The 72089-nt window shown below is 36.9% G+C and overlaps 3 protein-coding genes and 2 long non-coding RNA genes across 5 annotated transcripts; 1 reads left to right on the top strand and 4 right to left on the bottom strand.

Annotated features, from left to right (window-relative positions):
• Positions 1-25597: 25597 nt before the first annotated feature.
• Positions 25598-32973, bottom strand: LOC147549221 (phospholipase A2-alpha-like). Its single transcript, XM_086671586.1, has 4 exons — positions 32742-32973; positions 32603-32645; positions 32124-32249; positions 25598-25911 (listed from the first exon to the last, which is right to left on the bottom strand). The coding sequence occupies exons 1-4, from the start codon at positions 32859-32861 to the stop codon at positions 25736-25738; spliced, it is 465 nt and encodes a 154-aa protein (XP_086527712.1). The 5' UTR covers positions 32862-32973; the 3' UTR covers positions 25598-25735.
• Positions 32974-52751: 19778 nt separating this feature from the next.
• Positions 52752-56992, bottom strand: LOC147549220 (uncharacterized). Its single transcript, XM_086668263.1, has 3 exons — positions 56952-56992; positions 52954-53563; positions 52752-52849 (listed from the first exon to the last, which is right to left on the bottom strand). The coding sequence occupies exons 1-3, from the start codon at positions 56990-56992 to the stop codon at positions 52799-52801; spliced, it is 702 nt and encodes a 233-aa protein (XP_086524389.1). The 3' UTR covers positions 52752-52798.
• On the bottom strand, positions 56669-60585 carry LOC147549218 (Protein kinase superfamily protein). The gene is made up of 6 exons (XM_086669005.1): positions 60048-60585; positions 59725-59969; positions 59491-59626; positions 58279-58537; positions 58034-58166; positions 56669-57298 (listed from the first exon to the last, which is right to left on the bottom strand). Exons 1-6 carry the CDS (start codon positions 60199-60201, stop codon positions 57005-57007), a joined length of 1221 nt encoding a protein of 406 aa, XP_086525131.1. The 5' UTR covers positions 60202-60585; the 3' UTR covers positions 56669-57004.
• Positions 57457-57867, bottom strand: LOC147549219 (uncharacterized). The gene is made up of 2 exons (XR_015237563.1): positions 57836-57867; positions 57457-57573 (listed from the first exon to the last, which is right to left on the bottom strand). It is a non-coding gene; the product is annotated as an uncharacterized LOC147549219 (long non-coding RNA).
• A 273-nt stretch (positions 60586-60858) lies between the features above and the next one.
• On the top strand, positions 60859-62033 carry LOC147549217 (uncharacterized). Its single transcript, XR_015238210.1, has 2 exons — positions 60859-61068; positions 61599-62033. It is a non-coding gene; the product is annotated as an uncharacterized LOC147549217 (long non-coding RNA).
• The last annotated feature ends 10056 nt before the right edge of the window (positions 62034-72089 follow it).

Raw genomic sequence — 72089 nt, 5'->3', positions numbered from 1 at the left:
AGGAGTACACAATGTGGTCCAAGTAGTATAAAAGGTGGAACCTAACTTGGCAGACTAAGTCTGCCTAAAGCCAAGGATCATAGCCTCGCAGCATGTGGTAAAGTAAAAGCCAAGGATCATATCCTCCCAGTATATGGTAAAGTAATAGAATGTCGGGTTCTTGACCCTGAGTAAGTTTGTTCCATCGGGAGATGGTAACCTGTTGTTTAGAGTGGTCTCTTTGGTATCATATCCTTTGTGTGTGTCCTTCCATATCCCCCAAATAATGGCGTGTTGTAAGATATTGCACACCTTTCCGGTTGGACTTTCAGACCTCTCCACTGATTGATGCCTTTGTCTAAATCCGCCAGCATTACCCGGCAAGGAATTCCCAAACTTCTTTAGCTGCTCTGTAATGCACGAAGAGGTATGGATCAGTACATCCCCGTTGCTTGCACCTGACACACCAGTGGGGCGCTACTGTTCTTTTCTTCATCAAGATGTCTGCCTTTGGTCGTCCAGAGTCCAGACCATACCACAACTGAGATAATGAAGGAGATTCTGGTGCGGATAAGCTTATTCCAGACATCGCTTGTTCTATTGTTTCAGTTTACCTGAGATCCATACGCTTGTAGCATTTTTCACGTTCACAAAAACCTGGACATTTTCCGACCAAACTGGGACTGTGGTAGTAATTGCTTTTAGCATATTCACAAGGTTCTAAGATTCTTTGACTTCCTAATCGGTCGAGCCTCTTCTCAGTTGTAGGTTCCTCAGTTTAAGTTACTAGTATCATTAAGGCATGAGCTACTGAAACATCTTCAGGGAAGGCCTATGAATTTTATGAATTTTCACAGGCGGATATTTTTCACTCTTGTCAAATTTTCATATTCTAAGTTTCAAGTAAGACAAGAGGTATTCACACGAATTATGTCAAGTTTAGCTGGCATGAATTATGTCAAGTTTAGCTGGTTTACGTGTGTGTGCGTGTGCGTGTGCGTGTGCGTGTGCGTGTGCGTGTGCGTGTGCGTGTGCGTGTGCGTGTGCGTGTGCGTGTGCGTGTGCGTGTGCGTGTGCGTGTGCGTGTGCGTGTGCGTGTGCGTGTGCGTGTGCGTGTGCGTGTGCGTGTGCGTGTGCGTGTGTGTGTGTGTGTGTGTGAACTTGAAAGTGAAACGTTAGAAACCTAATTTAGACTAACAAATACTCTGTTTCAACAAAAAATAAAAACACTAACAAATACTCTCAAAAGTTCATGGAACACCTAGTAGGTTTATTATATGTAGCAGTCAAAAGAAAAAAAAAAAAAAAGTACCACTTGGAGATGCTAACACGGAATATTTCTATTTGTATGGGAGTTGTATAGAAAAAGAAGAGACAAGAGACCGGAATGACAAGACGATCTTTCTGCTTTTACTAGTCGGCTATCGAAATTGTAGATTTATATACATGATTGTCTAGGAGCAACAACTCAGCCTCTAAAGTTCGTCATGTGGATGAGAGAAAAATTGGGACCAACCTCTTTTAAATTGGAACATTTTGAATAAATTATTCTTCACCACCTTTTCCGATGACAAGGCGTCACTATCTTCTTTATCATCATCTCACCTCTTCGTTCTCGTTGCCACCAATATATCAACTGCTTTCTGGTGAATCTGCTGAGGGTGCTTCCCCTTAGTTACACATGAAGAATTTGATGGTTTGAGGCCCCTCGTGGTGAAGGGTTTGAGGTCCCTCTTCAGAGAAGAAAGCGAAGAAACATTTCTATCGGTGCGGCCAGTTGATAGAGGGGAGCGTATTGCACTCCGAACAAATAGAGGACTGTATTGTTACCGGGCACCGACAAATGTCGTTCGACATAAAGAACGTTGGAGTAACTTACCAACATCTGCTCAATAAAATCTTCAAAGAAAAGATAGGGTTGTTGGTCGAGTGTTATGTGAACGACATGATAGTCAAAAGCAGAGGCGGGGATGAGCACTCATCCCTAACCTCAAGCTAGCTTTTCATAGGCTAAGTCTACAACATGAAGCTTAACCCAAAAATGTGCCCCTTCGGGGTCACATCAGGGAAATTCCTAAGGTTCATGGTTTGTCATAGAGGCATAAAGCCAACCGAGCCAAGGTGACGACCTTAATTGACGTGCGCAGTCTGAGAAAACCAAAGGAGGTACAACGGTTGACAGGAAGATTGGCTTCCTTGTCATGATTTTTAAGCAAAATCGGAGACGAGACTTTACGTTCTTCAAAACTTTGAGAAAAGAAGTTCAAATGGATAGAAGAGGCGGAACAGACTTTCTAAGACTTAAAAAAACACCTGAAGACTTTACCCCCTTATTGATGAGTCTGAGCACTGGAGATGAGCTGATAGTGTACATATTTACTTCAAAAGAAGTGTCTTCAATCATGATAAAAATAACGGAAGGAGTAATGCACCCCGTGTATTTTGTGAGCGGAGTCATCTCAGGTTCTCAGGTGCAGGGCTCAACTGCTCGATAATGGAGAAACTGACCTATGCACTGAGGAAATTACAACTATATTGCCTAGCACATCTATTAAGGTAAACTTGACCAACCTCTTAATAATGTATTGCATAAAATCGATATTACAGTGAGATTGTTGAGATGGGCAATTAAGTTGAATGAATTTGGTATCGAACTATATCAAAGGACAAACTCTGGCAGACCTTGTTGCTGAATGTTTGGTCAAAGTGGAAGACCACGAGCTTGAGGTGATCCAGAAATTATACACAGACAAAGCTTTTAGTGAAGCCCAAAAGGAGGTATGCTGTGTTGATTTCCTAAAAGGAGAACAGAGTTATCAAGCTCTGAATAACAAACAACGAGGTTGAATATGAAGCTCGGGTAGCCAGGCCAAAATTATCTCTCAAAGTAAAGGCCACAAGGGTGCAAGTCTTTAATGGCTCTAAGGTCGTTGTGAACCAGATTTTGGGGAAGTACGATGGAAGAGGAATAGACCTTACAAAATATCTATAAAAAGTGTTCCAAAAGAAGTCGAGAATGGAGAGGTATGAGACCTCAAGGGCAATACTAGATTGTCGCCTTGAAAAAAGAAAGCCTGTAGGGTCACATGTTTTCGGAATGATTAGTCGCCTTGAAAAAAGAAAGCCTGTAGGGCCACATGTTTTAAAAATGAATAGTCTTTTTGAGAAACTAGCATAACTTGGAGTTGTTCTTGGCCAAGATCTTGCCACTGACATTATCTTGCATTCACTTCACAATGGGTTCAATCAGTTTAGATTGCACTATAACATGAATGGATGGGATAAATCCTTAGAAGAACTAACCGCGATGCTCTAGACAGCTGAACAAAATATCGCAATAGTTGAACCAAAGAAGGAGGTTTTCATGGTTGAAACAAAACAAGGGATTCAAAAGGGTCGGTAAACAGAAGAACAAAAAGAAGAAGTCATTGGAGGAGAAACTGCCCAAAAATTCTAGAAGACAAGAAGAACGGAACTGCGAGGTTCCAGTTTACGTATAAATGTTAAAAGTTAATTCAATTAAATACATTTCCTTTAGGGTATATGATACCTTTTGCTCATATCATTTTGAACGACAGGAGCAAATGGGAGCTGAATATTTAACTAATGAAGAGATGAACCTGTCAAAAGCAAACGAAACAAGTGTTGCTGAGATGGCTCGAGAAGGATAATGGTCTTCAAATGGCGCCACTTTAATTTTAATTTTAGTTTTAATTTAGATTTTCGTGTCTGTAATTCTTAGATTATGGAGAAAATAAAATATTTCAGTTCAATATTTTATTGCGTTCTTAAAAGTGCCTAATTAACTTGCAACATTAATACCAAACAATTCGATTTGGTTATTCTGATCTAGTCAGAATGAACATGAAATTCGAAAGGATAATACAAAAGTTGTCTGATTACGAATCACTCAACGTTGTAAATCATGTTTTAGATAACAATTTGACAAGGTCATCTTGTAACAAAGAGAGGTCAATTAATCATCAAATCTTATGTTTTGACATAAGAAAATGGTTAATCTGACTACAATAAACTAAAAGATACTCAATAAAAGACAATGTTTTAGAAACAAAACCTATTCAGTATAGACTCTACTGAGTAGGATTATTAGATACGTGATCTAATAAATGAAACCCTACTGAGTGAACGTGGAACGATTTCATTATCCCATCCCTATTCCAGGTCATTAGAATAGACAATAATGACTCATAAAGACTAGCATGAGATATTGACTGATAGCGTTGTTTCTTGGGCTATAGGAATATTGAGTATTCAAGTCAACTGCATGATATATAGTACACTGGAAGCCCACAAATGAGAGTTCTTCAAAAGTTATACATCAGAACTCTCGTTAGAAAATTGAAGAGATTCCTCAAAACATGAGTGCTCCACTCATCTTATATAAGGAAAGTCGAACTCTGGTCCCGTTAAACGCCGCACAATAAAAGGAGGTTATGAAAACGGAAGCTAGGTGAGGCATGATAGACATAAAGCTAAGTGGGAGTACAAGAATTGAATATGTCCTCTTAAGTAAAATTAGGATTAGTATCTCAAGGCCACTTGAAGAGTGATAACTGAAAATGCATGGTCGTGCTCAAATGGATAAAGAGTTTATCATTTGTTTTGATAGTTATGCTCTAGATCAAGAAAGTCTAAGAGGTATGACGTATCAGATGAAATACGAGGTCACATGGGAATCGAGCATTGCACTTGTTTTAAGTACAAGTGGGAGACTGAAGGATATATCCTTACGGTCTGAAGGAGATTTCCTTTCGAAGGAGTGTCCTTCGACCAACATGACAATGCGCTCAGTTTTTCGAATAGGATTACGATGACTTTATACGGAAGATCATCTAGTCCAGTTGAATTAGGGATTGTAATGCTTAGCTAGAAGCCAACTACGATGGTCGCATCACTTCCGTGATTCGCAGCTAAAAATCGACTGTATCCTACAACGGGTTACACCAAAAGTTGTGACTTGAACGGAGAGAATGGACTAGAGGGATCTAGGGAAATAGATAGATTGGATCCAGTTTGATAGGCCCAAAAGGTTCGGAAAGAGTCTGGACAAAGATAGACAGAACCAGGCTCGAAAGAAGGCCTGTACCAAAAAAGGAATAGGTCGGCCATATGGAGTGGGCGGTCAAGCCTAGCCCACTAAAGTGGTTTCCCTAGACGACCACATAAAGAGTCCCAGATGGGATTTTCCCATCTGGGAACCTTAATCAGAAAGTGTTTCTGACTTTATCTTTTCCGTGGTCCTTGTTGAATCTTAGTTGGAATATGATTCTGACTCTAGGGTTTTCTACAAAAGGACTAGTTATGGAACAGAAAAGGTGTGGAATTTTCTCAAGATAAAATCAATCTCTACAAACATTAAGTGGAGAGAGGGATTTTAGAGAAAAATGTCTCAATTATCTATCTAGTCAAAGGAAAAAGGAGTTCAATGCAACCTACTCGGTGTCTCAAGTAGAGGAGCTACTATTTGGAGCTCTTTATCTTCCGAAAAGGCATTGGAATCTAGTTCGAGGGAAAGCGATTAAGGTAATCTTCTTTCTGTTTCTAGTTCATTGTTAGTTCTTGCATGTGATCCTGGAAACTAGTGTTAGACATATTAGATGTATGAGATTCCGCTTAGAACACTAGGTGATACCATAACCCAACACATGTCCAATGAGATAGTATTGAGTTGAGTCGTTCTGGTGGGAGATGAGATGTGGGTACAAAGCGTTGACAACAGTCACACTTCTTTACGAAGTCAATGCAATCTGACGTCCTAATTGGCCGATAGTAACCGGCAGTGAGCACTCTAGTGGTTAGACTGCGCCCTTCGGAATGATTCCTACATTCACCTTTATGTAATTCAGTGAGGACGTACCTGGCTTCTTGTGGAGTGCTGCACTACTTGAGATAAGGTCCTGAATATGATCTCTTGAGTAGTTGTCCGTCTGTGATAGTGTATCTGGTAGCTTTAGCACAAATTTTTCTTGCTTCTACTTTCCCTTTAGGTAGCTCATCATTATTCAAGTAACGAATCAAGGGAGTCATCCAACTATCAGTTTGGTCTGAAGCGACTACCTCTGAGATAAGATTTTCCATACTACTGGCCACTCGAGCAAGACTAGAGGAATGTTTTGAGTTACCTTTGTTTGAATTAAAGAGTTGTGGTTATCTAGAGCATTAATATGTCCATTCTCTAGTCGACGTATATGTGTTATGTTCTTTTCCTTGAAGGATGGTTGTAACTCTTTTACGTGAGCAAGGTAAGCAGTCATCCTGGCGTCACGTGCTAGGTAGGTTCCCTGTAACTGGTTCACAATAAGTTGAGAGTTTGATTTAACGTCTAACCTTTGAACTCCCATTTCTTTTGCAAGTGTTAGTCCAGCTACAACTACTTCGTATTCAGCTTCATTGTTCGTTGCTTTGAACGCTCACCGTATAGGTCGTTGTATTAGGTCTTCTTTGGGAGAGGTCAGAGCTATTCCTAATCCCACGCCGTTCATGTTACTTGAGCCGTCTATGGACATGTTCCATTTTTATTGACTCTTATCGGTTAAGCATAACAATTCATTTTCTGCCTGCACCAATATGTCAGGTAAAAAATAACAAGAAAAACGGCCAATACTTGTGACTTGATGGCGTTCCTTGGTTGGTATGAGATGTCATACTCGCTTATTTGCACTGCCCATTTGGTAAGGCATCCATAAACTTCAAGTTTATGGAGAATGTTCTTCAACAGGAACTCTGTAACATGTACTATTGAGTGACATTGTAAATAAGGCCTCAACTTACGAGTAGTGGTAACCAATGAAAGGGCAAGCTTCTCTAATTGGATATAATGCGTCTTTGCGTCTAGATGTGACTTGCTTACATAGTATACTGGAAGTTGTTTTTATCTTCTACTCGTACTAGCACGGCCAGGGGCGGCCCAAGCAGTTGGGAGGCCTAAAGCGAAGAAAACTTTGGGGCCCTTAATACACTAGCTATAAAAAAAACTTGCTATAACAAATAAGTTAGTACCAAAACATAACTAAAAAGCATAAATTTGAACTATATATTGTATAAGAAGATCCAAATTACATATATACAGATGAGCTAACTATGTTTAGAAAACATTCTTCTTGCCTTTTTAGATGCAAAAATTACTAATTATTTGTTCATAATCCAATTCTCCCGTCATATCTTGTTCAATTGATAACATAGCTAACCCATTCAATCTCTCTTGTGACATGGTGGAGCGGAGGTAAGACTTGATTAACTTTAACTTAGAAAAACTCCTTTCAGCAGATGCTACTGTAACTGGTGTCGTTAATAAAATCTTGTAAGAAATCCAAGCATTTGAAAAATTTAGTTCTCTAGAATTAGAACTAATAAAATCAAACAACTATAATCTAATTGGATAGTACAATTCTATGAATTACCAATGTAATAAGAAATTGTGTATTGTTAACAATCGAATATAACAATTACCAACAAACTATTAAAACTATGAATACTTATTTATTGTATTGAAGACAATAAGATTTACATAAATAAATTTAAAAACATACCTTATAAGGGGTAGAGGAGATCCCAAGAATCCAAGATGAGATGATCAAAGAATGTGACTGTTGTTTCTTGAGACCTAATTGTAAAACTCAAAAAAACTATTCTTCAACAATGTGATAGACTTAATAGCATTGAATATAATAAATAAATAAAAGTAGAAAAGAAAAGAACAATTATACAAGATAAAACTGTTACCTACTTGTAGAATGTAGAGGATATGTGCACAACACGAATAAGAAATAGAAAAGAGATAAAAAATTATAGATGAAAAGAAAAGATATTTAGAAACTAAGTATTTAGAAAGAAGACATCCAAAAGGTAATTAGGGTTTATTAACTCTTAGCCTGGTTTGTAGAATTAGAAAAGTACAAAGTAGGGTAGGTGAATAGGTGTCTAAGTTTGACTAGGGTTTTTTAATATTTTGTGGCCTTGGGGGACCCGCGCTTTCATTGCACTTTCTAAACAAGTACGGGATTTGCAACAAAGTGCATGGGTTGGCCTTGGTTTTGTTGGGCTTTCCTTTTTTTTTTCCTAGAGGTGGGTCGCCCCTGAGCACGTCGCTTACGACCGTTTCTGCTACTGCCAAGTAAACATAAAATTTCCCACCTTCTATGGGCTTTGAGAGTAATGGCGGTGAAGTGTAGGGTTTAGCCATAGAATATCTGTACTTTATGATTTGATAATTCTGGGTGAATCTGAACTTCATCCAACTCCTCTATAGTTGGTTTGTCTAGGTCACCATGGAGTAGATGTTCTGTCTGTAATTGTTATAAGGGAGCTTTAGGTGTCTTCAAGGTGTTCCCGTAGCAGTTTCGAGATGTGTTTTGTTCACCTTTGACTTCACGTATTCCCCATAGAGTAGGGAACCTTATGACTTGGTGAAAGGTTGATGGGACTACTCTCATGTTGTGGATCCAAGGTTGCCCAAGAATCATGTTGTAGGCAGAAGGACTATCTAGTACGACGAAGGTTGTACTCAGGTTGATTCCACCTACAAAAATAGGTAAAGAGAGTTCTCCAAGCGTGTACTTTTGCTCACCACTAAAGCCAATAAGAATGGTGGGTTGGCGACATATACTCGTCTCTTCTAGTCTCATTCCTCGCAATGCATGTACAAACAACACGTTAGTAGATGAACCGTTATCAACAAGAATTCTTCTAACAAAGACGTTAGAAATAGTAAGTGAGATAACGAGAGCGCCATGATGAGGGTTGACGAACCCTGATGCTTCATTTTCGGGGAAGCTAAGAACTTGATCAGTGAAGGCGCATGAAGATGCTTTGGATGAGTGAGCATTATGGTTGGCAGCTTCATGTGCACTTCTTTTGGCAGCTGAATGACTGACTCCGCTTACTTCTGATCCTCCTGTGATAATTAAACATGTCTTCGTCGGAATCGGTTCATTAGGTTCCTTTTGAAGAATGTCTAGTTTGGCTATAATATTTTTTTCCCTTACTCGTCAGTAGGTCAGTGAGGTGACCTCTCTTTAAAAGTTCGATTGTGTGTCAATAATCAACATGGAATTCACACCACTTGGTACCGTCTCTCTTGTCACTAAGAGTTTTTGTCTTTCCGGGTCATCACACTGTATTACCCATTCCTTTCATAACAACAACTACTTCAACTGGTTCAATGTTGAGATTGTATTCTAGAATTTTGGAGCGAACAGGTGCTTGAATTTATCACTTTAGTGGTTTCATGTTTTCTCGAGAAAGAGGTCCTCTAGATGTTTGATATGGTTCTGCATGTCGACGATTAATTCTCCTATCAGAGTGTCTAGACTGTCTATCTTTGTTTCTTTCTTCATATGAGTATGACCTGTCCGATGAGCTTCATCTTCTTTCCAACGAATTTCCACCCATGCTCCTGCTAACACGTCCTTCATTGTAGTGTAATTGAACTTTGTAAGTTCTTTGTAAAGCTCTCCATCTGGTAGGAAACCTTTTTTGAAAGCGTTTACAACAGTTTCCTAGTTACAATAAGTATATACCTTCTCCTCGTTAAATCTGGCCACGTAGTCTCGTAGTGGTTCTCCTCTTTCGTTGGTGGAGTCGGTACAAGTCACCAGAAAGTTTTTCTAACTTTTTGCTACTTGCGAATTGGTCGACAAAGGTGTCTATCAATTGGGAAAATTATTCAATCGAGTTATTTGGGAGGTTTTCCTACCACTATAAGGCAAGACCTATCAAACTGGACCCAAACCTTTTGCACATGCATGTTTCACGCATCTGTGAACATCCTCTGCTTGTAGGAGGCAATGTGATTATCTGGGTCAGAAGTACCATCATATTCTTTCATGTTCGGGAAAAAAAACTTCTTTGGCATCTCCACAAGTGCGATAGCTTTGACAAAAGGGGAGTTAGCGTAGTTGTAAGGGATACTTTTCTTGAAAGAAGTGGACATTCTTAGAATGCGTGTAATCAACGCTTCCATCTCTGCCAACTTCTTTGCGATTGCATGTTCTAGAGGAGTACATGTAAACGCAAATCGAAGTGAATCAGAAGATTAATTAACTGAGTTGATCCATTTCTTATGGGATACATAACAGGTAAAGTAAATGGAGAAGAAGTGAAAAGGGGTTGGGAGGGCTTGACGCATGTGCTGGAAGACATGTAGTGGCGTGACAGGAGGTGTTATATGTGGGATTGTAGCATTGGGAAGTGAATTTGGTCCTCCAACTGCTACCGGAATTTGTTGACTAGAAGGGTATACTCCTTCTGTGGTGGCAGGAGTTGGTCTCTCATCTGTCGAGGTGCAAACTCTGGAACCTCTTGGAGTCATCACGGAAAATTCTGTAATCTTTTCCTAGAAGTAATTGGTTTCCTGCTCTGACTAATTAGTTCTGTTCCTCTAACGCTTTAAAACGTTCAGCGTTTTCTCGTATTTGGGCGTTAAGTACAACAAGTTGAGAAGAAATGTCGAGAGGAGCACATGACATGTTCTTTTCCATTTGATTAATTATCTCTGTTAATAGTTGATGAGGCCCCACGGTGGGAGCCAAATTGTAGACAGTCGAAAGTCAGAAGGTCCAAAGTCAAAAGGTTGGAAGCGTGAACGTCTTCTGGAGTTCCAAATGTCGAGATCTTGATTGATGAGGAACCAAAAACGTCTAGAAGAAATCTACAAAAGAAGATGAACATACACAAAACAAACCTGTGAAGGCTTGGGGGATACCGGGATGGTGCCTTTCAAGGGGCCACGGACGGTCAAGTCAGCAAAGTATAATAATAAATAATAAATAATAAATGAAACGCCGAGCGTGTCACTGTTGACGTGTAATCGGAGAATGGCAAAGATCGTAAAATGGTCAGAGCTCAAGTCTACTAGAATGATAATGATTAGAAGCGTGGGATTTAGATGTCACCAGAAGTGTCGAGAAAGATATGGCATCCCTGAAGATCTCTAGAAGCGTCGAGCAAGTAAGAACTTTAATACTCTTAAGGACGTCTAGTCGATCTGAATAGTGAAAACGATTAGAACCAGATGAGTATATCAAGTAAAGAGGATAACACGTCTAATGATCAAGTAACACGTATGCAAATTGATGAGACATGAAAATGCCTCATCTGATTATTTTAACTCTGACATGTTAGTTTATTTCGAGACGTTATTTCTACGATTTGTTTGTTTCTCTTACTCAGGTCAGGTGTCTTTGGAGGAGTTGAGCGCGCAGAATAGATTAAAACGGGAGAAGGATGCATGAGGGGCAATTCACTCATTTTCGTCATGTGGAGATAAGGGTATTCTGGTAATATAGTCCAATCTTGATACTCGGATGAAAAGTAGAATCCAAGACGAACCCAACCACGAAGACAGAAGTCAAATTGGAGTCGGATGCGAAAGATAGCCCAAGTGAAAGTTTGGGTAAAGTACTGTTGACCAATGGGATAATCTCGGGATATCTTCAGGTATGCGGGACAGAGAAGGACTACGTGGCGCTTTCTTATCCGAGAGCCATACCATACTCGCGTGACCGCATTACACTGGATCTCATGTTTAAAAGCACTGATGTCGTGTGATGTGCCGCAACTTACTAACGTACATCCGAGGCGTGAAATCTGAACAACTCCATCCAACAGTCGTTTTCACGGTGAAGTACACTAGCACAGTGCTCCATGTTACACCTTACTTTCTATTCATGACATCTCCAAGTAAAGTGATTGATCCCAGAATTTCGAGATTTCTTCCTTGTCTTCAGAGAAAGAGGAAGTAATATTTTGAAAAAGAGAAAGAGGTGTTAATGAGAGATTGAGCGAGATTTGTAGAGATAGAAAGAGAGGGATTCATTACAGGATTTCTTTAGGGATTAATGGCGCGTGAGATTCCAGTTGATCGAGAGATTTTCAGTTCAGTGAGTTGTTCAACTCGATTTTTGGTTTGGAAATGTTATAGAATACAGTAGAGAGAGAAAGTGATGAAGGAAGAAAGATTTCATTGACATCAGAGAAGAAGGGATTCGGTTGATTCAGTTGGAAATAAACTCTAGAGAGGGAAGTTTCTTGATCTCTTTCTAATATTCTCTCTTGGAAAATTTCAGAGATAAGATTTTATGAGTTTGATTGATGGAGAAGGAAAGAAAGGGTGGAATTTTGAGACAAAGATTCGACTAATTGGAGAGGGATTTGATTGGTTAGCTGGAAAACCTGATCTCTTTCCAATTCTCTCATCTTTATCTTTGTTTATTTCTTTTTACAAAACAGAGAAAGATAGAAATCTATAGAGATTGAAGGAGAGTATTTTGATGATATTCACAGGTAAGATTCTAGAGAGAGTCCGTTTTTTTTCTTCTATTTAAAGAACAGAGAACAGGGGAGCAGATTATCTTCTGTTGAGGCTAAACAAGGAGATCGGCTAAGAACTAGTTACTGCTCTGTTCATCCTCTTCTTCTCAGGTAATAAATGATAGATTTTTAGAGAGAGAATGAGAAGAACAGTAAGTAGAGTTAGACAAATTTGTTGGTTCTCTTTGTTAGAAGGAATAAGAGAGATAAACCTTTTGCATTTGTTATCAATGCTTCTTAACCTTACAAAGAAAGAGCTACAAAGAGTTTAGAGAAAGAGAAAGAGGTTATTGTAGAGAGATGAGGAGAATTGTAGATAGAGAATAGATAAGGAATTATTAATCCAGCTTCTTCATCTTCAACATCAATGACATTATCATTTGGTTATCTCTTTCTCTATTTTTCTTTTACTCTTAAGTACTGTAATGAAACTTTTCTTTAAGACGGATTTGATAACCATAAGTGGCTAACTCTCAATCTAGGGTTTTGATGAAGTTTTAACATAAGGTATTGATATTCTTTTCATTTCTATTATCTTAATGTGCTTTAATCGTAGTAATACTAAATTCTAGGTTTTGATATACGACGATTTCTTCATTAGCTATGCTTTTGATTTGATGGTTCATATTTGGATAAAATTCTTTAATGAGTCATGCTTATAGATTGATAGTTTATAGTTGTGACTTCAATATTTCGATACTTTGAATTTAGACTTTAGGGTTATTCAGTTTCAATTCGATTATTTTTCGAGGTTTGGTATGATCAGTTACCAAAACTTGAGTGATAAGACAAGATAAGCATGTTAGTTCATCACTAATATTTGTTAAAATGGATTCTAAAGTCCTAGGCTTCTCCCACACAGATTCCCTTTTATCGTTACTTGTTTCCGTTATTTAAGTAAGTATTTTACTATTTCATCACAAAAACCAAATCATTTGAAAAATCGCATTAAATCTAGGTTAAGAACGAATTTGACTAGTTTCTGCGGATCGACCCCGGTTTTACCGAGTTTTACTACTTGACGCCCGTATACTTGCGGATGAAGACCTTTTAGGGTAACCTTTTAGGCCCATTACAAATGTCTCAACAACAATCGAAGAAGAGAGAGCGAGTAGAGAAGAAGAAGTAGTATTGCTTTGTTCTGCTTTCGATCCCACGAAAAATGGAGTTGCTTCTATTTCTATAGGCATAGGGAGTTATCCGTTGGGAGGAGTAATGACTGACTCTTACAAACTGAATGCATGGCGTGATACCAGGGATAGGCTGATGTGTACACTGGTTGTACATGCACAACGACTATGCGTGTTATCATGTAACTGCTCTGAGCGTGCGTGTACACGATCTCACCAACGGGTGAGATGTTACCACGCTACGTGTGTCATCAATTAGGGTAATATTTGTCTTTGGAGGTGTGTTCACCAAGTCTGAGATCTATGTCCTTTTGGGTTCATTTGACACGTAAAGGATCTCTTCATTAAATGATTTGTTCCACGTGGTGCGTGGACATTTAAACATGTCGAGCTATGGACGGGTAGAGATTCAAACACGTGGAGTTTTGTGCACGTGGAAACTCTTTGCATGCGTTTGGGCTTTGACACGAGTCTTAGGGGTTTAGGCGAAAATAGTCCATTGAGAGACTTTTGGGTTGAGTCCGAACATGAACAAGTGTGTCAAGTTGGGTTTGATGACTTAATGGACATTTTGCCGCTAAGGGACCTGATGTAGTTTTTGGTCAACACATACGCCCAAAGCGAGTCTATAAAGAAATAAACAGTATATTCAATCGATTTTTGTGGAAAGGGCTGGAAGAAGGGAGTAATAGACCGGTTGAGAAGTGGATCGATGTGTGTTTACCGAAGACTGAAAGAATATTAGGCTTACGTGACATCGAAACAATGAACGTAGCAATGAAGCTCAGACATGTATGGGATATCATCAGTAAGAATAATACGTTATGGGTTTGATGGGTAAAGAGGAATCTGATAAGAGGTAAAAATTTCTGGACTGTGACTATTCCGATGAGCTACTTTTGGTGTTGAAGAAGGGTTCCTTGTTGTAGGGAACTCATTAGAGGTATGGTAGAATATTTACTACAAGATGGTTAGAATACCTTCTTTTGGCGCGATCTATGGCATCATATGGAGTCATTGACTGAATACTTCAATTTAAATCAAAGTCTCGATTTTAGCATGAGGGACGACGTTGGGTTGATGAATTTTTACCGAGGTTCACTGACTCGGACCAGAATAGGCATGCTTTTAGTGATGTTTTCGATACCTTGGATGAGATAGAGGTGGGTAGACTAGAGAGAGACACTGTGGTTTGACAAATTGCACCGTCGGAAGAATATAAGGTAAGGGATTCGTACAACTTTTTTCGGCTAAAAGGTAATCTGACACCAGGGTACACTCTAGTTTGGTGTTGGAGGTGATCCCTAAGAACACATTTATTTCTTAGATTGCCCTTAAAAGAGGTTTAAAAACCAACCCAAGCTTTGAACTTGGGGTATTGAGGTAGATGATGTCTTCCTTCTCTGCCAACGTGAAATACAAACGAACGAGCATATAGTTTTTTCAATGCTCTTACTCGACTGAGTGTGGACAGATTTACTGGACTTACTCGGTGTTAGAAGGAACAACACAGGTAATTGGTCGGGAGAGATCGAATCGGGTGTCTTGTTTTTTGCGGGTTCATTTATCATATTTGGAAGGAATGCAATAATCGAATTTTTAGAAGGGAGGCTAAACCAGCACAACTACTATTAAAGGGTGTGGTTAGTGACATTAGAACCAAGGTTTTAAGCTGGAAATGAAGACCTAATGGGTCTGCAGAGGCCCAGCTGATCCTTGAAAGGTGTAACTTAGCCATCCCGTTGTGGCTAGGGGTGGGAATCGGTCGGGCTCGGACGTCCGCGGGCTTTTTTATTTCGGTCCCGGGCAGATCGAGCACGGGACTTCGAAGCCCACTATAGCCTGTCAGGCGGATCAGGCATAGAGAGTGATCCGTTGGGAGGAGTAATGACTGACTCTTACAAAGTGAATGCATGGCGTGATACCTGGGATAGGCTGATGTGTACACTGGCTGTACATGCACAACGACTATGCATGTTATCATGTAACTGCTCTGAGCGTGCGTGTACTTGATCTCACCAACGGGTGAGATGTTGCCACGCTACGTGTGTCATCAATGAGGGTAATATTTGTTTTTGGAGGAGTTTTCACCAAGTCTGAGATCTATGTCCTTTTGGGTTGGGCCCGAACATGAACAAGTATGTCAAGTTAGGTTTGATGACTTAATGGACATTTTGCCTCTAAGGGCCCTGGTGTAGTTTTTGGTCAACACATACGCCCAAAGCGAGTCTATAAAGAAATAAACAGTATATTCAATCGGTTTTTGTGGAAAGGGCTGGAAGAAGGGAATAATAGACCGGTTGTGAAGTGGATCGATGTGTGTTTACCGAAGACTGAAGCAATATTAGGCTTATGTCACATCGAAACAATGAACGTAGCAATGAAGCTCAGACATGTATGGGATATCATCAGTAAGAATAATACTTTATGGGTTTGATGGGTAAAGAGGAATCTGATAAGAGGTAAAATTTCTGGACTATGAATATTCTGATGAGCTACTTTTGGTGTTGAAGAAGGGTTCCTTGTTGTAGGGAACTCTTTAGAGGTATGGTAGAATATCCACTACAAGATGGTCGGGATACCTTCTTTTGGCGCGATCTATGGCATCATATGGAGTCATTGACTGAATACTTGGAAGGAACGCAATAATCGAATTGGGTGTCCTAGGCAGAATTGGGTGGCTTGTGTTTTGTGGGTTCATTTATCATATTTAGAAGGAACGCAATAATCGAATTTTTAGAGGGGAGGCTAAACCAGCACAACTACTATTAAAGGGTGTGGTTAGTGACATTAGAATTAAGGTTCTAAGCTGGAAATGAAGACCCAATGGGTCATCAAAGGCCCAGCTGATCCTTGGGAGGTGGAACTTAGCCATCCCGTTGTGGCTAGGGGTTTGAATCGGTCGGGCTCGGGCGTCCGCGAGCTTTTATATTTCGGTCCCGGGCAGATCGGGCACTGGACTTCGAAGCCCACGACTGTCAGGCGGATCAGGCTGGTCACTTTGGCCCTTCATGGTGCCCATTGCCCGCCCGTGCCTGCCAGTCTGATCGGGCTTCGGCGGTCAAGGCCCGAACGGGCTCGGGTTTTAAAAAAAAATCTAAAATAACGGTCATAAATAAACTTAATTTCAATTATAATTATATTCTTAACAAAATTAAGAACTTTTAACAAAAAAAAAATTAAAAAAAAAAAACTAAAAAGATTTACACCCTCAAAATTACTACAACTGTTTACATGATAATTACAATGAATTCACAACGTCAAAACAGATCTACAGCCTCAAAACAGATCTACAATGAGAAATCCTAATAATATTTGAACATCAAGATGGAGAAATCCTAAAAAAATCTAACAACTTCTCTCCTACAATTTCAAATCTCATTCACAAATTTGAACATCAATAAGCACGAAATCTTATGGTTTTACAAGGTAGAAAAATAGCAAACAAAAAAGTCATCATACATGTTGATTCCGGGTCTATATATAATATAAGTTCGAAGAAGATTGAGATGCAGACTTACCTATTTGTAGTTAAACAAATGAATCATTTCAAAATACAAAACAAAGAAAAAGCCAAGGCGAGATACACTCTTAACTTAAGACGAATTACGCCATGTGTGTACCCACAGATCTATGGCGTCTCGCCTCCAGAATACAATGGCTTCGTTCTCCTTCTCTGCAGGTACGTTGAAGAAGAACACTGCGAACGTTGACTAATATTAAGAACTTCGGAGTTTCCAAATGACCAAAAAACGAATGGAATTTATGAGTAAATTCTTTTAGATTTGGAAATACTAATGCTCTAAATGATAGCCTATTTTCTACACTAAACACTGGAAAAAACGGATTCAATTTTGGAGTTTATTTTCTTATAAATAGGTTTCGAATAGACACAATCATTAGGGACATGTCTGTAAGGTTAGGGACAAATCTGTTGAGTAGGAAAAGTGATGGATCACTCATTTAGCAACAGAACATTGTTGGTTGCGGTTTATGCCTATTGGATTGCGCTCAAAAGCTTGGGAGAAACGCCCTCCTTTGGATCAATATGATCATGCCCGAAAGTAGCCTAACAAATGAAGCTCGTGGTCGTTAGATGGAGTTTCGGGAGATGTCCCACCGCAAGCCCGACACGGGCTCTGCGGAGTCGTTGGACGAGCGCGGAATCAACAAACGCCGTTAGATCTGAATGTGCGCTCGTTGTGCTAATGGCCCTCAAGCCAACTTTTCCTTATTGCGATTTAGTCCCTTAATTAACCAAACTTCGTCCAAACTTCAGACTTGAATATCTCATTCATCCAGAATCGGACTCCAGTGATTCTTGGCTCTAAACGTAAGAGCTCGACAAGACAAACGCAATGGCTTACTTCGTTTTTGAGTTTGATGATTTGAACCAATCTAAAATTGGCTCTAATTCCAACAATACCATCTAAATGAAACCCTAGGTTACAAATTGATTTCTATTAGAACAGATTAAAAAAAAAATACAACAAGATATTATATCAAAGAAATTACTGTTTTTACATCTCAGATCTATGAAACCCTAGATTACCAAAAGATCTTACTGTTTTACATCTCAGATTTATAAAAATACATCAAAAAACTAAAATACTAAACAACAAACTAATGATCGAAGTTGGAGTTCAAAAGGATTCAAAGCTCTTCATCTGATCCGTAGATCTTCATCGTATCAGCCGAACCTTCAACTCTTTTTTCTAACAAGTTCAACAAATCACAGCAAAAAGCCCAGAAAAATGGAGAATATAGGCCTTGTTTAGATCCGCTTAAAACAAGCTAAAAGCTAGTTTCTAGCTTATTTAAAGTGCTTTTGGAAAAAAGGTTGAGTTTGGATTAAAAAAGCCGCAACTTTTTTTAAGCCAAAAAAGCCCGTTTTCCCTAAAAAGCAGAAGTTGGAATTTCCTGGCTTCTCTTAATGCTTTTTCGGAAAGCCATATACGGACATGGTGAGTATCTTGAAAAAATATTTCTTTCTCCCATCTTTTCTTCTTCTTCTTCTTCAGCAAGTTAGGGTTATGATAAAACATTGTTCTAAATCAAAATTAACATGAAGAATTGATGATTGATCTCCGATTATTTGAAGAGCATCAATTAGGTTAGTAATCAAAATCTGTTTTGCAAGAGATTATTGTTTCCTTCTAATTTTCTGTGTGGCTTTAAAATACTTAACCGAATGAATGGATTTTGATCATCTTATGCATTCAAGTCTCATTTGATTTTACAAATTTCTACTTGCTTTTACAATTTTGAAGTTTGGTTTATTATATCCTCTCGTTCATCATTCTAGAGAGAGAAACTTTATTATCTCAGTTTGCTTTGGAGTTTTGTATTTGAGTCTGGTCCATTTGATCATGAAATCTCCTCTTCTTTGGAGGATTATGCTTACAGTTACCGAGTTGGTCGAACATGGCGGGATGGTGCAGTTGGGATCAATTTTGAAGAACTTTGAAGAACTAGGGGAGGGAGCAAAATAGTTTTTGTTAGATATAACAAAGTTTAAGTTTTTGGATGGCACTTGTGAAGTTTGTGTGGCATTTAGACTCCCACCAAAAATTGCAGTAGTAAAAAAGACACCATTAGGTCTCCTAGGTGGAAAAAATCCATTGTTAGTTTGTCACCATTTCCGTTGTCACATATTAAGATCGGATATCTTCGAAGTCGAATATTATTTAATGCGAGTATATATAAACTATAAAACCAGAAATTAAACCGGTTAATCAAAGAAGAAACATATGCAAGCGCTTTTTAATAAATTTTGGCGTTTGGGTAAAAAAGCCACAGCTTATATTAAGCTATAAAAGCCCGTTTTGTTCAAAAAGCAGAAGCCATAAATTTATGGCTTCTGTTAATGGCTTATTCGGGAAGCCAGTCGGAACTACGGACGCAAGAGTTTGCGAAAAATAGAATTTTTTTTTTTGTCAAAAAAGGACAGAAACCGAGCTCTCTTTCATCTTCTTCTCTGCTTGTTGTTAGGGTTTTGAAGTAAAACTTTTCAAAATCAAAAGGTGAAGGAGAAATTAATCTTCACCCCTTGAAAGACACTGATTACACAAGTAATTTGTGTCACTTTTATTTTCTTAGAGAGAGGAACTCTTGTTGTAGAAACCTAATAGATCGATTTGATAAACCTAATAATGGAGTTCCTCATCTCTGTAATGGAGTTCATCACATCATCTTGATAAACCTAATAGATCGATTGCTTTAATTATATGAATGTTAGAAACCTAATAGATTGTTTTAGTTCTGTATATAATTGTTTAGATATAATAGATGGATGTGTTTTTTCTTTGGGCAAATCATCTCTATAATGGAGTTCCTCATCTCTGTAATGGAGTTCATCACATCATCTTGACAAAGTAAAAACCAACTATACCTCCTAGGTTGGTAACAGACTGTGTCCTAGAGGAAAAAAAGGGAAGAGAAGTCAGGTCCTATTGATGCTCCAACGACCAAATCTCAATTTCAAGTCAAGGTCACATAATCCAACTCAACAATTCTCTAAGCCTCTTTAAACTCTAAAGGCATCACAGATGCACTAGCCACAAACATCTTCCTATCCAAATTACCCAAATAATATTAGTCAATCCAGGTACAACTCAAATGGAACACAAACTATATCCGACGGATATACGACGGTGGGTTTGTCCAAGCAGATTGTTTAAAATCCCATCTATAAAGATTAGAAGAGATCAATTATGCTTCATTATAGATGAATTTATAGATATGTTTTATGAACATAAAATTCAATGTGTTAATTGATAAAATCACATTTAGCTTTTTTTTTTTGCCAAACGTTACGTAACAGCTTTTACGAATTAACAAGTACTTTTATTTTGCCATACAAACAACTGTGATAGTTTATTGTAAAGCACTTTTGTTTGAGCTCACAAAAAAAGCTATTGAAATAAGCTATATGTGTTCCCAAATGAGGCCGAAATCATCTAATAACACGAAACTATAAGAAACTCTATAACAACATTTGATTTTCATTCTTTAAAAGTGTTGATAAATTCCTTCTGATCTTGGAGAGAGAAAAATCCACGGTTAAATTTCCTCCATATTACATGAGGTTTATGTTTTAAAATTACATTATAGCTTTTTCCAACCAAATGCCACACTATAGCTTTTCTTTCTTTAAAAGTGCTTTTCTTTTGTCACGCCAAACAACCCTTGTAGCTTATTCTTCAGCACTTTTGTTTAAGCACTACAAAAAAAGCTATAGGAATAAGCTATACGTGTCCCCAAAGGAGGCCAAGAGATCTACAGAAGTATAAGGCCAGGGCTTAGGGTTATGGTGTTTCAGAGAAGAGTCTAGTAGAAGATGAAGAGAAAAGAAGATAAGGAGGGAGATGGAGGAGGCGTAAAGGTTCAAGGCTTCAACCAAAGGAGGTTATGGTGTTTAGTAGAATTGTAGAGTAGAATATAAAGAGAAGGGAAGATGAGGAGGGAGAGGAAGGAGGCGTTGAAGTCTGAGATGAAACTATTAGAGGATATTTTTAGGGGTGAAGGTGTAGGATTTAATAACAAGCGGATCGGGCACAGGTTGTAGTGGGAATAGACGGGGGGGGGGGGGGGGGGGGGGTAGCTTGTATTTCAGACGGATGGGTCTCGGTTGTCTAACGGGCGGGCGGAATGGGTCGGGACTCGGGTAGGAGGCCTTACCTGAGTACCGCCTACGTATGCCTAAACCGGGAGCTTTTCGGTCTCCGGGTCGCCTCGGATCGGGTGGTTAGGATCGAGTTTCGGACTTCCAGACCGTTTTCCCGACCCTAGTTGTGGCAGGTCTTTGAAGCTGATTAAGGAGGATACAGTGCAATTATCAGAGATCGCGAAGGCAATATTGTCGTGGCAGCCGAGGCAAAAACAGGAAGGATATCAGTAATGATTCATGAAATGAAAGGTATTAGATTGAGGTTGCAATTGGCTATTAAATCTGAAACAAGGAAAGTGAACGCCACCGATTATTCTCTAGAAAAATCAATTATGAAGTCTAAAGTAAAGAAGCCATCGTGGCAAATACTCAGATTAGTTCGAGAGGTTCTCGAGCTTTGGGCACGATTGGAAGATTGTTCAATCATTCATGTGTTCCGTGAAATAAACTAAGCGGCTTACGATCTATCAAAGATGAAACCTAATACGAGGTACAAGGAATTGACGGAGAATACGTCGCCGGGCGAGCTAGAGAAAATTTTCCAGGACGACCAAATTAAGGGGTGATATTAGAATTAGGTGGCCAATACGTGGACAACCGTTTTTCTTATATGGACAACTATCTTATGTGGACAACCAAAATAATTAATTTTTTTATATGGACACCAGAATCTAAGGGGACAACTCTCTATTAGTTTCACTCAAGTCCTCTTAGAATTAGATGTGTTATTTTAACACCTCCCTCTTTTCTCATAAACCCTAAGTAAGTTTCGTCTTCTTCCACTACTTCATCTTCATCATCAACCCAAAATTCTAGAGAGAAAATTTTTTTGGAAAAAATCATGACATCAAACAAAGGGAAGGGAATTGTTGAAGGATATTCCTAACCAGAAAGATCAGATCTAAAAACCCGTTAAACTTTTAAAACTTAGAAATCAAAAATCTCAAAACCCTAGATTTTTTTTACAAACAAGTAGAGTTGCTCGTGCTTCGTGAAAAATCGACAAAACACGAGAGATCTTAATTTCTGAGTTTTTGTTAAAAAAAAAAAAATCTGACTTGCCAATTTCGTAGATTTCCTACGAAAATTTGGCAAGACAGAAGGAAACTTGCCACGAAAATCTAGCATATTTTCGTAGATTTCCCACGAAATTCTGGGAATTTCTTCTTCACTTCGATTTTTTGCCTTGAAATCGTTTTGTATTCTTTCAAACTACCAAAACGAAAGTACAAAATAAAATTAAAAAAGTTAGAGTTTTACCTCATCAATGTAGGGTTTGATTAAAACCCATCTAGAGTTTGATAAAAAACAAGGTTGCCAATAGGTGGACAACCACATTCGTTACGTGGACAAAAGAAATTTTGGGTGTAAATATAATATATTAATTCAAGGGAACAAACGCCTCTTTCTCTCTCTCTATACTTCCTTCTGTTTACCGCCATCATCATCACGAGAGTGGGGAGTGTAAACCCTCACCAGAACCACCCATCCATGAACATCATTCATGTCTACTGTTTATGTGAAACAGTATAATTTGGTTTATGGGGTCTTAGGGTTTTGATATTTTGGTGTGATTTTGTTCTATTTACTTTGTTATCTAGGGTTTGAAAATAAAAGCAAATATATTTATTTACTTATGCTAGAATGACCGGTTAGTTTATCTATGTCTGGGGAGTTTCTCTACCTAGATGATATCATAACTTCCCTCAACTAGTTTATTAAGCAGAAGACCACACAAGTAGCAAAGAATCAAATGAACTCATGGTGATGAATAATAAGCTATTGTTTTTATTAGGGTTTTAATATTTTCGATTCATCATATTATAGCATTAAATAATTAAGATAATTAAAGTTTGTTATTATACACTCTTGACTCATGAAGAGAAATATCATCAAGGTCGTGGTGGTTGTTCGGACTCGCAGAAGCTGGCAGTGAATTATGTTAAAAATTTTGCAAGAAACAAAATGTCCCCTTCAATATTAATTGGTTATATTTACACCCAATATATTTGTCCGCATAAGAAATCTATTTGTCCATATATTGTCAACCAAAAACAAAGGGAAGTAGTAGAAACTATAGTTCACTAAAAAACAAAGAGAAGTGGTAGAAACTATAGCTTACTAAAAAATAAGGGAAGTGGAGATTGATGAGTTTTATCTTCTTCATTCATCTAGGGTTTGATAAAAAAACAAAAGGAAGTGGTAGAAACTATAGTTCACTTTTAGTAGCAGTACAAGAATAAGAATAAGACTAAGAAGAAGAAGACGATGAAGAAGAAGACAACTTAGGTTTTCAATTTTGAACTATTATTTTGTGAATGGTCCACAAGTTAGTAACTGTTAGTATTTAAGACTTTATGGAGTTGTCCCCTTATTAAATCAAAGTCAACTAAGTCAAGAATAATTGACTTGCATCGGGCCCGAAAATAGTTGTCCATATAAAAAAAAAGGGTTAATTCCACTTTGGCCCCCTAAAGATGACCAACTCACCAAAATGGCCCCCTAAAGATGACCAGCTTCCATTATGACCCCCTTTTGAGTTTTCCGTTAGTTAATTTCAGTCAACTTTAACAGTTGATTGAATCTTTCCCTATTTACCCTTCCTTCTAAAACTTTTATCATATTAATATTTTCTGTAACCGGAGAAGTGTCGCCAGCGACCCATCTCCAGAAATTAACAAACATATTTTTCCTTCTTCCCACTTCTTATTTCTTCATCCTTCTTTGTTTTCTACTCTCTCCTCCCTACCTTTTCTCCATTCTTCCTTCACCCTCACTTTATTTTCACTCTCTCTCTATTTTGTAGTTCGGGCGAAGGGTTTACCCTTCGCCGGAATTTCCCAAATCCCAGATCTTGGATTCATTTGGGATGAAATTCCAGTACCTACAATAAGTTGATTAGCCCCTAAATTGACAAATACCCATTAATAGATTTCAGAGATTTATGAATGAACTGAAAAAAAATCATACTTTTGTTCCATTACAAATCCAGTGATAATCAATAAACCGATCCAAAATATAGAAGGGACATTTGATTCCCAAAACTACTCTCTATGTATATGTCCTGCTTTTTTTCATCATCATAGCAATCACAAAATATGGTGAAATAGAGAGAGAGAGAGTAGTTCTAGAGAGTGAAGTGGGTATAACTCAAATCAGAGTAGGTAGTAGCCTACTAATTTCTTAAGATTAGTCTCATACAAGGGGTGTAATAATGCACAAATTAGTCTCATACAGTGTACAAGAAATCACCACTGTAATGAAAATACCTAAACATCTAAACTACTTTAACCTTTAGATTAATCATCTGTGCAAAATATGTCAAGAACTCAAAACCCCCACAAAGAAAAAGATCATTAAAAAAATTAGCTCTAGAGTAAGTACTTAGAGAGAGAAAAACAGTTAAAATGATCCCATGTGATCAATAAGGTAGATTGGATCATCAGCCATCTCTCTATGGTTGTGATTTGAATCAATTCTTATGAGGAAATCAAATCATGTGAGGAAATTAATCTTGTGAAGAAATCAAATCTGGAGCCACGGTGCCATAACGGCATCACCAGGAAATTGAATCTGATTGAGAAATACTCACGCTGAGGTTAGATTAGAAGATCAAACAAATCATTATCGTCGTCTTTCCTCGCAAATTTGAGATTCAAAGCCACGAAATCTGGAATGTGATCTAATAAACCGAAATGATAACGATCATATCTAACCCTAACGTTTCTCTGTCAAACCCTTTTTGTTTCTTCTTTTATCTTTGGTACTTTGACCTAATAATGGCTTTTAGCAAAAATTGAGATTAGAGAGAGAGATAATGGGTGTGTTAAATCTAGGATTTTCTTGAGCAGACGCTATTTGGTGTTGGCTTGTTTTTTTTTTAAGTCTTCGTTTTTCTCTCGGTAAAATTTGAGAAAAAGTGAGTGAAGAAGTAAGAGATAGTGAAGGAAGAAGAGAGAAAGAGGAGAGACAGAGAGAAGAAATGAGGAAGATGAAGAAATAAAGAAGAGGGAAGAAAAAGATGAATAAGAAAAAAATTGCTTTTTATTTATTTATCTAATTCTGATGACGGGTCGACGATATGTTCTCCGGCCGTCGCCGACGAACCTTATCCGGCGAGAGAAAATATTAATATGGTAAAATGTTAAGGAGGAAGGGTAAATATGGAAAGATTCAGTCAACTGTTAAAGTTGATTGAAATTAACTGACGGAAAACTCAAAAGGGGGTCATATTGGAAGCTGGTCATCTTTAAGGGGCCATTTTGGTGAGTTGGTCATCCTTAGGGGGCCAAAATGGAATTAACCCTAAAAAAACAGTTGTCCACGTATTGGCCACCTAGAATTAGAACTATGAAATAGGGGGACAGTTAGTGTTAGCCTCCTAGTTGTTAGTCTTTATTTATTTATAATGTTTTCAGTTGTAAAGGGTCGGGCCCTACAACCTTGACAAATTCAAATAAAAAACGTATGAGAATTTCACAATGACATAGTAGAGAAGTCTTAACGTCATAACCAAACAAATAATATTTGAGGGACCAAACGTATTAACATAAAATTCATTCACATTCGATAAACAATTTAATTAGAAAAAACAAAAGCAGTTATTGTCTAGAAATGAATGATGGAGCTAAGGCTTGTGAAGAAGCCTTCCAGCTAACAAAGCAGCTTCGATTACAACTGAGATTTCTTCAATTACTTTTTCCACTTTGCATTTGTTACCTCTAAAAGTATGTGCTCCTAAACTCTTGAAATAATTCATACAGTTTAGAAGTTCTTGGTTGCATTGTTGGCTAAGATAATCATCTGCACCACCATCACCAAATAATCACATATTTGTGAAAAATAAGACACTTTTAAAATCAGTTATTAGATACCAAACTTCTTACTCGTCCAAAACATTTTTTTCTTATATATATATATATATATATATATATATATATATATATATATATATATATATATAAATTATGTGTCTCGAACCAAATACTTAGAGGGTGAAAACTAATCTGATAACCACTTCAGCCAAAGATCGTTGACATTACATGCCTTAAAGGTCATTCCCAACGGTCCTAGGATTTAGTAAATAGCCTGATCCAGTCTTGTCGACGCAGTTCTGGTACTTAGCCAATGATAAGAACTAATTTAAAAGAAGATATTGCAATGTAAGATTCGACCCTGGAATCATTTTGAGAGCAATGACGAGGCTGAAATCTTTGTTCATAGCATTTTAATTTAATTTGTATCTATTTCCCCACTTAATGACATTCCATTTTATGAATTCAATTTGTTGCAGCTTAACATCATTATCAATGTTATTACTCTCGACAAATGAGAATAAGTTGTGATTCATATTTATATATCTACTAGGGTATAACCCGTGTACAGGGTCGTGCCTGAGAATTCCGGGGCCCTGTGCGAAATGGGATTGTGGGCCTTTTATATAATATAAAATTACAAATAAAAATTGATAAAAATACAAGATAATTGACCAATAGATAGATGAAAACTGTAGATGAATCCAAATAAAATTTATTTTGCAATATCATTTTTATAAGAGATCTAGTCTAAAAATCTACTCACTTGAATGTTAAGTTATATTTATAACTACATTTAACATAATGAAATTCTAAATATATATATATACCTATTTTTGTTGGAATTTTATAAAAAACTATAAGATTTATTTTATTAAAATCACTTCAGAAGATAAAGAAATACACCTAAAATGATAAAATAGTTTAGAAAAAGTGTAATAGAGCAAAAACAAAAGTTGATTTAACAATATTAGTCCTAACCTCACATACAAAAATCACTTTAGATGCCCATGTGACTCGAACCTCTGTCACTTCCGTGAAATTTGCTAAGCTTCCCAGCAAAGCTAGCACGCGTTGAATGGCTGGTGGGCAATCTTTTGTTATATATCAAGTGTAACTCTAGTGGGCCCTTTGGTGGTAGGGGGCTCAATGCGGACGCCCTGCCCGAACCCCCCACCACACGGCTCTGTCCGTGTACAACGGACATGAACAGTTCTATAATCTCAATTCTTGAAACTTAATTAAGAAAGTGTAATCTTATCCATGGAAGATAAGTTTGGGAACTATAATCTTAACACTTTGAAATTAATTTTAGGACATATGATCTCAATACTAAGGGATAAGTTTGGGAGGTGGTATTTTAGTCATTGAAGAGAAATATATATTCTAAAAAAATATACACTGTCCTCTTATTAGATAGATTATTCTATCTTGTCCTCATTCCATGAAAATAGCGATAAATTCACAAACTTCATGGCTCATTGTTTTTTCAGTTTACTCTTCGTTTGCTTTTAGTTTACCCCCTAGATTATTCGTAATTGAGACCACCAACTTCTCAAACTCCTAACATATTTCGTAGCAGGGGTAAGCTAAATTTCTCCTCTTATTATTTGAAAATAAAAAGGATTTTCTTGTATGTCTAACTTTTCACTTGTCCACCATATCTTGGTGTAGTGGCAGGACACCCACTCTGCAACAAGGAGGTCTCAGATTCGATCACATTGAAGCCCAGATCCAGGATTTATTGAACTTGGGTATAAATAAAGTAGAGGTAGATTAGTTGGACTTTAGGCCCCTTAAGTTGGTCTTTTAGGACATATGTATATGGCTTTAGGGTTCAAATCCGACAGTAGTTACAAGCTTAGTTATTCATGAATCTTGATGTATCTTTGTATTACCTCTTCATGATGTAATGATAGACTCGTGTATCCATTTCCCAAAAAAAACTTTTCTCTTAAACAAAATATGAAAACGTTTTCAATCTTTGAATTTCAATTCTATTTTAAAAATATTTCTCCTTTTATCATCAAAATTTCAAAAAATCGATTTCATAAATTGAAAAAACTCAAAATCTACACGCTTTAATAACTATAACTCGAACTTTATTATTCTACAAACCATAAGCTAATAGAGATTTAACAACTAGAGTAGATCTGGCTCAAAGATGACAGAGTTCGAGATTTAGGTATCGTTTGGCAACCAAAAGTATTAGTACTTTTGTTTGTATTAGAAGTTTTTTTTTATTTAAAAAAGTACAAATTATCAAAAGTATATTTGGCAAAAATGTTGCCTATAAGTAAAAAAAAAAAAGTGAAGTAAACTTAGTTCGGTAATGTAATTTACATTTCTAATTCCTTTTTGTCCTTTTGTGATACTTGATTTTGATTAAATATAATTGTCATTATTACTCTTTTAGAAGAGGTGGTAGTTTATTGGTGGCAATGGTGGTGTATTGGTAGTAGTGGTGGTGGTGGTGGAGCCTTGGAGGTATGTGATGGAAGCGTGGTGGTGGCTGTGATGTAGGTGTGGTGGAGTACGGTGGTGGATGTATAATGTTGGTGGTAGTGTAGGTACGGTGGTGGTGGTGGATGTATGGTGCATGGTGGTGATGGTATGGTCGTGGTGGTGGTGGTTGAGCTACAGTGCTGGTGGAGGTACGGTGATGCTAGAGGTACAGTGGTGGTGGTTGAGATGGGGTGTGGAGGTGGTTAATGTGGTGGTGGTTAATGTTGTGGAGGTGGTGGTTAATGTTGTGGTGGTGGAGGTGTATGGTGATGGTACAACCGTCTGGCGAAAGTTGTGGCGGTGGAGCAGAGATAAACAAAGAAAGAGTTTGATAAAGTAAAGTTCATGCATATGTTGAACAAAAATTACTTAATTAAGTCAAAAACTAAAAATCTGAACTCCAAAGGAAAGTGAATTTTTAACTTAAGTGAAGTCAGAAATTTTCACGTTACCAAACTAACTTTTTTACTTTTCTACTTAAATGAGTAAAAGATAATTTATTATAGTGTTGCCAAACGACACTTTAAGATCTTGATTAGAATTTAACCCTAAAATTTTGTTCCAAATATTATCAAACTAGGTGAGATTTCTTTTTATGATATCATCATATCATTTTTTTTATCTTTTCTTTCGATGCAAATAAAGGACAAAATAAAAAAGTAAATATTGTTTGTCTACATTATATACAATCTATTCAAAGTAATTAGATATTATATTAAACATTATTGAATTTCTTGTAGATATTTTGTATAATACTTTTTCCTATGTTAAATTTCAGCCCATTTTCTACTTCCATTTTGGCTTTACCTGTGGCGTTGCATGGAGAAAAATGTTGCCATGCCTATTCCACTATTCAAAGTAATTAGATATTATGTTAAACATTATTGAGATTTCTTGTATACTTTTTGTATAATATTTTTTCTATGTTAAATTTCAGCCCATCTCTACTTCGATTTTAGGTTCCCCTGTGGTGTTGCATGGAGAAAAATGTTGGCATGCCTATTCCACCATGGCCTTCCACGAAATTGGTCTGTGGGCAGATTTCCTATTTTCTTAAATGAGTGGGATATTATGTGGATATATAGTGTGGACTTTAAATCCTGTCCATGTGATTAGTAGGATTTTGAAGGATGTTGTTACATTGTTTAATAAAAGTTGCTTGGCACCGACTAAATACCGGTTCACGTGTTGCCTCAAACACAGATAAAGGCTTTTGTTTTATATGAACCATTACTTCTTGGTTTGATCTTAGTGAAGTCAACTCATCCGTGGCCTCTAGTTAGCATCATTCAAACGTAATTCTATTATTATTTGAAGTTTGAAACCTAATTCTAATTGGTTTGTTTTTTCTTTTTATAGATTTGAAGAGTCATCATATTCATTATAGGATAGATATATGATGAATCAAGGTTATCTGGTACGCGGATCGCTCTGGTACGTGGTACGGGTATCGGTACCGGTACGCGGAACGCTACCATGTGAGTATCGGGTACGCTAGGGGTATACTTATCCGGTACGCCATTTTCGAGTTCAGTACGTTTTGGACTATTTTTCATAGACAATAAATACTCTTTATGATGCATTTATAATAGATACACCTACTCTTAGACATCATTTCTCCATCAAACTTACAATCTAACAAGCCAATTAAAAAAGTTCTTGTGGTTTAACTACCCAATTAGTCGAATTTATAGTTTTTTACAAAGATTTTAGGTTAATTAAGACTAAAATTTAGGTACACTAATTGTGGGGTACTGGATCGCGAACCCACCAAAAAAGGGTACGAAATTCGGGTACGGTGAATCGGGAACGAGGTACGTAGGGTAGAGGAGAGTATCTGGTAACCTATATAATGTGGATCATGAAAGTAGAGTGTTAATATCTAATTAGAGATTGATACATCTATGATGTATCAATGCCAAATGTAACGACTAACGTAGATCGTAGTCGACTTCCAAAAAAAAAATATCTAATTAGAGATAGGATCTCCATAACTGTTTTCTTCAAGAGAGATTTTTGAGTAAATATTTGATTTTGTCTGGCGAAAGGTTATCCTTTCGTCGGAATCCCTCTTTCCTTTCATGAAATAGTTGGTTGTTTTGTTTCTTGATTTCGTTCAATCAAAATCAATATGATCAAGAACATCACTAACTGTCAAAATACAACCAAGTGACGGTAAACAATTTAGGGTTTCGAGTTTGAATTGAGGACATCACTAATTGTCAACAACATCTGTTTGAATGAGAGTTTTGAATTTTTGAGAGAAATGATCTTTGAAATTGGGATTGACTGGGTATTGGAAAAGGGTAAGAACAACTGGTCTATGATCTTCTTCTTCTTGTTGTGGTGTTGTCATTATTTAGTAGATTTGGTTGATAATTTTCCCCTCTTGAAAAGAAAAACAGTTTCTTCTTCCATGGAGAATTGTCTCTCTCTCCTCTAATTTGATGGTAAGAGATTTAAAAGTTGTTGTTGATTTTGCTGTTATTTATTAATTGATCTTCTCAGAAGAATTCTGATGTTGGTGGTATTATAATATGCGGCTTTACGAAGGATGATCAATCTACTACAACAATGGTAGTCGAGAGGAATGTAAATTAGTATTTTCTTTATTATTTGTATTATCAGTTATTTTGTTGACCTTTAGGGTCTTTTCATCTTTGATCTTCAGGATTCCTTCTGTAGACCTTCACGGTCTTTTCTTTGTGTCAGTGTCAAGTCAATTTCTTTCCTTCATGAGGCACTTTACATTTAAACGTATGTAACTCTCATGTCGTTCTCAAAGAAATTATTATTATCTTCCATGTAACTTGTGATTTAATCACTTATGAATGAAATATGGTTTCAATGGTTTTAAAAAAAAAATGTTATTAGAGATGCCCAAATATTAAATTATTAATGTTATTCAATTAGAGATTTTTTTTTTGTGTTAACCACACCCTTAAAAAAATGATAAAAATAGCTCTAGGTACTCCATCTAATCCCACTTCGTCGTCAAAAATGGTGTCCTCCGGACTAGCGGGCGAAACTCACCCTCTTTCATTTTGATTTTCTTTTTCTTTTTTCTCTTAGTTCATCGTTCTCCCTTCGCCTTCATCCCTCTCTCTCCTCTTAATCTCTAAAACGTTTATTAAGAGAAAATATTGGAGTTGTGATGAAGGATGAAAGAAGATCAAAAACGAAAAAAATGGAGATTTGCCGCCAAATTTTCTGCATTAACCAAGGAATTTCTCTAATTTGACATCGACCATAGGAATATGAGAGAGAGGGAGGAAAGATAAAATGCCTTGGGTTATGTCATTTTTTACAAGTGTGGTTCACAGTGCCAAAGAGGGAATTTCTCTAATTTGACATCAAAATAGGGACTTCCTAGTTGAATATTGACCCTTAGGAGGTACCGAGGTATAGAAAAATTACCCATACAGTTATTATGCACGATTCTATCAATGGTTTTGTGTAATTGAATTTGATATACATGTGATTTAGAATACTCAATATTAATTTAACATCTATCAATCCAGAAAAATGTATATATCACGTAACTTACGTTAATCATTATCGAAGTCAACTTAATCAAGGATAGATTCTTTTTGTTTTTATCTTTGAGACGTAAAGGGCGATGGGAGAAACGGCACAAACATTCAAAAGAAACACTGAGGGAGAAAAAAATAAGATGAAATGGTTAAATGAACTTACTATTCTTCCCTTGAATGCAGACATCATGCTTCATACAACAAACATCTAGGTCATCACAGGGCGTCTCCCCGGGACATCCACTGTATAGCAGTCCGCAGTACTTCCCGTATCTTAACAATGGTGGTACTGCAATATTCAACAAATATGAAATAGTGTACTAAAAACATTCAGTCATAAAATAAGTCATACATAAAACCTAAAAAAATGAAATGAAAAAAAAGGGTGAAATATAAGCAATAATATTAGAAGATAATAATTCAAATGAAAGACAAGAAGAAAACAGCCGTGATACAATGCCCGGAAAGTATCCCCGCCGGGTTGTATCATTTTTTATAAGAAAAAGAACAATAATAGGAAAACAAAAACCAAAAAGAGATCTAGCAAAACTAATTTATATGATAAAAAATCAAGAAAAACAGTTAAATTAATTTGAAAATTGAATTATAAATGATAAAATTGAAACAAATTTAAATGAATACCTGAGCAAAATTCTGATTCACATTTTCTACTGCATTCTTTTTTCTGAAAAATAATAAAAGAAAACACAATTAAATGAATTATGTAAAAAATATTTCTACTAAAAAATGGTGATGAAAATGAAGATTGAAGAAAACTAACCAGTGAAACTCCAGTAGTAGTAGTAGTTTGAAGTCCTACATTGAGGGCATGAGTGTAATTAGCACAAAAGAAGAAAATGAAAAGAATATAACTCATCAAGGACTGGTAAATTGTAGCCATTATTCTTGCAGAGAAGAAGGAAGAAGTTGGTCTGATAGATGAAGCTTTGCTTTCATATTTCTTATGGTAGTAGCTATATTTATTATATAGAGATAGAACATAAGGTCAGAATTTGTCATGTTATGACTCGTGACCTACTTTTGTTTGTCTATTCACGTTTTTCACTCTGTCAAATTAAACAATAAGTGTATGTATAATATTAAAAAATATGTAGTTATATATATATATATATATCTATTATATAAAATACAATGGTGTTTTTTTAGGTGGACCGTAGATTTATGTTTTGGATATTCACGTCCGTCCGATATTGATCAAGAATTGTCTAATCTAACCACTAAAATTGAATTTCAAACCCACTAAAACAGAAATTCCTTAATTCTCTCCCACCTTTTCGATAACTACCCACAAAAAACCACGACATTCCACAACCAAAATTGAATTTCAAACCCACTAAAACAGAAGTTCCTTAATTCTCTCCCATTTTTTTATAACTACCCACAAAAAACCAAAACTACCTAACATGCATATAGAAATTTCCGTGACCATAGGGCACGGGCTATACCCTAGTATATATATATATTAAGATGTATCATTGTTTTATTGAAAGGTCAGCCTATTTTAAGTGGTATGATTCCGTGTCTCGAACACTTGACATATAGAAACTAACTTGGTAACTACTCCAACTAAAGGTTGTTGACAAGATATCATATTTTACCGACCTCTAGTCTGCAGAATCCTGAGTAGACAGGCAGGTGTGAGAGAGAACTAAGCTTTACTTCTGTCAAAATCATGTTTGTCCAACTAAATCAGTAGGAAATTGGCAGAAAAGGGTCGTGGCTAAGAATTTTGGAGCCTTATATTAAATTTAATCAGAGCCCTTTTTTCGGTTGGACGCTAGCTTTTTATACACAGCACTAAGCAGAAATTTAAAATGACAAAAAAAAATAACAAATCATAGTTGAATCCTGGCTTGTGTGTTTTAAAACCAAATAATTTTTCTATTCATTTCATTAAAGGAATAGTCCCTTCATATATAGGCTGCAAATATTATTAGGTTAGGTTAGTTACACATAATTCAGCTAATTTGTTAGGCCTAATCAATCCCCAAGTGTAAAGTAAGTAAATATACATTGACTTCGATACATTTTAAAACTAAAACACTCATCTGCTATTATCCCACCCCCCTCTCCTCAAGAGGAAAGGGCTCGTATGAACTTTCTTCTTGCTTTGAAGAGTACTAAAATAATACTGGCCAGACAAACTTTTGACGAGGCTATTAGTCGGTTGACCGGTGGAGTTAGTTTCACCACCGCCATCACTTTGTAAAATTTGTATCTTGGAGTTAAACTGGTTTTCAACTAGGTTCTTAAAATCCTTAAAATATTTTAAAAAATCAGATTTTTCTTTGAGAAAATACAACCAAATGTAGCGAGTAGACTTATCGAGAAATAGTAAAAAAAAATACCTAAATCCTTGAGAGGATGTTACTGGAGAGGGTCCCCACAAATTTGTGTGAATTATAGAAATGGGTGTTTTGGAATGATTAGTTGATAAAGAGTAAGGAAGACGATGGTGTTTGGGAAGAACACAAGATTCAAACATATGAGATGATGATAAATTCTTAATATAAGGAAGCACTTTATTTGAAATTATTTTATTAGAAGTACGAGAGTGTGGGTGTCCTAGGCGCATATGCCACACATTATTTTTAGTACTATTTCCTAGGAAACAAAAGTTTAATGATTGGAGACTCTTAGAGAAATCCCTTAGTGCCTTGCCCGAACATTGGTAAAGTCCCCCTTTGTTAAGACCTTGAAGGACCCGCTTCCCCGTTTGCCGATCCTGTACAAACAACATATCACGATAAAAAACAACGAAACAATCTAGATCTTTTGTTAGTTGAGAAACCGAGAGTAAATTTTTTGAGAGAGAAGACACATGAAATACATTCTTCAAAGTAATAGAAGAAGTAGGGGAACCCAGTTTGATACTACTCGCATTCTTAGCAGAAAGTAATTCACCATTACCAATTGCAACTTGATCACCTGCGTAGTACTGTCCTCGAGTTGTCATATTAGTTGCATCATTGGTCATATGATTCGATTCTCCCGAATCGGCATAGTAACTAGGATCAACAAGCACTTCTTGAGGTTGGTAGGCAGCAAAGCTTTGAGGGACATCATGGGATTGATATGCATAATCATCTCGTTGATAACATTGTAAAGCCGAATAACTATTACGACCACAAAATTGACAAACAATAGACCGATTTTCTGATTGGGAAGGATTCCCAAGTACGAAAGAAGAAGAAGAAGAAGAACCGCAATTATGACCTCTTGTGTTTGATCAACCACCACGAGCACTTCCTCGTAGTTGGTAGTTACCTCGATGGTGAGTGGGCTTGAAAGATTGAGAAGATGTTGTTGTTTTTTAAGCTAAGGCTGTTAAAGATGATAATGAATGTTGATGAGTTATCTTAATCTCCTGAGTATACAATAGGGTTGGAGTTGAATAAATGTACGCAGATTTTCGCGAGTTTCAATCACGGTAACAAAGGCAGCATAATCCGATCCTAACCCACGTAATGTATGGAGAACCAACTCAATGTCTGGTATAGGTGCATAAGAGGCAGAAATTGCATCTGAAATTTCTTTTATTTTGCCGATGTACTCGGCCATAGTGGGTGAGTTCTTTTGGATAGTTTGTAGATGAAGCATAAGTTGCGACTTACGGGCACTGTTTTGAGCAGAAAATGTGTCTTCAAGGTGACGAAAAAATTCTTTTGATGTTTGAAAGTCAGGGGTTTGAAGGTGTGAGGGTGGCATTGAGCAACAAAATAACCGTTTGATCAATCCGTGTCCAATGGAGGAACGTCGGATTAGTAATAGGTAGGTTAGTCTCAGGGTCAATAATTGTGGGAGGGGGAGAGGTAGAATTAGATTCAACATGGCTATAGAGTTCTTGTGTTCATAATAGGGATGACTTGTTTCTTCCAAGTTAGATAATTATTGTGGTCTAACTTGATCGAAACAAGTGGGACAAGGTTTGTTAGGGTGGGATAAGTAAGGGTTGATGTTTGAGGAAGTTGTAGAAGATGAAGAATTAGTAAGAGCCATTAGAGAGGCCGAGTAGAAATAAGACAGAGAAAAAAACCTCAGCTCAAGATACCATAAAAGAGTAAATTTCTCTATGTCATTTAAATAGGATGCACAGGCTCTATTTATAATCATGGTTGGATTATTACAATATATCTTGAATATTTTATCCAAATAAATAATATTTACAATATATAATAACATATGATATATGCAATCAAAACTAAATAATATGAAGAGGGAAATATCATATCCACATTTGAATTTGACACTACAAAAAAAACGTCTAATAGGGACAAACGTTTTTACGTCTGTCCCTACTAAATCAATAATAGGGACAATTTTATGCAATTTGTCCCTAATAGAATAACAATTGGGACCAACAAATCATAAGGACACTCTTTCCTAAGCAGTTTAAAAAAAATTGGGGAAATTTTCGACCGAAAAATTTTAGGCGCAAAACTTTTCCCTTCTTCCCTCCATTTTTTTCCTAGAGCAGTTCTTCCCTCCTCTTCACCACGATTTTCTTCTCTCCACGATTTTCCTCTCTCATCTTCAGCACGACTGATCTTCTAGTTTTAGGGTTAGTCGTTCTGAAGTTTCTACTGGTGATCTTTTTCTTTCCTGCAGCAGGCTTAGGGTTTCTTCTAGGATTTTGTGAAGCAAGTTGATCGAGAGTTTAGCTTCTAGGGTTTTCTGTTGCGAGCCTCTCTCTCATGTGCATTGGTTTTGCCCTCTGCAATTTGGTCGTCTTCTTTTCTAGGTATTTTTTGGCGGCATCACAATTTGGTTACATCTCTTGCATCACCAGATTTTTATTATTCTCCTCCTTTTTTTCTTGTTTTTCAAATTAATCAGTTAAGAGCTTATAACTTGTAATTCTAATTCGATTTTGCAACAAAGCTTTTCAGTTTCAGAGTTTATATAACTCCGATAGTTACCAGGTTTGTGATTCTTCTTCTTCTTCTTCAAATTAAGGATTTAAGAGATTATGACATAAAATCCTAATTCGATTTGGCTGCAAATTTCAGATTGAGAGTTTATATAATGTTGATTGTTAAGGACCATGATGTTGGAGCAAAACCACAACCAGGTTTGTCGTTCTTCTTCAAATTAATAGTTTATGGCATTAATCCTTTGAGGTCTATTGTTGTTAAGAATTACTTGATTGTTTTGTGGATTCAATTTTTTTTTTCTTTTGAACATTTCATTTGTCCTTCTGGCTGACGTGCTCGCACGTTCTGTTTCTGTTTCATTTGGATATTCTGTTGTGTAATTTCTAGACATTTATATCAAGACTTCTCTTAAATCTTTAACTATTATTTCTAGACCTCTCTTAAAGCTTGAACTATGAACTATTATTTCATAATAATCACTAAATCCTCTCTGACTCTTTCTCATCATCAGTAATCAATCTTCTCGTTTCAGACTTGTGTGTTCTTAATTCTTGAAGTAGGGACGACGATGACGGCATTTCCTCCTACACATTCATCTCAATCCATTAAGGCATCAAGTAATTTCATATTTCTTTGCTATTATCCTTGTAGTCTTCCGCATTTAGTTTGTTTATATGGAGTTCTTAATTTACTAATGACATGATAAGTCTATAAGGCAATGGTTCCATTGTTTTTGTATGATCCTACATTTATCAGTTGTAAGGTATTGTTTGGCATGTTGAAATGCTCTAGTTAAAAGATGGAAGTTCCCTTATCTGATTCGTACACAATCTTGAAAAGAATTTCAGTCAATTATAGTATTGTACCATGGGAGGTGGCAGGATTTGTTGTTCAATACTCAATGAACTCACTTCTCTAGTGCTTTTTTTGTTGTGGTTAGATATTTCCAGCAACAACTTATGTAATCTTTTTGACGATGTACGTCTCTGATGTTAGGCCAGACACACAAAATCCCAAATACCCAAGCATGTTAAATCAAGGAATTCTGAGAGGTTGATTTATTTTCTTATGTTTCATATTATCTATTACAGTATCTATAATCATATTGAGTACATTTTTTGCTCTTGTATATCTTAATCGAGTGAAAGTGGTCAACAAAGAGATAGGTCACATCTTGTTGAAGAATTTCATTTCAAATGGAAAGGATTCAAAATTATTTTCTATCTCAATTTGGATTTGTGGTTTTCCCATCATGAACTTTGAAATATCTACGACATTAAAAAGCCCTACTTTTTGTTGAATGAATTTTGTTTGTAATTGCAGGTCAAAATAACAACAGATAAAGGGATTAGTACTCCATAAAGATGACGAAGATACACAGTCCCTTACCTGGTTAGTCTTTTTCTGCCATTTGTTTGTTATTGTTTACAGCATTCTGTACATCTATTTATTATCAAGGCTAAGATAATCTGTTTTATCATCAGAAGCACTACTCCTAGGGGACACAGGTTAGTGCTTCTCTATTTACCTTTAGATTGGGTGAACGCGCTGAGAAAAGAAGAGAGGCGAGACCATCTTAATGTATTTATTGACTATTTCCTCTGTTTTTTTTTATAATTATATAGTTGTTTTAGATTAAAATTTGTAGATTTGACTTCTGTGTCTTTGACTAGTTCTATTCGAAGATAGAAGAGAGAATTCATGCCAAGGAAGTGGGGAATAAAATAATTTGCTGGCGAAGTCGAAGGTTGGAAACAAAACTAGTTCAATTTCAAATGTCTTATAAGTTCAACCTATGTGGTTGAAATGTGATGACAATTTTAACCTATACATGTTTACTCTGTTAATTTTCAGAAGAGTCAGGAGGAAGTGATCAATCAACTAAGAAGGAGCTTGACATTCAAAGCAGCATATGCCTAGTTTCTACAAAGAACCTCCTCCAAAGACTGAATGAAAAAGGTATTTTCCACGTCTTCTTTCTATACAATGACTTTCTGTAGCTTGTGGCATGGTATCGAATATAGGTCCAACCCAAGTAACTATGAACTATTAAAATAACATTAGAAACTTTACGTCAAAATAACTAAACTAAGAGAAAGAGAAAGTTTTAATTAAGTGTATTAGCATTTGAAGGTAACGATAACAGTATCTTTCGTCCTCAATTTTTTTTTGTCTTCTATTTTCAATCTGCTTTAGTTGATTACCTGAATTAGTGCAACCACATCCAATTATAATTTTATGTTTTCAGAAAATTGCAAAAGATTTAACGTACTGTCATTATGTTTGTAATTACCTCTAATACCAACATATGGAAATTTATCATTCACTCACTTCTAGAGAGCTTATTTAGTTATAGGGGTGGAACCCATAATTTATATATAGCTATAAAGAGGGGATGGTTTATATTGATTATTCTGGTTGATTGATTGATCAGGCTAATTAGTTCGACTATAACATATTTGAATCTTCGTAAATATGACTCAGCTAACCAGGCACATGGATCTACTGTTTAGTCTGATGTAGGCACATGGTAGTTGATATGCAGCCCCTCTGATTCTTAGGATTAGGATTCCTAGATTTTTAGGATTCTAAGAGCTGCAGTTACAGCTCCTGCTACGGCGCAGCAGCCCAAGCCTCTCTTGGTGCGTCTTTTTGTCCTTCTGCCTTTGCTGGTTATTTCTTTTTTTGTGTAAAAATTTCAGTTCATTTAAGTTTGGTTTCAATTTTTATATGAAGTTAGAGGTATAAGTTCATATGCCTTGCTATTTGCATTATATTCTTTTTTCAATTTTTTATTATCAGATGCATATTGATGCTTGAGGTTTTGGAGATTGACTACAATGTTACTGTCGTGGAGAAGATGCATATTGATGCTTGAGGTTTTGGAGATTGACTACAATGTTACTGTCGTGGAGAGTTTCAATCATGTAGCAGTGGTGTTCAACGAGACCGATAGATATGCAAATGATAGTGTATGCTAGTTTCTTGTTGGTAACAAATATGATTTCGTATGTTAGACCGGTATGGTAACATACATCTTGGATGTTTGTTTGTTAATATTTGTTAAATACTCTAGTTAGTTAAGGTTTTGGTTGACAATAGCTACACACAAAATACATTATCTTTTGAATGAACAATATATTTTGATGTGCTTGAACTCGTTTTAAGTGGAAGCGTCTAATTTATTTGATTATGAACAATTTATGTGTATAAATATCCATCTCAAAGGAAATACCTGCAACATTTGGGTAGCTCTTAGCTTTCCAAATGTAAGGTAAAAAAATTCCCACCAAATTTGTAAAGACGACTATTAACTGTCCAAAAAACAAGCAAGAGAAGTTCCCGCCAAACGTTTAGGGACAGATATTAATTGTCCCGAATACAAATAAGAGAAATTCTGGTCAAATTTTTAGGGACAGTTACTCTCTGTCCCTAATAACCGTAGCTACAGGGACAGATACAAGTCGTCCCCAAAACAATTAGTGGGGACAGATCCCATCCGTCGCTACAACCGTCCCAAATTCTATTTGGGACGCCACTTTCTGGGACAGAAAAAACTGTCCCCAATACTCTATTGGGACGGTTTTTGTGTTTTTGGGACGGTTTTCGACCGTCCCTAATGACCATATTTTTTGTAGTGTGAAATTCAAATATTTGCTCAAATCATGGGAGGGATTTCTATATCTTTATCATAGTTGAGCTTGATTGATTTGGAAGTTGATGATCCAAAAAATGGTTGTTAGTTTACTATTATAGATGTCAATAAATCAAGAAAAGACCAAAAGCACACCGGATCAACCCGTATGAAGTCAACAAGGAGGTTAAATTCGAAAGAGGTCTGTCACTCAAGTCCATAACTTGGGGGTGGGTACGATTGTCTTATGCGCCTAAGCCTTGCTCTGTCTCAAATACAACCAGGTACGCCTTGGGATTTAAGAGTAGAAAAAGGGGGTTTGCATTAGTGGGACCGATACTTCAATCCCGAAATATAAGGGATAAAATCGTCTTTGATGCTTTACCGATGTAATCTCAAATCATATCAAAGATCCCAGTCGGCGTGGATCACAAATATCTGTTAAACTTCAGATACAAGGATTTTGCAAAGAAGAAACTTCCCCTACAGAACCTACAAGATTGGAGACGTGATTTGTCCTAAATACCAAGAAAACTTGCCTATATCAAATATATGGGATAATCCTCAAAAGGAATACTCCCCCCGTCCCAAATTAAGAGTCCACTATTCCTTTTTGGGATGTCCCAAATTAAGAGTCTCATTCCTAATATATCATATAAAATCCCTTACTTTTCAATGAATACCCTTTCTTTAATATTTCCATATGTGGTGCATTAATTAAGCTAATTAAGGCCTTTGACACTTTCCAACACAAAAATTGATTTTTCCAATCAACAAATTCTTTCTTTTAGATTAATATAGTTACTTTAAATGACTAATGGTCAAATTTGATTGATAATCCTTGAATTACTCTAACAAAAGTTATCAAATAAATAAGGGTAAACTTGGAAGAAGAAAAACTATGAAAATAAGTTGGATTACCAATATGGGACTCTTAATTTGGGATAGAGGGAGTATTAATGTCTTACAACTACGAAATAGTAGTTCCTGTGACTCCCCGTGTTCCGAATCACGGTTTGCCAGACAATTTATAAAAGAAACTCGGTCTACTTCTCACTCAAACTAGTTTCAAATACAAACCCAAGCTAAACTTTCATCACGGGTTACAATTCAATAACAACCGCAGCCTAAAATCAAATATAGTTTAAAACTTTTCAAAATATGATTGGAAAATATATGTCACCTAAAAATTATTTTCATAAAGATAAAAACAACTTGAATTTATGTATACGAACAATTTTAAGAAGAGACTGAATTTTGACAGAGTCTCTATAAATTGAACCTATCAAACTTGAAAAACTTGTCAAACATTCATACATGTTTTCATAAACTCCAACATATCAATAACATCAAATTCAAAGTGATAGTGTGCATACTATTTACATGTGTGCAATCACAAACAAGTGAGAGAACGATCCTAATTATTCTAGATGATACATATATAATATTAACTTTCTGATAGAATCGTAAGTTGAAAATATAATAAAAACTATATCGAGCTTATATAATGTGAGCCATCGAAGTAAACTGTGTCACTCCGGGTCACCAGTACCTGCATCTAAACAAAAATAAATAGGAATGAGATACCCCGAAAGTCAGCTCAGTAGGATACCTAGAAATCCTACCCGCACCACACACATCAATAGTTTAATATATCAATAGTTATACGTGTTACATATATACAGATATATTAATATGCACACCAAGAAAGACAATGTAGGAAGATCATTCTTCTAGCATACCAAGATCACGACTGAATACGCCCTCAGTCGGGGTCACCTACTATTGGGCTAAGAAGAGTCGGTCGACCTTTGTTAGTATGTTGGCAGGCGGCTCCTTATCGAACGTTTGAATACTGCAATGTATCATCCCAACTAATGGCATTCCACAACCCATCACATGTAATGGAACTCCGACTACTTCTCCTCTATAAACCTCATAAGTGCTCTCACATATCTACTCCCAATTCATCTAACCCAATGAACCAAAGAATTCATTCAACAACCATCTCCCATAACCTCTCTCTACCACTTTTTTTCCTTCACTTTCCTTATAATCTAATGTTCATCAACGAATTGGTTTTGGACTTTGGACGACTCCATTTCTCTATAAAATCCTTATTCGTTCTCAACTACAACATGCCAAGTGTTTGATAAATAGCTTTAAGTTTATATATTTGGGTGGAAAAGAGGTGAACAACTACTGGTGATGATCCCATCGAAAAAAACTTGAAGTTTCATATCTTTCGAGCGCAAAAAATTAAATATGTTGTTTATATGAGAAAAGTTCAACACATAAGATGTTTGTTGTTATTGAGTTTTTATGGTACTTCATGGTGGAGCTTAAATTGTACATAAGCACGTTATAACGTGGTATGGATCATATTACAAAGTGAGAAAATTCTACATTGTGCACAAACAAAATTAATGTTTGTAATTAATTTATGTTTATTGTATGATATTTATATTTACTTCAATGTATTTTTCAATCTTTTGCTCCCTTTGTGACGATACAAGATTATAGGAGGCATTGCTCGAGGTCTTCTCTATGTTCACGAGGATTCCCGACTTCAAATTATTCATCGAGATCTTAAAGCCAGTAACGTATTGTTAGATGCAGATATGAACCCCAAAATTGTAAATTTTTGGCATGGCTACGATGTTCCTAGTGAACCAAATGAAAGCTAATATAAGGATAATTGTCGGGACATAGTAATTATTCGAACCTTAAGCCAATATAATTGTCCACAACTAATAGATTTGTTCCAAACATCTAACGAGTAGATGTTGCATTTTGGCGGCATGCAGTGGATATATGGCTCCAGAGTATGCAATGCATGGGCACTTCTCTGTGAACTCTGATGTGTTTGATCTTGGTGTCTTAGTCTAGAGATCCTGAGTGGGGGGAGGAACAACTCTTTTTACTCAGAGCGTGCTCAACCCCGCTATTTGAGTATGAACTGTTTTATTTGTAACTTTCTTTTATTTTTTGTGGTGAACTGTAATGACCCAAGCCTTAGCAATTATCGATCTTTTACACTCAAGCCAATGCCCGACATTACAGGGTTTTATTCTTAATGAAAACTCCACTAGCCCACCTAAAACGCCTCTAGACTTACTAAGCATTGTTGGGTTATGACCTCATCTAGTGTTCTAAGTAGAATCTCAGACATCTAATGCCTAACACTAGTATTCCCAGGATCTCATGCATAAACTAATAATGATGAACTAAGAAAACTAGATGTATAAATACCTTTATCACTAGTTTTCCCTGGAACCTTTGCAATCACTATTGAGAAGACCAAGAGCTCCCATTGTAGCTCCTTTACTTGAGACACAGAGCAATCACCTTGATCTCCCACCTTGTTCTAGCTAGAACACCAATGGTGGTTAGATGAAGAACACCTTCTTTGACTAGATAGATAGTTGGGAATTAGTTCACTTTCTCTTCTCTACTTGATGTTGTAGAGTATGAAAGCTTCTTGAGAAATTCCCCACCTTATTCAAGTCTCAAAGAGACATTATATAGAGTTCTAAGTTAGAGTCCAACCCTAATTAGATTCCTAAAAAGTCCTTTTGAATAAGATTGAGGAAATAGTCAAAAATAGAAACTACTTTCTATTTTTTCTCTTTCCTTGTTGTGACCGTCCCATACAAGGGAATGTGACCTGATATGGCCGCCCCTTATGGGCAGTCCATATCACATGGTCGGCCACCCTTTGGGGCTCTGGCCCAAAGTCCCTTCTTTCGGGTCTTTCGCCCTATTTTTGCCTAAACTTCTTTTAGGCCTTTTGACATATCTTTATGGGTATAATCCATGTATATATGTCTCTTCCCTCTAGTCATATATTCCAATCAAGTTGACACTCTTTGTGTAACCCGTCGTAGGATCCGGACAAAGTTAACCACGAATCGATTCCCGATTCGACGATCGCAGTTGGTTTCTAGCTAAACATCACGATCCTTAAATCATCCGAAGTTGATGATCTTCTCATCAATTGTCTTATTTGACAAATTGCTCGCATTGCATCCTTGGTCGAATGACATCTCCTTCAGACTCCCACTTGTACTTAAAACAAGTGCAATGTTTGATTCCCATGTCACTTAGTATCCCATCTAATAAGTCACGTCATTCAGATTTTCTTGATCCCGAGTACAACTATCAAAACAAATGATTAACGTTAAATCCAAAGACTAACAAGCAGGCTAGTATCCTTGTCAAGACTCTTGAGTAAGATGGGAGACAAAGCTCTTCCCTTCTTTAAAGTCCTTAGAAACATACCGAGCTTCGAGTGGACGACTGAAGCGGAGCTGGCATTCCAAAGTTTAAATGCTCACCTCGCTAGTTGCCTTTACTGGTCAGTCCGGACCTCGGGAATGAACTGATCTTCTACCTGGCGACCTCCAAAGAAGCAATTTCTGTGGTGGTGATAAAGACAATCGAAGGAGTAATGCACCTGGTGTATTTCATAAGCAATGTCCCAAGCGGAGCAGAGCTGAATTACCCAACGGTCGAGAAATTAGTTTACGCACTCATCCTAAGAGCTAGAAAGCTGCCCTTGTACTTCCAGGCTCATACCATCGTCGTGCAAACCGACCAGCCTCTCCGAAATGTACCCCAAAAGATGGATCTCTCGGGGCAACTAACTAAGTGGGTCGTAGAGCTCAGTGAATTTGATATAAAATACGTATTAAGGACCGCCATCAAGGGACAAGCGTTAGCAGACTTCGTGTCGGAGTGCTCAATCCCAATCACAGACGTAGGGCCAGAACAATTCTGGACCCTTTTTGTAGACGGAGCCTCCAGCGAGACAATAAAGGGAGTCGGAGTTGTCCTGATAAGTCCCGAAGGAGAAAAGACTTTTCAAACGACGACTTTTAACTTCGTCGTCGCAAACAACGAAGCCGAGTACGAAACTTTACTCACGGGGTTACGAATGGCCTTGCAAGCCAGAGCAAGCAACGTTTAAGTATATAGTGATTCTCAATTCGTGGTCAACCAAATCAATGGGGAATACGAGGTAAAAAGAGTCAACATATCTAGATACGTCGGAAAGGTGAAGGACTTAATCCAACAGTTCGCCAAGTTTACCATTACGAGAATCCCTCGTGAAGAAAACGCGCTAGCATATGCCTTGTCTAAGATGATCCAGGGCCAAGGCATTATACCAGGAATAATCTTTCAGACTCTAGAAGAAGAAGAAGTATCGACAGAGCAGCCGAAGTGCTGACCATAAGAATGGCCCAAGAAGACACGTGGATGAAACCATACGTTGAATATCTACAAACCGAGAAGTTGCCAGAAGACGCCAACGAGGCTCAGAGGATCAGAATAAACGCCTCAAGATTCACCCTGTTGGGAGGGCTTCTCTACCGAAAATCTCTAGTTCATCTCCTGCGGCGCTGCTTAGTGAAAGACGAGCAAGAATACGTAATGATAGAAATGCACGAAGGCTCTGCTGGAAATCGCGCAGGACCTAGAACGTTGCAGAGACAGCTGACCCTGGTCGGATACTACTGGCCCGGCATGCTGAAAGACTGCATAAGGCATACCAAATACTACGAGAACTGTCAAAAACACGCCAACGATTACAAGATGCATCCTAACGAATTAACCCCCATGGTGAGTGACTGCCCCTTTGCGTAATGGGGAATCGACCTGGTAGGACCTTTCCAATGGGAACATGAGGAAAAAAGATGTTGCTGGTCATAGTGGACTATTTTACCAAATGGCTAGAAGCGGCAGCACTGTCAAGAACCCGTACGGAAGACATCATAAAAGTGCTTTGGAACAAGGTGATAACGCAATTTGGGGTACCGAGGATCTTGATCATGGACAACGGACCTCAGTTCAACAACGAAGCAATGAAGGAGTTCCTAAAGGAGTATGGAATCAAGCCGGCGTATGTCTGCCCCGGCCATCCAGCCGGGAACGGCCAAGTCGAGGTAACCAAAAAAAAACTTCGGTAAAATACATAAAAACCAAGTGCATTGACAAAGGTTGGGTAGAAGAGCTCCCCAACGTATTATGGACCTACCGCATCACGTCATGAAGGGCCAAAGGAGAGACACCTTTTCGAATGGTCTACGGTATGGAAGTCGTACTACCTGTGGAAATAGGAAGAACCAAGCCTAAGAGTCAAACACTTTGACCCTATAACCAACGAAGAATTAATGCTCGAACACCTCGACTTGATAGACGAGGTCCGGGACCAAGCGGAAATACGAAACCTAGCTTTCAAAGACACCATGCCGAAGCAACATAAATCTCACATGAAGATAAGGAAATTCGGCGTAGAGACATGGTGTGGAGAAACTCAAAGTTCATCAAAAAACCTTCGGCGACCAAACTTTTTTCGACATGGGAGAGGCCTTACAAGATCATCAAGGTGGTAGGACCAGGAACCTAAATCATCCGGACTTGATGATCTTCTCATCAATTGTCCTATTCGACAAATTGCTCGCATTGCATCCTTGGTCGAAGGACATCTCCTTCAAGCATAACCTCACATCCCACATCGCTTGCCGGAGCATCCACAACTTGGGCTACATGTAAGAGTTCAAGCTTAGTAAGTGTCGAGGCCTTCTGGGTGGGCTCGTGAAACCTTCGTCCAAAAGAAACTCTGTATCCGTAGAGCATGGCATCAAAAGCGAGGACAATACTGGTAAATGCTAAAGATTGAATCGTCTTGTAATTAGTTGAAATGAGTTCACAATAACAACCTCAAGCAAACAAAAAATTATTTACAGGATTGGAGACATTGGCAGGAAGAGACAACAATAAACTTGTTAGACGCAAGGTTGAGGGAGAATTGTTCAACAGTGGAAGTGACAAGGTGCATCCACATTGGGTTATTATGTGTTCAAGAAGATGTATCTGAAAAGCCAACGATGACAGCGGTTATCAATATACTCACTAATCACTCCGCCATTCTATTTATGTTGATTCTTAATTTATTATGTGTAAAGACTTATACTTTTTAGTACAACTATAGCTCAAAATTGATGAACGTACACCAGTAAGATTTGGTTATTTTAATATTGTTCGTCGTTCTGTTCAGTGTATATGTAGACAAGAACATCCTTACATTTCATTATTTGGGATGCACATGAAGCTGAAAAACCAAAGAAAGTAATGAAGAAAGTCGAACCCAACAACCTGTGTTAGAGGTGCCCATTTGCTAATCAGCATCACCATCTTTGTCGTCATATTGGGACAAGATCTATTGGGCCATGGTGGTGAACTGGTGATAGTATCAAAATTGTCACCACCATAGCCACATTCACTACCACCACCTACTACTCCAAGCGATCTTTTCCAATCTGAAGACAACCAAAAACCAACTACCCATTTTCGAAATGAGAGAATTGGTCAACCAGTCGGAACCCAACAAGTAATCGACACGTAAAGACCTAAAATTAATTTTTATTTCGAAGGTACAACTTTGGTCTTCCACGAAAAAGCTTCTGAGCTCTCTTTCAGTGGACTTACTACAAAATTAATTACATAATCTGGAACAATTGAGTATCAGATACCTCAATGTGTATGCACCTTATAACTTGTTTGTCAAACAATTTGCCCTTAAAGTTGAATCTAGCAAGTACGAAGCCCTGCCTTCCTTCCGGTGTCTTCATGCTTGTAAAAGATCATTATTTACTCAAGTTTGTAGTTAGCAAGATTAAGGTGGCCTATGATGATATAGTATCAAACAGATACAAGTTAGGTTCATTTCATTCAAATCAATCAAATTTAGATACCCAAGAAACATCAAGTTTATAACTTATAGAACGATATTGAATTTTGCGATGGTGGTAGTTAGAAACTTAACAAGTTGACGAGTGAGCGTCCGACCACGTGTAAGTGGCTATTGATAAACATGTAGAAGAAGTACATTATTATGGTTCTGAAAGAAAAACAAAGATAGCAGCAAACTAAACATAAGTATCTATTTTAATCTTGACCTAAAATGATAAACATGTAAAAATTATCTAGGGTGCAATTTAGTCATTGATAACACGTTCAGAGTAGGATTTTCGCTCTCTCTCAGTGTGAAATTGTTGCCGAGTTCCTCATTATTATGCAGAAAAAGAGGAGGTGGTAGTGAGGGTACAGGAAGAATGGCAGAGTCGTTATTGAGCATGTTGATGACCGACGTCATAGTTGGCCTCTCAGATACGTCTTCCTGAACACATAATAGCCCAATGTGGATGCACCTTATAACTTCCCTAGTCGAAGAATTCTCCCTCAAAGTGGTATCTAACAAGTCTATTGTTGTACCTTCATTCCAATGTCTTCAAACCTGTAAAAATTTCGTGTTTGCTCAAATTGGTGCCTATGAACTCATGTCACTCGTGATACTAGTTTACCATAGAAAATGAGAGAAAAATTACATTAGAGACTATCTATACGTACATAGCTTAGCAATTTTTGAGCTCCTTCTGGTCCATAAAAAGAGTTGTTCCTCCGACCGCTCAAATTCTCCAAAACTAAGACACCGAAACTAAATACATCTGATTTCACAGAAAAGTGTCCATGCATTACGTACTCAGGAGCCATATATCCACCGCATATCGGTTTCAAATGAAACATTTATACTTTTTTGGACAATTCTATTTAGGTTAAAAAGTTCTATTGGTTTGACAATTACTGTGTCCCGACTATTCTTTCTGTACTGGCTTCAGTTTGGTTCACCAAGAACATCCTAGCCATGCCAAAATCTGCAATTTTGGGGTTCATATCTGCATCTAATAATCAAGGCCGGCCCAATCATTATTGAGGCCTAAAGCCAAATCAAGAAATGGGGGCCCTTTACTAAAGCAAAAAATGAACAGAAAGAATACTTTATACTGACTGTGGGAGGGATCGAACACTTAACCTATATCTTATAACCAAACTTCTAACCACTGGGCCATTGCTCATCTCTTGTAAACACTTTAGTTAAAATTTTATTTATTACAAATGAACTACCCCATCATAAACTCCATGAGAGAGGCCCTCAGGTAGGTTAGGGGTCAAAGCAGCCGCTTTGGTTGCTTTGGGCCTGCGCCTCCCCTGCTAATAATAATTAGTGGCTTTGAGATCTCGATGGATAATTTTAAGTCAGAAGTCCTCATGAAGATAGAGAAGCCCTTGAGCAATCCCTCCAATAATCTTGTATAGTCTATCCCAATCCAATAGTGTTAGTCTACCCAAATCTACACTCATCGGACTAAATGATCAAATTAGAAAACAGTTTGCCTAAGAAACGACAAATAAATTAGGAAAAACAGATGATAGTCGATGTTTCTGGTGTCAAACAGGTCGCACTACTCAGGAAACCAGATCTGTCGAAGGAGGCCCGAGCCAGCTCAAGGAGCAAACATGTAATATTATAATCATAAAAATAAAAAATAAGCAGTCGCACCTAACAGGCTTTAAAGCAGCTGGCGTGTCGGGTCATTAAACAGGTTGGGCTTAACCAGGACAACAGCTAAGAAGGCAGTCAGGGGCCGTCTGACCTGTCCAAACTCCAGGCCGAGCCGGACCAAGCCTGTCTTAAGTGGTTGGATCTAGCTAGGGCTGGGCTTGTCAACATTGCAGTCACTCAATGATATATCAAATGTGCACTGCGCTAGAACATATACCTTCTGCGTGTTGGTAAAATTGGCTTCTTTAGTGGCAAATTTAGATGAAGAAGTAGAACCATTAGAAGTAGCTTCCCATAAAAGATCATTCAGTAACCCACCTAAAATTTGATTGAACTGATTTGGGTTGCTGATGTTTATAGTATTCTTCAAATTAACTTCAGGGCTTTCTTCCATGGTGGCAAAATAAGATTTGTTTGAGTATCTTACCATACAATCATTATACCATATGATTGCCTGCTTAGAGGTTGGATACCTTCGTATTATATCTTAAACGGTTGTATCAACACAATCCCTGCATTTTTCGTTTGTTATATTGCCTCTACACTGTACGGATCCGTAAACGACATCCGGGCTCTGGCCTATGGTGTTATTGTAGTAGTATCTTTTACCTATGGCCAGTTTGATGTGGTATGAGGATAGAGAACTGAGAAGGAGATTGATGTTAGCCTGAAATGAACTTTTCTCACTGTAATTACATCCTAAACAATAGTGATAAACATAATAAGTAGGGAATGATTCTGTTTCTTGTGAAATGGCTACAAAATTGTATGGTAATGGTGATGATCAGAAACAAAAAGCTGCTGGTGGTGTAATTATGTTATTATTATAGAAAGTGTTGTTCCCTGGTTCTCTTTTCAGAGAATAGTTCTTAATCTTTCTGTTTTTAACAAAGGTCGCGGCTTTGGGGAATAAAGAAAATTCTCCGGGGAATAAATTCTCGAAGGAATCCAGATTATTTTGAAAATTCTCCGGGGAATAAATTTTTATGGGAACACAAAATACATTTTTTTGGGGGTTCTCCTCTATCTCATCACCTCTCTCTACCACCTCATCGCCATCTCATCATCTTCTCCGACGAAGGTCGCCGGCCGGCCAATTTTCCGGCCGGCGACCTTCAAACATAAAAAAAATAATAATAATTTTTTTTTGTCTCTCTCCTCTCTCTCTCTCCATTTTTTTTCTCTCTCCTCTCCAATTTTTTTTGTCTCTCTCCTCTCTCTCTCCATTTTTTTTTCTCTCTCCTCTCCATTTTTTTTTCTTTTCCTCTCTCTCTCTCTCTAGAGAGAGAGAGAGTAGATCACGAACAGACCTGGTCTGTTCGTGTAGATGGAAATCTACTCTCTCTCTCTAGATCTGTTCTAGAGAGAGAGAGAGAGGAAAGGAAAACAAAAAAAAATATTCGGAGAGAGAGGAGAGGAGAGAGAAAAAAAATTAAATGAAATTTTTTTTTTTTTTTTATGTTTGAAGGTCGCCGGCCGGAAAATTAGTCGGTCGGCGACCTTCGCCGGAGAAGATGATGAGATGGCGATGAGGTGGTAGAGAGAGGTGATGAGATGGAAGAGAACTCCCAAAAATTAGAAGTCCCTTAGTAATAAAAAAAAAATAAAAGTCAATCTTGTTTGACTAGTTTTAAGAAAAGTCTTTATTCCCCGGAGAATTTTCTTTATTCCCCAAAGCCGCGGCGGCCTTAACAAAACAGAGTACACCCACTTTGGTTTTCGGGTGCCATGTTAACCGTCAGATCTTAACAGATCTATCTTAAGAGCGCCAAATATCCTGACCGTCAGATCATATCTATGATCGTAATCCAATCTCTCCTCGCGACGATGCGTACGTGTAAAGTGCAAAGTGCGTGCGGGCGCCTCTAAAGCGCCCACGCCGCGCGTGATGCGTGGTTTGCGTGGTGCAAACCACGCCAACCATCCCATCATCCCAACCAATCTATTATTAGTAACATAAGGAAAAGTCTATATAAGAAAGTAGAACTTTCCTTATTTTTCCAATACGGTACTAATAATAAAATTACACGTTGTAGTTATCCCTATATTTTTCCGAAGTAAATCAATGATAACTCATTCATATGAAATCGGATTCTGACAAACTTTATGTCTAAATTCAAGAGTTCGACGAGACGAATCCAATGGTCCATCCTGATCTTGATTTGGACAACGTTTGGTTGCCCAAATTGACAAAAAACAGATCCGGTTTCTACAGAAAGGATATAAGTCATACCTAAGAAACAACTAGGTCAAATAATTCTTGCAAATTGTTTCCCAGATCAACAAGTCGGCAATTCAGCCGTCACCCCAGTAATACACATAGTGCAGTCAGTGGATGACTCAAATTTGATTAAACTGATGTGGGTTGCTAATGATTGTCAGATTCCACATATAAACTTTTCTTCGTTTTGTTGAACTCCACTGCACGAACAAAATTCCTGCACATTTCGACCGTTTTGTTGCCTCTATATTCTTGTAAATGACATTTGGGTTCTGGCCAAAATGTCTTCCCATTTTGACGCGGTTGATGGGTAGAAAAGCCAGGAAAGGGTCTAGGAAGCTCCTAATCGGTAGTAGCGAAGGTACATTCTTGACCTAAGAAAACCCACGTTACATAATTAAGTTCGAAAAGAAAAGGACAACTTGTTATAATTTGACAGTTCAATTAAGAAGATCATCAATTGAGTAACTTGTAAATCCAATTTCATTATTTCATAAACTACCTTTACATTTCAATATTTGGAATGCCCTAGAAAAGAAACTTCATGACTGAGAGAACAAGAAAAAGAATGAAAAAAATCAAACTCAACCCTAAAACTACTAAAGAAAGACAGAGAGACTGACAGAACTCAATTAGGGTATCCTCTGCTTCTTCTTCTTCTTCCATCATTTCTGCTAAGAACTCAATCTTGCCCAGAATCAGTCTTACTCTTATGCTCATCAGTCTCCATCTTCTGCAATTGGCCAAACAACAGAATTAAACATTGCAATTTTCAATGCAAAAAAAAAACCTATGTTAATTAAAGATAACAAAGATTTAATCTTTCCTTTTTCTTACCTTATCAACATGATCATTTGTGGTTTCAGAATCGGGATTTGTTCCAATTGTTCCACCAGAGTTAGGTAATGATGTGGGTATTTGCTGATTAGCAGAATCAAGATTGCTTTCGTCGACATTAGAATTGGGCAAGATCGTCGGTGGAGAATTAGTATCTGGTGAAAATGGTGGTGTTGAAGGTGGTGCAAATGGTGATGTTGGTGGTGATGGTCGTGGTAGAAGAGAACCGAAGCCGGAAATCATTTCATGGAAGTAAGCCGGTGGTGGGTTCCTGTGTTGACGACCAAGTCCTTCTTCAATTCCTAAGGAACGTAGCTTCTTCCGTAATTTGTTACAAGAATCAAATCTACTAAAAACTTGTTCGGCTTCTTGAGGAATTGGGAGTTTAGAATCAACTCCATTGGTGGTGGCAGTGGCGGCTGCAGTTGGGGCAGCGGTGGCGGCTGTGGGGGTGGTTTCCTGGGTTGCAGTGACAGTGAAGGTTGTGGTCGGTCCATTGGTGGTGGTCGTGACTACTATCTTTAAGTTGTTAACAGTCGTGGTGGTAGTGGTGGTGGCAGGGCTTCTGAGGGGAAGGCTGCCATTCTTGGTGGTGATGGGCTGATGGCGGCTGTGGTGGACATTCTGGTGGTGGTGGGATTTGGAACCTGGTTGGAGTGGTTGTTGTTCTCCATTTCTTTCTCTCTCTTCTTGATTATTATGTTTTTCTTTCTCTCTCTTCTTGATTCTGTCTCTCTCTCTCTTCTTGATTGTTTTGAGCAAGAGAAAATGAAGGATGGAAGTAGAAGGGCGTGTTATCTTTTATAGAAGGAGGGGAAGGGGAATTGGTAAACCTAATTTTGGTTAGTTATTTGCTTTAGTTTTCAAGAATCCCAACTGTCTCTAACTAACTGTCATTATGACAACTAGATGTATTTTTATTTAGAGCCGGGCTAGATGGCCCAAAAAGAGGGGGGGCCACTGCCCAAACCAGATGCGGCCGGCTCTCATTTGTTGAGCGGGTTGTTAGCCAGGGTCGGACACATCAGTCTGGCACTGGTCAGTCACTCTTTTCGTATCATTTAGCATTTTTCTTGGGTTTACCCGTTATTTGGTAAACATATTTGAAGTTCTCTAACTAGTTGATGAATTGTTGGGTTGTGCGGCGGCTACCTATATGTGATGGTATGAGAGTTACGATGATCATACTCGTTTCATTAGTTGCTTTCTATGTAAGTACTAGAAGGAGTCTCTATTGGCATCACTAACAATAAAGAAAAATATCTCAACAAAAAAAAAAAAACAATAAAGAAAAATAAAGAAAAAAAAAAAAAAAAAAAAAAAAAAAAAAAAAAAAACAATAAAGAAAAATAAAGAAAATCAATAACAAATTAAAAAATCCTAAAACAATTATTTTAGATTTATTGGCCAAAAGAAGAGTCAATTATTTAGAAATTAAAAGCATAATTCATTGCCAGTTTCGATGAATCATCTTTTCTTCTTCTGAGACTCCAACAATAACCAAACAGATACTTCAATTGATGAGGTCTCACTGGGGGGATGGGAAGAGAGAGAGAGAGAGGGAAAGCTAGGATTTGATAGTTTTCCACCTTGGAGGTCAAGGATAAGGCACACTGATAATTCCAAAAAAGGTTTGAAAGAGGACTTATTCAACTAGAATCTAAATCCGGGCAAAACTATTTATATCGATTTTGGTTCCTCACTCTTACCCAATTTAGGTATCGGTTCTAGGTACTCGTAGATTTCCGTACTCATATTTATGTTGTACTAGGAAAAGAAACTTAAAAATCTAAAACCTACTTTAAACTAGTGGTGGCCAAGGGGCCGGCCTCACATCTTAGTCTATGCAGTGCCAAAACGCAGTTTGTCACGCCAGACACGAATACTTAGTGCGTAGTGTACCGATTAAGAAAGCAATGATATAATCTGGATTGACATAATCTGGAACAATTGAGCAACAGATACTTCAATGCATTATTATAGTGCCTGTAAACACCACCAAAGCAAGACATTATTACTAATTCAGAGAGAGAGAGCTAACACATCATCAAGCATCTTAGCTGCAAGCCTGCAACCTATGAACATTGAGAGAGATAACAAGAAAATCAGGGCTTTTACGAACCAACCTATCAATATAAACATACCCCACAAAACATGAAGGACTACAATTTTTATACTTATATATCCTATCTAAGTACGTTTTTATGCTTATACATGAAGCAACTCTTTTTTCTCCACCCGAACCCAACAAAAGCCGATCATTTCGAGCCACCAATCTGTCTAGCAAGAGCGATAACACAGTCAAGACTCGGTGTGGTTTTAGGCTCACCTTCACATGGCTCACTGGGAAATAGGTGTGATAAGACCTGTCGGTTCCAAGAATGATCAGGAGAAATGAGCTGGGAGACTTGATTGTAGCCATGAGTATTCGTCACCAAAATAAAGGCAGACCAAATACTTTCATATGCTTTGGAATTATATATAATAAATGGGAAATGCTAAAGTTACAAAAGATTTTGACAAAAAAAATTCCCAGCTGATGCGGCGGTTGTGGTTTGAAACTTTGACCAAATTTAGACCGTTGAGGGATGAATATCACAACCGTCACATCAGCTGGGAACTTTCTTTTGTCAAAATCCTTTGTAACTCTAGCATCTCCCTATATAAATTTTACTTTATTTTGGTGATCAATGCATCTCTGTACTTTTATTACAGTCTAGCGTATCATGTATTCATGTATATATTGTTAGTGTTTTTATATGTTATATTACTAAGAAGTTCGGAAGATTTTATGTAGGTTACACATTTTGCCATGTGATTTCTATATTGTATGGTTAGTGAAATTCTCTTTCTATTTATTCGGAAGGTCCATAATTTACCACCTGAATGTGATCAGAAACGGTGACCCACAAACCTGAAAATGAAAATCATAGCAATTTATCAAAACAAACTCAAACAACGACGAAGAAGAAGACAATAAAACTACTTACATTCTTTTAACAGAGAGAGGTTAAATTATTTTGGAGAGATAAATAAATTGACCAAAAATATAGAAACAATCTTCAGTAGTTATTTTAGAAAGTTTAATTTAATGGGAGGAGAGAGAAATGGATTTTATATATAATTACTTACCTAAAATAATTACTTACCTAAAATCGTGGATGGATTTGGTTTGGGTAATTTAGAAATATAGTACTAATTTAGATTTGAAAGTGGGAATTTGGAAGCAACGAAGATGATTGATAACTGAATCTTTAACCCGAATCATTTCCATGGTAGTTATCCACGATTTTCTCCACGTCCCACGATAAACTACAATAGCCTTAGAAGTGACTCTCCAAACGTGGGAATTAATCAAGTTTAAATCAACCATATTAGGGGAGAGAAAATAGGAGAGGTATGAGGTGGTTTCTAATTGCTTTTCCAGTTGAGTGACACATGTATAGGTGGTTAAAACAATTGAATTGTATAATAGATAAATACGTGGGAAGTGGGAAGAAATAGAGTTCAATAGGTGGTTTCTAACTACTTCTCTAAACCCGTGGAATGTATCTTAACCGTTACATAAGCAAAGTTCAGATTACAATCAGAGGAACGTGAATATCCAAGACATAAATCTACGACTGACCTCAAAAAACACCATTGTGCTATATATAAGTTTTTTTGGAGTATACAAGGGTCTTTACGTTTCAGCATGTAGTTGGAATAGGAAAAATTGCAAAAAGACCTAAAGTGGATATTAATACAAGATTGGGTCTCAAACCCCTATTGGCACAAATTGAACTGAGCGTTCTGAACTTTGCCTCTTAATCCAACATTCATTAGGGGTTGGAAGGCACCCTACCCAAAACAGTCCCACTTAATCTTAGGACATTTTGTTACAATTACAGATGGATTCATATTACAGTTATTACTCAACTAAAAAACATTCATGTAGATTTACTCGACACGTGTTAAGGGACCATTTTGATTTTGCTTAGGCAAAATATAAAGATTACCCTGACTCCAAACCAGCTAATAAGTGCATAGATGTCTCCATAGTTAGCTTGGGTTAACTGGATGTAGATTTGTCATTCTCTTGAGATATGGGAGATTTCGTGGAATGGGGTGTTGGGGATTTGGAATGGAAGCTGGAGCTTACTGCTGAAGATGGGCGATGATGTTTCACGAGTGGAACCAGTGATTGCACAACATCTGCCATTAAAGGTCTGTAATCTGCCTCCATTTGTACACACATAGCAGCAATGGCAGCCACTTGCACGGCCTCTTTCATGGAGTACTGACCTTCCAATGCTGGATCCATAATCTCTACAACCTTCTCTCTATCTGTAAGTCTAGGCAAAGCCTTGTACATCCAACAGGAGAAAATGTTAGTCGCGTTAAATCAGGAGGAAATTTAATTTCAAACAATGAGGGAGGTAATGAGTTTATGGGGCAAAAACGTAGTAATAATATCGGAAGAAACCAGCCACACTTAAGTTCAAAAGACAGTATACAGCTACATTTTCTTATTTTGTATCATCAGTCCAGTTCATTTTAAAGAAGATAAATACAGTGGGAAGTTTTAGGTTTTTAGGATAATTTAGATTGCAAGCTCATTAAGAATCAGCCTTGAAACACCTCATGTGCGCAGAAAGAAAGGTGTAAAAAACTGTCCGAATAAGCGGTTTGCCCCAAAAATGTCAAGCGCAAGTAAAATCTCTTAGAAATGCAGAAAGCTAATCAACTACATTAAGCAAAAGTAGGACTAAACACTAAATGTTGCCAATGAAGTCCAAAAACACCTTATTCCTATCTACAAAACCATAACAAGAAAAGGTAACTGTTGCAAGCGGATTCTTTTCCCTAATAAAATGACAAATTGGAACTTTAACTAAAACACGGGAACCTCAAATTATAAGATACTCTTTAGTCTACAAGAGAAATCGAACTAGAGAGACAAAATAACTCAGTGATCACTTGTAAATTGTAACTTAATAGGGGGAAACTAAGAAACAAGAGAATAATTCATGGACAAAGTGCTTCATATTCTCATGCTAAATGCAGCTTAGATATCAAAAGAGAATTTCAAAGGGCATACCCAAGATACAAGTACTCCTTCCCCAGATGCCCTCTGCGAGTCAACTGGAACTCGGCCTGTTAGCAACTCCAGAAGTACGACCCCGTAACTGTAAACATCTGATTTGGTCGTCAGATGCCCGGTTAATGCATACCTGCATATGTACAAGACCTTAATTTACAATATCAAGTACTAGAAATAAGTATACAAAAAGCAAATCTTCTTTAGGTTCTTTTCATACGATAGTAACAACTGTAGGCTCTTACTCAGGCGCGACGTATCCTTGGGTGCCTAACACTCTCGTGGAAACATGACATCCAGCTTTGTCAGATCCAATCTTTGCGAGACCAAAGTCAGAAACTTTGGCATGAAAGTTCTTATCCAAGAGGATATTACTGCTCTTAAAATCTCTGTGAATCACAGGTGGGTTCACATGTTCATGAAGATATTCTAGACCTTTTGCAGCTTCTAGAGCTATTCTCAATCGCGTCTCCCAGTCCAACTTTGAAGCCCCGCCATTAGAACCTGCACCTCTAAAATACACCAGTAAGCTCCAACATATTTGGAAGCTAATTATATATTTCATGATTCACATGATGTCCTATACTTGACCATGTCACCAGCAAAGTCATTTGCCTAGATACACCCTAGAGAGCTAAAGATTAGTTTTAGATCTCTTCAGAAAATTAGCTATGTAAAGACTAAAGAAAATGCATAACTTCAACATATTTGGCAGCAAATTGTGCTTCATGTTTCACAAAATGACCTAAGTTTGACCTTGGTATCCATGAAAAAAAACATTTGTCCAAATACTATCTACTTCAACAGAGGCAGGATTCAAAGTTTCTACCAATGTGAAACTACTGAAAACCGAACAATCCAAACAAAATATAAGCACAACTGTCATTAGGTACAGTATTCAACAATTATTACAAGGAAAGTAACTTAATATGGGTAATTATACTTGCAAGAGATGTACCATAGTTTATAAGATGAAAATGAAGGAAATGGTAAAAGAAATAAAGGCAACAAGTAAACGACTACTCTCTACTTTATGACCTTCAATAGACGTCTAATTACGCTTATCTAATTTCCATGTACATAAATCTACATACTGATCTTGCTTGTACTCTCAAAAATTGTTCATTATGTCACTGTGAGCCTATGGATTTGTGGTCTTTTGTAGACATATTCTGATGTTTTCCTTTATAATTGAGTAATGAGAAATGCATACTTGAGCTCATTCTCTATTCTTTGTTTTCCTTACACCCTCAATGGAGCAATTCAATTATTTGATATAAAAACCCCCAATGAAAAAAAAACACGAAATGGGAGAAAGAAATCATTATAATCACTACATTCAATTATAAAGCTGAACAAATGTTAGTACCAATTGAAGTAAGGACCTTTTTTTCAGTTGCACACTGAAATAAGTAGAAATGAAACAAGAAAAACAAAGAAAAACATTAAAAGTATACCTCTGTTTGGGTAAAGATGTTCTTGCAACCCACCATTTGCCATGAACTCATAAACCAACAATTTACGATCGTTATCCGAACAGTACCCCACCAAAGCCAACAAATACGAAGAACGTAGACGACTCAGCAACTCCACCTACAATTGGAAAAACAAAGTCATTATTTACCAAAACAAATTCAAATTCAAGAAAAAGAAAAAAAGGAAGAATTTGGGGAAGGTATGATTTAGTAAACCTCCATTTTGAACTCATCTTCCCCTTGTTTACCAGCTCGATCCATCAATTTAACAGCAATTTTTCTACCATCAGGAAGAACTCCTTTGTAGACTGACCCAAATCCACCATGACCAACCACATTAGATTTTCCAAAACCACCAGTAGCAGAATGAAGCTGTTTGAAAGAAAACACATGAAGTCCCTTTTCACTAGCAACTTGAATGTTTGAGGAAACTTCATCACCTTTCTTACCAAAATCACACCCTAAAATCAAGAAATTTTAAACCAAATAAATCATCAAGAACAACAAAATGGAAGAAATTTTGAAAAAATTATACTTACTTTTTGAGTTCTTTAAGCGTTTAGAGAGCTTATTTGTGATATAGCAGTAGTAACTGAAAGCAACAAGTAATGAAACTAGAGCTAAACAAGCTAAAACAACTATGATAACTAGAACAAGAGCTTCTTTTTTTCTTTCTTCTCTACTTTCTTCCATTTCTCTCTCTTTTTGTTTGTAGAGTTTGAGACCAGAAACCCTAACCCTAGATTTTTTTTTTGCTTCGAGTGATACTGAACATATTTGAAGAGTGTGAGCACTACTGTTGAACTCTGTCGTTCTCTCACTAGTCCAGGAGAGAAATAAATGTTTATGAGGAAGTTGGTCTACACGGGTTCGTACTGTGATCTGATTGGACAATAGGACGGCTTTTAGAGAGAGAGAGAAAGAGGAGAGAGAAAGAGAAAAAAGACAGCAGATTGGAGTTCTCCATGTCCATCACTCAGATGGCCTGATAATGCTTACAAAAAGGTTCACCAGTAAAGGGAGAGAGAATGAGTGTAGGACTTTAATTTGGTCATTTGTTGGACTTCCAAGGGAGTCTCAACTCTCAACAATTTTAGGGGATTTTTAACGTAGAGCTCCTAAGTCCTATCTTAACAAAAAAAAAAAAAAAAACAAAAATGATGCTATGCCCGGTGCCAATCCCGGCTGAAACCCGGCCCGCTGAGTTGGCGAACCAACCGGGCATAGCATTATTCGTGGATTAGCAGTTTGGGAGGGATTTGAGATATTTCCTAAATGGTCTCTACAAAGTAGTTTAATTACAAAGAGGGGCTTCTATTGAAAAGAGATGAAACATCTCTTCTAAAACTTGCCTTCTGTTTTTCAGCTGAAACTTAGGGTTTCTTTCTTTTGTTCTTCTTCATCTAAAGTGCGAACCTAAGGGTTTCAATTCCTCCTCATAATCTATCAACTCGATTTATTTATGGAAGTAACTCGACTTTTCTCGTCTTGGGTTGTGGTTCTTCTTCATCTAAAAAGGCAAAACGAGGTCTTCTTTCTCTCTAATTTAAGTTGATCCAGGTTCTCTATCTCTCTCTCTCTCTACAAATTTAAACTTGTTGAATTTTTTCTATTTTCTAATGTGATTGTTTTATATTTTAGGTCATTAGATGGTGTAATTACATATGTCATGTTATTGATTTTGCTTAGACTTTGCCCAAGATTAAACCATATGGTTGAAATTGGTCTGAAATATGTTCAAATTTGACTTAGATTTTAATACGACAATTTCTCCCTAAATGTTGCCCTTGGTTCAAATTTGGCTCAAATTGGTCTGAAATAGGATCAAAATGGTTAAATTTTGATGAAATTGACTTGAAATATGGTCTAATTAGTGTGAAATAGGCTCAATTTAGTTCTATGGTTCAGATTGGTTCAAGTTACTTCATGAATTGGTTCAGTTTAGGGCTGAAAAGGTTCAAATTAGTTAAATAGGTGATGTGTTCTCATGTATTCTGTAGAAGAAAGAGAACCAATCATGTGTTCTTTTTGTCTTTTTGAATTTTGCTTTTCATTTGTATAATGTTTTTCTGCTTGTATTCTTGTCTCAGGAAATTCTTGGATCTGTTCCTGAAGGATTCAGCGTATATACGGCAAGTCGTTTCCCAAGATTCTTAACTGAAGTATACAAAGTTTGTACAAATATTGCAGAGGAAGAGTTCTTTTCATTCTCTTCGCTTTGATAATCGAAGTATACAAGGTTATGCACAAATTTTGCGAGTTGCTTCCCTGGGTTCCTGTCGGTTGTCGATGAAAAACCATGACGCTGCGATATTGGATGATTAAACAGAAGCCCATGACATTTATTCCTATCTCGGATCCTTCTAACTTTATATACTTTTCTCTTTTGAAAGATGGATGACCTTTAACTACTTTTAGTTTGTGCATATTTTTATTTAGTAACAGATGTATTTCAGTTATTGTACCAATTTATGTAGTTTCTAAACTTCAGGTGGTCATTTATATGATATTTAACATTCAAAACATAACCATGTATAAGTTACCTTGAGCTACTCAAGTCCTCTTCTTTCTTGCTTGTTTAGATTGACATGGACAGAAAGAACTAGTCTAAATGCATTTGTTGGTAGAGTCTTTACTTCCTAAAAGGGTTATGGTTTAATGCACAAACTCTTTCCAGAAAAAAATGGAAGTCCTCGAATTTTAAATGTCAGGGTCATCCTAAACTTTGTGATACATTCCTAGTGTTCCTTAGGTTGTTTTATGAGTTAAAAAATTATAATATTGTCAACTAAAAAGCTTTTTTAAAACCAAACAACTTTTCATTGATTCAGTAAACAAAACAAGACATTAAATCAGCCTATTCATTACATTTGATCTCAATTATTCAAACATTTTGTATCACAAATCACACATTATTCTTCATCGCCCTCCTCGCTATCATTAGTAACGCAACTGTAGTAGGACCAGCTCCACCTATAGTGCGCCCAAAGGCACCTGCTTGGATGGCTGCCTTCTCCACCGCGACTTTGCGTACTTCAACTAAGAACCTAAGGAAACAACTCACTAAGTATTCACTAAGTCCCTTCAAGAACAGGTCCAAGAATTTTCTGAGACAATAGAAAACAAGCGGAAACATATTATACAAATGCGAAGCACACTTTAAAAGATAAAAAGCCTAGATTCAGCTTGTGTTAGACAATCATTTAGTTGAAGGTGATGTTTGTGCTTGGGAGCTGGTTGATATCAAGAATTTCAAGATCAATTTTTACATTTTCGAGTCTTAGAAGATGAAACAGTATAGTTTGTATGAGTGAGAATTATGGCATCTTATTAGATGATAGCATATATGTCTTTCATAATAGTTTGTTGTCTTGTTCAAGCTTTATAAGAGATTATGTATGAGTCGACGACTATATTTTCTAACTGTCAGAATTTGAGAATAACTAACCATTGGGGGAGCAGAGAGGTTGGAGGGGATATTCGACCTCCACCCTCACCTCAATTGCTCGTTACTCGCTTGAGTTTGATACATATGATTACGACTTGTCAACATCTGAGACTCGCCTGAGTTTAATACATCTATGATTGAACCAATTAATAATGTAATTTGAACCATTGTACTAATTAGACCATTTTTTCAGATTAATTAGACCTATTTCAGACCAATTAGACCATATTTTATACCAATTTCACCAAAATTAGGAAAATTTAACCAAATGAACCTATTGGAATTTATTTCAAACCAATTTAACTTAATTCAAACAAATTACACCTCATTCCACAACACTTTTACAATAATTAGGGCAAAATTTAGCCTAATGAACCAATTAGAACTTAAACCAAACCAATTGAACCAATGTAGGACAAAATTTGACCAAAATTATTTGAAACCTAACGAAAATCAGTAATCTAACCTAACAAACATGAGAAAATACAACAGATCAGTAAGCTAACATAATCACTAATATAAAATAAGTAAATCACTGAAGTATAACAGTAGACAGTAGAAGTTATGGCAAAATTTTCGAACAAAAGAGAGAGAGAGAACTTGGAAATGAGGTAATAAATATATATAAAGAGAGAGAGAGATCTTACCGACGCTGGATGATGAAGAAAAACCCTTGGATTAAAGCGTTAGAATGGGGAATAAGTCTAGGAAAGATAACTGCTTCAATAAATCGAGTTGATAGATTATGAGGAGGAATTGATTCGCACTTTAGATGAAGAAGAACAAAAGAAAGAAACCCTAAGTTTCAGCTGAAAAACAGAAGGCAAGTTTTAGAAGAGATGTTTCATCTCTTTTCAATAGAAGCCCCTCTTTGTAATTAAACTACTTTGTAGGGACCATTTAGGAAATATCTCAAATCCCTCCCAAACTGCTAATCCACGTATAATGCTATGCCCGGTTGGCTCGCCAACTCAGCAGGTCGGGTTTCAGCCGGGATTGGCACCGGGCATAGCATCATTTTTGAAAAAAAAAATAGAGCTCCTAAGACCTACCGTAATATCTCAACAAAAGGGAAAAAAATATCCTACCCTAATATCTTCAAAAAAAAAAAAAGTCCTACCATAACATAAATGTATGTGTAATTTGAAAAATTAGTGACCCGGCCATATGATCTTCAATGCATAGACAATCAAATATCTTATGTGAACAATAATTTTCGTGTCTGGCGCAAGTCAATTATGTTTGACTTAATTACTAGATTTAACAGGGGACAAAATTATAAGGCCTTAAATATTAAAACAGTAACTTTGAGGACTATACACAAATACAATAAATATAAAATTTAATTGTCATTCTTCTTTTTTTTCTTTTCGAATGCCTAGTCGAATAATTAATGAAAGAGATCGCTCGCTCGCGAAAATCGAATGAATCTGGACAGAGAGTTCGTAAAGGAGTCGCTCTAACACTAGGATCAAGAAATTGTAGAAACAAAACCAACAAAATAGTAGCAAGTACTGCTACTATTTCGTGGGATTCCTACGAAATGGTAGCTACGATTTCGTAATAATGCCACAAAATGATAGGTACGGTTTCGTGGTAATGCCACAAAATAGTAGCAGTGTTTCTTACTGTTTCGTGGGACTCGTGTTTTGTGGGACAATCGCAAAAATTTTATATGGTTATATCTCAATGGTTTCTAAGGGTTCATGAACATGACCAGTTATGCCATGAATTAGCTTGGTTTTGTTCAAGAAACCATATTTGGGATAGATGACCAAAACCTAACAGTTTGAAAAAAAATCTAAATCTAAGTTTTATGTTGGAGTATTGTCTCTCTTTGAGAAGATTCTTCAACAATGTCTCTTTAATTTTCTTGATTTATCCATTATCAACAATCTCTCCATGGTTTTCTGTTAAGAACCTAAGTCCTTCTCTAGGTCAGCCAAAGATAAACGTAATACTAATAGAAAACTTTATTAATAACTTCAAATATATATAGACTACAACCAGATAAATTAGACTCTAACTAGGACTCCTAATTAGACCTCAACTAGGATTCAATATTTAGAAATATAGAAATATAGAAACTCCTAAATTACTTAGAAACTCCAAAATATAGAAACTCTTAATATTAAATAACTATAGAATATCTTTCAAAATATAGAAACTCCTAATTTTAAAACTATGAAATATCTTTCTCTATCATTCCTCCTCCCTTGACAACATCCTTGCCTTCAAGGATGGTCTCGATCATAGTGAACACTGGGTCTCTCTCATCTTCGACAATTGGTATTTCATCATCAATCGCAGTATCAATGATAAGTGCCTTCTTCAAAACAGAAACATGAAAAACTAGATAAATTTTAGTTCCCTCTAGCAATTCTAAACAATATGCTTCTGGACCGATTTTTTCTAGTATTTTATATGGACCATAGTACTTTGGAGATAACTTCAGAGATACCTTTCTTACTTTAGAACTTCCCTTCTCAGAGCAGCTACTCTGATTAGATGCTACTTGTTTGGAGTATCTCCATATATGATCAATTTTGTCTCCTTCAGTGGATTGATGTTCATCGAACAGTTTGATCGAAGAGAAGGTCTAGGAACATTTTCTTCAATGTGAATTTCCTTCTTTTTGAATTCTTCTTTTTGTACATTCATTAGGATGGCATCAATGTCGTCTTCCCTCTGAGATATTTTTGTTATCTCTGCGAGCTTTCTTCCCCTCTGCTTTGGTTGTTTTTCTCTTTATCTTCTCCTTACCTTTCCCGGGCTCCTTAACCATGTCTGAAAGACACTCAAACTCTTATTGATATTCATAGTAGGACCATGTTTTGTCGTAATTTTGCTAGTGCATCCCCTGCATCTTCATACGTCGTTCTCCCGAAGCGACCTACAACCGCTTCGACAAACTCTTCCCACGAACGAAAATAGTTACCTCTTTTAGCCCAACGACACCATTGCAATGCTTTTCCATCCAAGTAACTGATTGCAAACTGAATCTTTTTGTTTGTGCAATGTCATGGAACTGAAAATATTGTTCGGCTTGAAAAATCCATCCTTCCACATCTGATCCGTTAAACCGTGTAAAATATAACCTTTCACCTTTAAAACGATCACCTCTTTGAGACACAATGTCTTTGTTGTCGACCAATCGACCAATCTTTGCAATCAATAATGATTGATTTACCATCTTCTCTGCCAATTCACTTAATTGCTTCTCTGTTCTTTTTTTTCGAGTTTGTACCATAAACGAGGTTTTCTAACGAAGATAAAAATAATGCGAAGCGAATGATAGGAGTGTCTGCTCTGGATACCAATTGATAAGAACCTAAGTCCTGCTCTAGGCTAGCCAAAGATAAACGTAATATTAATAGAAAACTTTATTAATAACTTCAAGATTCATATCCCTAACTATTATGAACTCAGCCATATATATATAGGCTACAACCAGACAAATTAGACTCTAACTTGGACTCCTAATTAGACCTCAACTAGGATTCAATATTTAGAAATATAGAAATATAAAAACTCTTAAATTACTTAGAAACTCCAAAATATAGGAACCCATAATATTAAATAACTATTGAATATCTTTCAAAATATATATAGAAACTTCTAATTTTAAAACTATGAAATATCTTTCTCTATCATTTTCTCTCTATAAATTTAGTGTTGGTGAAGAAGAATAAGAAGAAGAAGAAGATGTTGCCTAGATTTATGGAAGAAGAAGATGTTACCTAGGTTCATGGAAGAAAAGGGAAAAACTTAGAGTAAAAGCTCTATTTCTAGAGGACATGAGTGAAATATGTTGGAATAATGTTCCCCTCTAAAATCATTATCCATATAAGATTTCTAATGTTTTCATTTATCCACATAAATATGTTTTCCACATAAGGTATTTGATTGTCCATATATGGACGCCATCCAAAATGTAACCCTATATGAGATGAGTAATTGAAGAGAGAAAAAAATTGACAATCTGAATGTCAGGATTGGGGCTGAAATGTTAGGTTTGCGACTGAAATGTCAAATTCAGAATGGCTAAAATTAGTTTCGGATGTGATAATGTCGCATCTCAAAGGATAAAGTGTAAACTACACAAATGTACATAGATTTGTGTTAGATTCACATGAGTTGTGTCTGGTTCACATGGTTTGTCCACTTTCAAGCTCACATGGATTATGTCAGTCGCACATAGATTATGTCAGACGCTCATGGATTACATCATGCGCACGTTTGGTTATGTCAGGAAAAAAAAATCGTATTATGTACATGATATGTCCAAATGTACTGTGCACAGTTTTATGCAATGACGGAAATACCAGATGAAGGGAAGGAGATTTAAAAGTGTATTGTGCATTGAAGAAAATGACATTTTCACTATACATTATGCTGATGTCAAAATTTTCCTTTCGCTATCACTCAAGATGAGAGACTGCTTTGTTGAATCTCGTACTTGTTCCTAACTAATTAGGGGCAAAACTTGTAGAGAACTCGAAAATCTCTCTGACGCTCAAGACAGTTAGAGTGTTCTTGTAGTTAAAATTTTGAGTTTTGAGAAATTTGACCTTTTGATTGATCGTTAAGCTTGAGACTTAGTTTGTGATTGTGGTGTAAGCATAATTATGGTCGTACCTTCTTTGAGACTAGTTCATTACCTATTATGGGCTTTTCTAACCGACTGCATCGAGCAGCTGAGATGAGGGGGTTGAGACCCATCCATTGGATTGAAATTACTATTTCCTGGTCTTGAGATACTAGGATTCATCTCTCGAATTCTCCTGTATATTTGTGATGTGTCACGAAAATGTCTCATCTGAGTCTTTTAATTTAGAAAAGTAATTAGTCCATTTCGAGTCTTTATTGTAATAAAATGATTGGTTTTCTTGATTAGGTGTGTTTTGTGGAGTTAAGTGTGAAAAACGACTAAAAACAGACGAAAGGTACACAAATAGCATTTCGCTCATTTGGGCCGAGACGAACCCATAGGTGAAAATAGAAGTCAAATCATAGCGGACGAGGGAATTATGCGAAGTCAAAGTGAGAGTCAAACAAAGTTGACAAGTGGTATGCTCTCGGGTACGGTTCCGGCTAGCGGGATAACATGTGATTAAGTGGCACGTTTTGAAGCCTGGAGCATCTTAGTTCCGTGTGTAGGCGAAGTAAGAAAACTGTCCCACTCGAGAAAGATCCACTGCGACGCCCTCTATCAAGTCTCCGTAGTCCCACCACGCAAATGCCTAGATATCCACCGATTCCCGCGCGCTCCCTGATCTGTCGCTCCTCAGCTGTTAGCGCACCAATCAGCAATATCCGCGAAGCGTCGGAGCGGACCTCAAAGACATGCGATCTGATGTGACCTGTCGCAACGTACTAATGTACTCCCACGCTCAAATTACCGATTCGATCCAAGGTTTACCAATCCAAGGGTTGTTGTTCTTGACGCAATTTAATACCATGATCCCTCTCGCACAGTAGCATCCGAATTTTAACAAAACAAACCCTAGCCGCTAAACGTGCTTCTATTTTAGGGTTTTATCTTTATTAATCCAAGGGTTGGTGATTTCTTTTCATTTCTCTTTTGTAATTCCATTTACTCTAAAATTTCAATGAATATTTCTTTGGTTTCAATGAATAGCTTATGGCATATCTAGGGTTGTAGATGAAACCTATTATGGATCTTTTGAGATATGTTATTTGATTAATTAACCTTTTCATTGTGCTTTAATGTCTTTAAATACATGATTATGGAATACTTTTATCAAGAATATCTTTCGAATTTATATAGTTCATTATATTAAATTTTGAGTTATAAAGAAAGAGGCTTAGTTGATTAATTACATGTGTTAGAAAGTGAACTAATATGTTGGATTCTAAATCCTAGATTTTTCTTTCTCATCTTGCTCCCTATTATTTAGTTTGCTATTGTTTTACCATTTTCAAAATCAACTCAATTTAAGGTAAGGGGTGTTGATTTAAGATTTGAGGCGAAATTACTTATCCTTGAGGATTGACCTCAGACTTCCGAGAATGATTTAACTTGACCCTTATACTTGCAGGAATAAACCTTTTTTGGGCTTATCAATTTGATATAGTCAAGTTCCCTTATTCAAGGATAATCGATATTTGGGATGGATCATGTTATCTTCTGAGGAAAGTCGCCCCCCTCCCTCATATTTCGGGATTTAGGTATCTGCTCCACTTACGAGGACCCCCTTCTCTTCTATGAAATCTCAAGACAAACCTAGTTGTATTTGAGCTTCAATTGTAGAGGCCTTTCAAATTCAACCTCCATGTTGAATTGATACAAGTTGACCCGTTACCCTCTTGGTCTTTTCTTGACTTATTGACCGTAGTCAACTGATGATCATTTTTTAGATCATCAATTACAAACAATTTTTTTATGGTCCAAAAGTTTGTTGACGTCACATTTTTTTCATTCTAGATCTGAATGTTTAGACGTGCCCCTTGTCGAGTTATGGCAGTCTAAAGGTCGTAAGTGTGAACGCCTTTTGAAATTCCAAATCTCGAGATCTTGGTTGATGGTCGCCATCAACGTCCACAAGAAATCTGCTGATGAGACATGAAAATATCTCATCTGAATCGTTTAACTTCAGCTAGTTAGTCTATTTCAAAAGATTACTCTTTTAATTGTCTCTCCTGCCTAATTGTCTTCTACAGACTTAAGCGCGAAAAGAAAATAAAAACAGGATAATGACACACAAGGGGCATTTCGGTCATTTAGTGATAAGGGTATTCTGGTAATTTTGGCCCATATTAATACTCGGATGAAAAGTAAAGTTGAAAACGAACCCAACGGCGAAAAAGGAAGTCAAACCGGAGTTTGCGTGAGTTAAATAGAGCAACTAAAAGAGTGAAGTTAAGATAGTTGACCAAATCAATTAGATACACGTGGCGTGCAATCTGACGCAAGGATATGAAATTTCGGTATACTATTAGGGCGCGTTGGTTAAATTTTCGAAATGGCTAACAATTGATGATCCAGTACAAATGGGCAAAGTTACTACAATGGTCCCGGGTAATCTATCTTTTTATCTATGTGCCCTCCTTTATCTAACGGTCGAACTCTTTCCCGAGAACGTGTGTCCATCTGAGGTCGCAACAGAAGTTCCTTAGAATGTCTGAGAAGCACTGAGTCGCTCTCACTTGAGAGCCAGCTTTCTAACGGTGATCGACGCCCAGATTTGGGGTCAATTGCTCCACTCTGTCATCCTCTCTCATCTCCACTATCTCTTAGAAAAAAAATTTACTTTTACAATAGTGAGAAAAAGTGGATAATTTAAAACATGGAAAGGGAGAGAGAGAGATGGATGGAGGCATTGGAAACAGAGAAGGCGAAAAGATTTGAGAGAGACTTGAAAGAACAGTAGAATAAATAAGAAGAGAGATTCGATTGTAGGTGATGATGGAAGATAATTCAAAGAAAAGAAGAAATATTTGATTGATGGCTGGAACAAGATTTTTACAGTAGAGAGAGGAATTTGAAAATTGATTTAGAAGATGAGATTTGCTCACCATTTAAGAAATAAAAAAGTGGGTGATTCCAGGAGATATTTTAGAGAAAGATATTCAAAGATTTCGGTAAAGAGAGACAAAGGAAGTTGATGATTTTCTCTTAAAAGATAAAGACATAAATCAGGGAGGATTGAAGATTTTTAGAAAGAGGTTGACAGAGGAGCTAAGTCTGATTCTTTCATTTCTTATATAAGGAGCAGAGAACAAGAGTTGGGGGATCATCTTCCCTTAAGGACTTGACTGGAACAAATTAATATATAAAGTGAGCAATTGAGGTTCCTTCTTTATAATGTAATTTTCCTAACTTTCTGAACAAGTAAGCCTTTTTGGCAGCTGTCTTCTAATCATCTAATTCTTCTAATTTCCTCCATAGACTAAAAACGGAAGTCTCCGTCGATACATAATGAAAAACACTAGGTTCTACCCATTGTCGAATAAATCCAACAACTTTTCGATCTAATACCTTCCAGTCTTCTTCATCCATCTTCATCGGTTTTGTACCGTGATTTTCAATGGGTGCAGCTAGGTCTTTGCAGTATAACAAATCATCCATTTTTGCTTTCCACATCAAATAGTTTTCTCCATCTAAACTAATCGTGTGATTAGTATTCACTTCCATATTTCTGAACAATAAACCCAACCTGAGCTCTGATACCACTTGTTAGGAAAAACAACCTAATTGACTTGTTCAGGAATATGAACATAAACGATGTGAAAGTAAAAATAGATACACCAAGATTATTTAACGTGGCAAAAAACTCCTCCAAGATAGAAGGTAAAAAAACCACGGGACCTAGTCCATAAATCTTCCACTATAATTAAATAACGGGTTACACAATTATTCACAAAACCTATGGTGGATAAACCAATTCTTCAAGATGTGTAGAAACACTCTTGGATAACAACTCTTCACCAAAACTATGGTGGATAAACTGAACAAAGAAACAAAGAAATAGAAATCTCTTACTCTTAGGATTTGAACAAATCCTAGATTATTGAAGGTAAAAAAACCACGGGACCTAGTCCAGAAATCTTCCACTATAATTAAATAATGGGTTACACAATTATTCACAAAACCTATGGTGGATAAACCAATTCTTCAAGATGTGTAGAAACACTCTTGAATAACAACTCTTCACCAAAACTATGGTGGATAAACTGAACAAAGAAACAAAGAAATAAAAATCTCTTACTCTTAGGATTTGAACAAATCCTAGATTACTGAAGGTTGAAGAAGATAGCCACAAACTAAATTGCTTCACAAGATTAATAATCTTCTTTTCTTCAAACCAATATTATTCTCTTCCAATCTCTCTTGAAAGAACTACTTCAGAAATCTCTCTTGCTCTGACTTCTCTTTGTTCTGGAAGTTGTGTATAATATATTCCCTTTCATTCCCTTTTATAATGATAAATAGGGAGGTTTAGTGATGGGCCTAAACGGTTACCCTAAAAGGTCTCCACTCGCAAGTATACGGGCGTCAAGTAATAGTTCCGGTAAGACCGGTTCGTTCCTCAGAGACTAAGTTAAACTAAATTCTAACCTTAAAATTATTGAGATTTAAAAATGGTTTGATGGTGGTAAAATAAAAATA

The sequence above is a fragment of the Eschscholzia californica genome, unplaced genomic scaffold, assembly GCF_041429995.1.
Source record: "Eschscholzia californica isolate CP2 unplaced genomic scaffold, dmEscCali1.0.p SCAF_3, whole genome shotgun sequence".
Classification (NCBI taxonomy): domain Eukaryota; kingdom Viridiplantae; phylum Streptophyta; class Magnoliopsida; order Ranunculales; family Papaveraceae; genus Eschscholzia; species Eschscholzia californica.
The sequence above is the reverse complement of the archived record's forward strand: the minus strand, read 5'-3'. Positions and strand labels throughout refer to the sequence as shown.

Excerpts from the sequence above, each read along its gene's own strand:
- LOC147549221 (XM_086671586.1), bottom strand. The coding sequence starts at position 32,861 with ATGGCTACAATTTACCAGTCCTTGATGAGTTATATTCTTTTCATTTTC. Across the intron at positions 32,646-32,741 it reads CTACTACTGGAGTTTCACTG|AAAAAAGAATGCAGTAGAAA; the intron begins GTTAGTTTTCTT and ends ATTATTTTTCAG. Across the intron at positions 25,912-32,123 it reads CTGCATTCAAGGGAAGAATA|ATGATTATCTTAGCCAACAA; the intron begins GTAAGTTCATTT and ends ATGGTGGTGCAG.
- LOC147549220 (XM_086668263.1), bottom strand. The coding sequence starts at position 56,992 with ATGGAGACATCTATGCACTTATTAGCTGGTTTGGAGTCAGG. Across the intron at positions 53,564-56,951 it reads TTAGCTGGTTTGGAGTCAGG|CCGCCATCAGCCCATCACCA; the intron begins GTAATCTTTATA and ends TGTCCACCACAG. Across the intron at positions 52,850-52,953 it reads CAAATGATCATGTTGATAAG|AAGATGGAGACTGATGAGCA; the intron begins GTAAGAAAAAGG and ends GGCCAATTGCAG.
- LOC147549218 (XM_086669005.1), bottom strand. The coding sequence starts at position 60,201 with ATGGAAGAAAGTAGAGAAGAAAGAAAAAAAGAAGCTCTTGTTCTAGTT. Across the intron at positions 59,627-59,724 it reads AAGATGAGTTCAAAATGGAG|GTGGAGTTGCTGAGTCGTCT; the intron begins GTTTACTAAATC and ends TTCCAATTGTAG. Across the intron at positions 57,299-58,033 it reads AAGGAGTACTTGTATCTTGG|GCTTTGCCTAGACTTACAGA; the intron begins GTATGCCCTTTG and ends TGGATGTACAAG.